The sequence below is a fragment of the Sciurus vulgaris genome (genome assembly GCF_902686455.1).
Source record: "Sciurus vulgaris genome assembly, chromosome: 11".
In the NCBI taxonomy this organism is placed as follows: Eukaryota; Metazoa; Chordata; class Mammalia; order Rodentia; family Sciuridae; genus Sciurus; species Sciurus vulgaris.
The window spans coordinates 14,567,220-14,639,308 of NC_136472.1; the positions used below are offsets into that span (position 1 = coordinate 14,567,220).

Here is a 72,089-nt window from a genome sequence, read left to right on the forward strand (position 1 = left end):
ACAATGGTAGATTCCATACTGTTTTAATATTTGGTTTCTTTTAGAAAAAATCTATGTGGAAAGGGTTTATTGAATTCCCCATCTTCCACTGCTGAACTCTTTCCTCTTTCTTACTTCCATACCTTCCACTTAGGACCCTTCCTCAAATCCTTTTTATCCTTACTCAAAGACCTTAGAGGAAAGAATATGCTCAAACACAAAATTCTAGGTATTACCCCAGAGTGAGGGATAGTTAGTTGCTGAATGGGAGTTTGGCAATTTCTAAAGGATGTGACCTTGAACGTTGTCACTTTTCATTTTTTTTTTCCTGCTATAAAATGGGGATACAAGGACCATCCAGAGTCAAACAAGATGATGCTGTCTATAAAATCTGCCATTTTTCTAGAAGAAATAATTGAGAGTTGAATCAAAACTGGAAATTTACTGAGTTTCAGGGGAATTTCGTGAGATCAAAACATGCTCATCTGTGTTTCCCATTTTTCTTCACTCCAAGGACCATGCGGATTCAACTTTTGCCCTTGAGGATTTTGTTTTGGAAATAATTATAATTTGATTTCCATTCAAAGGTACAGCTTTGAGTCTGAGGATACTATCCCAGGCGACACAGATTCAAAGGTGCCTACTCTAGGCACAGAGTATTGGTATAAATGTCCCCTTTAACCTTCATCATTTCACCTTTATCTTAACGTTGTTCCTCATTCAGAGACATTCCTGGATTTACCTGATTTTGTATCTGGCACACCTTCTCAAACAGAGCTCAGAACTGGAAAGGTCTTGATTAGTTGTATCTAACTAGTGAAATATCCAACCAATATCTGAAACAGTCAGTTTTTCCTTCCTCAATTGTCTTAGGAGACTATGAACACATGCAAATGTTAATTAAAGAGAGTGAGCATATTTAGAATTTTTCCCTTTTCTACTAGCTTACCAGTTTGTAGTAAAATAAGTTACCAAGATAAAATTTGTTGTGAATGATTAAAAAAAAAATCCACATCTCTTCACTCCTTTCTCAGGATGGTGAGTTGTTACATAGGATACACCTAACTGTGACTGTCTGTGTCACCAGAATGCAAGAAAGAGTGATGAATTTCAAGCAGTTGCTTGACCTACATGTTGACTTATTTTCACTGAAGTGACTAATTACTCTGGTGTTTGGGGGATGTTGTACAAGTTAACAATTTCAAAATATCTTCTTTAACCCATAGTATATAAAACACCTGAGAAACTGTAATAGCATTGCTCTAAGGGTAAATAGAAAGATTTCTACATTCACAAAACCATAATAGAAATTAAATAAAAATGATATTTTTTACTTTCAAATCCAATAGGTAAAGGAACCATTTATTAATGAATTTAACATGTTTGCTGAGCTGTGCAGATGTTAATGTACTTAATGCTTAACACTGAGTAGTAAGACATCTCCACCAGTCCACATGCTGTGTCCAGTCAGTGCTGTCTGCTCAGGGGTACTTAGTGGTGGTGGACATAAAGGAGGCATTAGGAATTTGCAATCTGTTTGGGTGGGAGTCAACACAATAACACAAAATAGAAATAAGCATGCTGACTTATTAACAATATTCTTAAATCTAGTCTAAGAGACCTCCTAATTTCTGGAATAATTGTTAAGATCTCTTTGACACTTCAATGTTAGTTCTGCAATTATTCACTTTTACAGAGGAGTGATCATGGAGATGACAATTAATAACATTTATTGAGTTTTTACTGCTTTAAACCCTTCACCTCACTCAGTCCCAGGGGGGCAAATATCATTGTCTCCATTTATACAAGAGGCCATTGAGACACAGAGAGGTTAATAACCTGCTAAACATTACACTGCCAGTAAGTAAATGTCAGATGAGTCTACATTCTTTCCTGCTTAATTTTTTTTCTTGTTTTCTGATTTTATATATATGTATGTATATATAGAATGTGCAGAAAATTGAGAAAATACACATAAGTTTAAAAAAATAAATATCATACCACCTATTACACTAAATGCTTGGCATTGTATATGGTTTTCCTGCAGCATGTGTGCAAATGAGTGTGTGTGTGTGTGTGTGTGTGTGTGAGAGAGAGAGAGAGAGAGAGAGAGAGAGATATTAAATAAATTTTTTTTCTTCTAAAAAGGAAGAACCATTTTGGGAGCTTATCTTTGGTTTATTTGTAAGACATCTTTTATATTCCAGTCATTACTATATTGTCCTTTTTTTGTAATTGTGACTGTTTTTCCAAGTTCATAATTGCTTTTCAAGTACGTTTTGTATAACTAGATTTTTCTGTCATAACCAAGATTTTAATTGCTTTTTAATATTTTTTTTCTTATACTTTCTGTTTGGTGTTATGGTTGAGAACTAATTTTTCCATCTCTAGATTATGTAAATATATATATATATATTTAATTCTCAATTTCTTTACCCATAGTCCCACAGTAAGCCTTATTCATTATTTATGGAAGTCTGTCCGCTTCCTATTAATTTAAGATTTGACTTTATCATATATAAAATAACTACCGATGCTTAAACAATTTGTTTTTGAACATCTATTTGTTCTTTTTTTTTTTCGTAGATTTTTTCTTTTGCGATTTTGAGACAGGATCTTGCTAAGTTGCCCAAATGGACCTCAAACTTGTGAGGCCCTGCCTTATCTTCAGAGTTTCTGGGATTATAGGTTTGTGCCACTACGTCCAGCATCTTTTTGTTCTTTTAGTATATGTCTGTTTTTATAAGAATATGAATTATCAATGTTTCTAATACTTTTTGAGACCTGAAAGCACAGGTCCTACTGATTATTGATCTTTTCTAAAATTTTCTTGTCTGTTATTACTGACTGATTTTTTTCAACTTAAGGAAAGACAGTTTGGCAAGGAGCATAAGCAATAGGTATTGGGGTAGTTCAGTGCAAGATGATTGAAACAGACTTACAGCTAAGGAAGGTGGGAAGAAGTGAGAGCTCATGGGAATTCTCAGGGCTCAGTTGAAGGTTAAGTGAAGTGACGAGCTTGCAAGATTCATTTAAGACAAGAGAAGTGCATTCCCAGAAGGCAAATAAGTCACAAAGTTCAGTGCACTGAAGGTTCAGAAGGTTCATTCCGAACCAAGTAATGTAAAAATGAAAAATTGAATATGAATTTTAATGTCATGTTCCAGAATTTCACTTTGAAATCGTGAAGAGTCAAAGAGCCAGAATTATCGAGACTCTAGGTAGGAGTTGATCATTTCCCCATTCTCCTTTCTGATCTCTTGGCTTAAGTAATCTTCCTAAAACAAACATTAAGTCCTTCTAAGTTACTGAGTACTTCCATCTTTTTCAGATACTTTCAGTGATGTCCTATTAAAGTGTTTTACAATAAAGATCAAGCTCATTATTCATTAGAATTGTTTTATAAGACTATTTGGACCAGGAGACTGATTGTGAGAATAAGCAGAAACTTTAATCTTAGGACGCTTTGGAGGAGGACAGAACTAGGTTGAGACATGCGTAATCTCCACCTACCGGATCCCAGTTCTCCAGGGTTTCAGATTCCTGAAACATGCCGCTGTCCATGCACACTGAGGAGAGAATTTGTTTTTTTGTCCTTGTGGGAAATGGGTGATTAAAATTGTGCTTTCTGCTGCACTATTGGCCTTTCCTAATCCTACCAACAGTGTCATTCAGATTTGTCTGAAAGCTGTGTCAATGACACACATCTTGTAGGATCAGAGTTCAAGTAACTGTTAAAAGAATACTGAAGATTGCCTGCTGCCTCCCGGGTGCTCCAGCTGCCTGCAGATGTCACAAGAGTTCCAATGTCTAGCTATTGCCATATGCTCTTCAGAAGTAAGTGGGTTGCAAACCTGCAAGCCACCAACCCTGCTGGGGGCTGCCCTGCATCTTTTCCACTAAGCCCCTGCACCTCTGCCAGGGACCACCGCCCTCCATGTAACCGGAAATCCACACGGGAGAGCTTGCACCCGCTCTGGGTGCGACGAAAAATGGGCGGAATGAGGTCTGTGGATGTGGATGGATGCAAAGATGTAAGTTCTGTGCCGATTTTGAAGGAGAAAGCAGAACTAGGTTGGGGGTGGGGAGTGCTAAATATGCAGCCTCCCTCCACTTCAGAAAACATCAACAAGGACAAGATGAAGGGGTGGGGCATTTACTGCCCCTCCCCACAGGACAGCATGCAAATCTGAAAGGCTTGGTGAGCAATGACTCCATCTCAAATAGCTTGGCAAGAAATGACTTAAGACTCTCTAATGTTCCAATAAAAAAATTTAAAAGCATATTTTAGTTTTGTTAAACTGAAAATGAGTTATATTTTGTAAAAAAGTAACTCTTTGAAATTTTTGACAAGGTTGGTACATCTTCCCATATATCTTGCTTATGCCGAATTACAGTCCCATGTAAACAACTACGAAAGTTACAAATAGAGAACAATATTGTTAACTGGGAATGAGAGGGAGTGAACAGCCATGATCCAGGAAATGTGAAACGTTGGTAGTCACAGTACTGATGGTATTCAATTAAATGGTCTTGTTTGGAAGCGAAGGGAAGCTTTGGAGATTCTACAGTGATTTCCTTTACCTAGAATGGCAAACATGCTAAGTGAATGCAGGTTGAAGAGCAAGCAGCAGAACTGGAACAATGTAGTAAGAAATAAAAGAAAATATAACCAATGCCATCCCACCAGAAAGAGCCATTTGAAAAGATGCAAGAACAAAAATGAAACATGCTAATTTTAAGTCTTTGGAATATAAACAGAGGAGTGGAATAACTGGGTTATAAGGTGGGTCCATTCCAAGTTTTCTGAGGATTCTCCACACTGCATCAATTTGCAACTCCACCAGCAATGTACAAGTGTGCCTTTTTCCCCACATCCACATCGACACCTATTATTGTTTACGTTCTTGATAATAGCCATTCTAATTAGAGTAAGATGAAATCTTACAGTTGTTTTAATTTGCATTCCTCTAATTACTAGGGACTGAACACTTTTTCATATATTTATTAATTGCCTGTATATCATCTTCCGTCAATGTTTATAGCAGCTCAATTCACAATAGCTAGATTGTGGAACCAACTTAGATGTCTTTCAACAGATGAATGGATAAAGAAACTGTGGTATATATACACAATGGAATATTATTCAGCCATAAAGAAGAATAATATTATGTTTTCCCTGATAAGTGGATGATGATATACAATCTGGGTGGGGGAGTGGGGGGGGTGAAAGAAGAATGGAGGAACTTTAGATTATGTAGAAGGAAATGAGAGGGAGGGGGTATAAAATATGGTGGAATGAGACAGACATCATTACCCTATGTACATGTATGATTGCAGGAATGGTATGAAACTACATCGTGTACAACCATAGAAACGAAAAGATGTACCCCATTTGTGTACAATGAATTAAAATGCAGTCTGTAAAAATTAAAAGAAAATAAAAAAAAAACATGATAGTTAAGACATTTAAGGTTACATATTGTGTATGTGTGTGTGTGTGTGTGTGTGTGTGTGTGTGTGTAACTCGCTCATTAGTATTTGTTACTAATGCAATAAAAGCAGCATTTAAGGGAAAGTGTGAACAGATCCAACTGTTGAAAAAAGGGTGCCTTTGGTAGAAAAAATGTGGCCACCCCATGTGGACAAAATGATGAAAATAAGGTGAAACCTTGAAAATGAACACTCTAACCTTACTCCCCTTCATCTTTTGTTCTATCAGAACCTCTTAACCCAAAGGCAAAGGATCAGGAAGACCAGTGAAGCTGTCCAGACTTCAGACCCAGGGTCGGTCTGATTATTTGCGATGCCACGTGTGGCATCGTGGATCACCAGCATCCCAATGCCTGTTGGCAGGCTCTCAGCCCACGGACACCATCAAAGCAATACAAGAGCCCTTTGAGGTCTGTTTCTTTGGATCCTATTCCTCATCCTAACATCTACCGGTCAGAGTCCAGCCAGGAAGTGGCAGCAGTGTAAGTTAGTTGAGCGAGGCTAACTTGCTTCCTCTAGTCCAACACTTAAACATACTTGCTGCAGTTTGGATATTAGGTGTGTCCATCAAAAGTTCATGTGGTAGAACCTTGACCCTCAGGGTAGAAATGCTGAGGGGCACTTGGAGGGATGGGCCCTAGTGCAACGTCCTTAGGTCACCGGGGGACGTTCCCAGGAAGGGAACGACAATTCACTGAGCTGAACGTAGTTGTCCTTACAGCAGAAGTCTGGCCCCCGAACCTCTCTCTGGCCTCCTGTTTGGTGATGTGATCTCCCCTGTCGTATGCAGCCCTGCCATCCACCATGAGGTGCTTGCCAGAGCCAAGCACGTGCTGATTTCGTGCCCTTGAGTCTCCAGAACTGTGAGCTTCGTAAACTTCTTTTCTTCAGGGTAATAAAAATGGACTGATACAATCACTCACCACTTTTTCCTTGTTCTCATGCTCTGTGGTATAAAAACACCACTGAAGCTGGGTGTGGTTGTACACGCCTATAATCCCAGCAGCTGGGGAGGCTGAGGCAGGAGGATGGCGAGTTCAAAGCCAGCCTCAGCAAAAAGGGAGGAACTAAGCAACTCAGTGAGACCCTGTCTCTAAATACAATACAAAATAGGGCTGGGGATGTGGCTCAGTGGTCGCATGATCCTGAGTTCGATCCTAGTACTTCCCTACCCAAATGTTGTTGAAAATGTATGAAAATTCCTATGGGTAACGTTAATATGAAAAAGAGAGACATTTATGTTTCTTGAAAGTGTAGAAAGTCAAGCCGTTGGAGGAACTGGATGGTGAAATATCTCAGGGAAGAGCACAGTGCTTGAATGACAACCCTTTATATCCCGAAGAAACATAAAGCAGACTATTGAAATGCTGTGCTTAAAGAGATGGAAAATCTAGTGAAAAACAGAAAAAAAAAAAAAAAAGAACTGCATAAAGCTAAAGGTAAAGGTCGGTCTCAGCAGCACATTGGAAGAGTAGAACCAACAGTGTCCCAGGGGACACAAGCCACTTCATGATAGGCAGATCGGGAATAAGCGAGATGATCACAATGGAGTGAAAGTTGATGGGCACAGGGAATGCTCAACAGGCAGCTGCAGAAATTTAAGAAGAGACATGGCATTAAAATTTTAAAGACTCGGGGTGACAAAGTATCTGCTGATTACAAAGCAGCAGAGAAATCCATGGGTGAGTTTGCCAAGGCCATTGCTAATGATGCAGAAAAAAAATTCTATAATGCTGATGAGACATCACTTCTTTTTGTGCTACTACTCTCCAAAGACTGACTCAAGCTGATGAGGCAGCCTCTCCAGGAATTAAGGCTGCCAAGGACAGAACTGTGCTGGGACACGCTGATGCCAGCCGGCCTGGGATGGCAGTGTGCTGCGGCAGGGCAAAGCTTGCATCCTGGCTAAGTTACAGGAGCAAATTTCCCATCCGCCTATTATTATGCTAACTACACGGAATGGATCATTGAGGACATCTTTTCCGATAAATGAAACCAAGAATCAATAAGTGGAATGCATTAAGTTAGAAGGCTTCCGCCCAACAAAGGCAACAATTAAGAGTGTGAAGAGAGAGCCTACAAAATGGGAGATCTTTGCCACCCACCCCTCAGGGGATTAATATCCAGGATATATAAAGAACTCTAAAAACATAGCACACACACACACACACACACACACACACACACACACACACACAAACCCCATCGAGTAACCCAATTAATAAATGGACGAAAGAACTAAAGAGACACTTTTCAAAAGAAGAAATACAAATAACCCACAGATATATGAAAAAATGTTTAACATCTGTAGCCATCAGGGAAATTACAAATCAAAACTACATTGAGATTTCATCTTACTCCAGTCAGAATGTAAATTAAGAATAAAAATAATAATAAATGTTGGCACTGATACTGGGGAAAAGGCACATGTTCCTCAGATCAGTAAGACATAAATTCCCAAACCCTTCTTTCTTGAATAGCTTGCTATCAGCACTGAACAGAGGCATGAGTGTGCAAGGTTTTATAAAAGCTTAGCTCCAAGGACGCCATATGTGGTGTGGTCTTACAGATGCTTGGAACGCAGTGACTACAGACATGGTACTTGGCTGGCACAACTTTTGGTCTGTGACTGTGTTCGATGATGATGATGAATAATGTGGTGACCTTGAGAAATTCTACATGTCAGGTGAGGAAAAAAATCATGTCTGACCCCCTTCATATGCAGGGTCCATGGGTAAGCTGAAAGAAGTGGACTTTCGGAAACCTCCAATGTCGACAAACAGGCTCCATTTGTTCACTCATTGACTCGATGATGAAATAGCTGAGTGGTTCTGGGAATCAGTAATAGTGATGATGAAGAAGAAGTTGATTGCCCTGCAGAGGAAGTGCTTGAAGAAAGCATAGGGAAAGGGCACCATGGGATCACTGAAGGACTAGAGCAGCTCGTATCCATAGCAACAGAGCAAATTATGTTCATTTATAATATCAAAGAATAATTTCTAAGACCGTAATGGTTGTTAATGAGGCATAGGCAGATGACCGCTGAGGTGGGACAAGGGGTTGAACCCAGGGGTGCTCTCTATCACGGAGCAACATCCCCAGCCCTTTCTATTTTATTTTGAGACAGGGTGTCTCTAAGTTGCTGGCCTTGAACTTGGGATCCTCTGGCCTTAGGCTCCAGATTTGCTGGAATTACAGTTGTGCACAACCACACCTCACTCTAGAGGAAACATTTTTTTTTAATTCACCAGAATGCTGCCCCCTCTTCCTTAGAGGAGGCACTTCCTGGTCCCTCAACTGCTTCTGATATTTCTTCTCTCTCCCTGCTCCTCCATGTGTGTGTGTGTGTGTGTGTGTGTGTGTGTGTATACACGTATATAAAAAAGAATATATATCCACGTATCCTCTTAATCAAAACACAACATTGTCAGTAGAGAATGAAAGTTACAAATGTCTGTTGTGTCTAATGTTTAACCGTGGATATAGGAATCTTGGTGATGCTACTGTGCAGCTTAGTTACTTTGGACACATGATATTTTTATTGTATTCATGGAATGTCACTTTTTTATTAAGTATTTATATGCGAACAAATATAACAAAATGACTGCTAATTAGTAGCCTAGAAACACGGAGTCAGGAACAGTGGTGATGTCAAACAACCACACATTGTCCCCATGGGTGGTTGAGAGAGTGACAACTTTGATTTCTGATGGTTAAATGTACACAGTTTGTTCCATTCAAAAATTTAAAATATTATATAAATTCGGCTTTAGGCTATGTGTACAGGGTGTATATGAAACATAAATGAAGTTCATGTGTGCTCTTGGGTCTCATTCCAAAGATATTTCATTCTACATATACAAATATTCCAAAGTCTGAAAAAATCTAAAATGCAAAACACTTCTGGTCCCCAGCATTTCAGATAAGGGGTATTCAACCTGTATTTATACAGCCTGGAAAAGTGGGAAATCCTGTCATTCTTTAAAATATGGGTGAACCTGAAGGACATGATGCTAAGTGATGATTTATTAATTAGCCTTATTTGTTGATTTGATGTTCGCCATCCTTTTCTGTAGCCGGAGGTGGTAATGTCGGGTCTGTGACTGCAGGTCGCGTTGAGGTTTGTTGATACTTGGATTCTTTGTTTATTATTATTTCTCAGCCTCATGGTACTGAGCACCTGTCATAGTCTTACTCTATATGGGCTGTTTCCTGCAGAACTTAAGTCCGTCTTCCACCTTGCTGTTTTAGTCAGCTTTTTCATCGCTGTGACTAAAAGACCTGACAAGAACAATTAGAAGAAGAAAAGTTTATTTGGGGGCTCAAGGTTTCAGCGATCTGAGTCCCCAGACAGCTCTCCCCACTCCTTGGGGCTTGTGCTGAGGCTGAACATCATGGCGGAAGAGTGTGGTGGAGTGTGGTGGGAACATTGTGTCCGGAAGCAGAGGGAGAGAGTTCCACTCACCAGATACAAAATGTATACCCCAAAGGCACGCCCCCAGTGACCCTCCTCCTCCAGCCACACTCTACCTGCCTGCAGTTACCACTCAGTTAATGCCACCAGGTGATTAATCCACTGATTGAATGGAGGCTCTCCAAACCCCATCATTTCTCCTCTGATCCTTCTTGCATTGTCTCACACATGAGCTTTTTGGGGACACCTCATATCCAATCCATAATACCCGCTCTATTATGTGGTTCCACTCCCAGCCCCCCTTTTTTATTTCTACAATTACTGCTTATTTAAATTGACAAGTAAAATTTACATATTTATCGTGTACAACATGATGTTTTGATATGTGTATACGCTGTAAATGACTATGTCAGGTTATTTAATGAGTTCAACATATTTATTATTTCTGTGGTAAGAACACTTAAAATTACTCTCAGTGATTTTCGAATATATGTTATTATTAACGACAGTCACCATGGCATACATATTGTGCATACCTCTAACAGAAACTGTGTCCTTTGACAAACATCTCCCCAATCCCTCACTCCCTAGCATCCAGCAGCCACCATTGCCTCTGTTTACCTGAGTTTGACTTTTTTACACTCTACACATTCAGTGAGATTGTGTGATATTTGTCCTGTATGCCTATTTCACTTAGCATGACGTCTTCCCCGTTCATCCACGCTGTTGCAAACAAAAGGATTTCCTTTTTTAAAAGCAATGTGTATGAACTGAAAAATAAGATTATATGTTCATGAGGCACAATGTGATGGTTGGATGCATGTATACATTGTGGAGAGATGTGTCAGGCTAATTAATATCCACCACCTCAAATACTTGGAATTTCTTTGTATTGTGTTCTTTGTGTTGATTTTAAATTAGATTTAAAATCCAACCTTAGTGCTATATTAAAGCATGCAATATATTATTAACTTTGCTCACTGTGCTGTGCATCAGATCATCAGACCCTATTCTTTCTAACTGAAACCGTGTACCTCTTGTTAATATCTCACCTCTTCTTATCTACCTGCCTCAGCCTCTGGACTGCAATAATCAGCTTGATTTAATCATTCCACACTGGAAACATCCACCAGAGCATCACGGTGTATCCCATAAATATACACGGCAGCTACTTGCCAGTTAAAAATAAATTTAAAAATCAAAATGAGATAAAGCAAGACTACCTTTCCTAGGCCTTGTCTTTTTCCACATTGATTTCCTAAGTGACCATTAGTCTCTGCAAACAAACGCATTGGCATTTTGATCGGTGTTTCACAGACCCCATGTTCTAATCGGGGAGAATGGAACTCATGACAATACTGATTCATCCCATGACATTAGGCAGTGACGGGAACAAATCAGCCTCAGTAAGTAAAAACCCGTGACACTGGGCTCATGAATAGGCTTCCTCTCTCCTGCCAGGGTCATTTCTATCATGTGCTCAATGATCAAGGCTGGCTCATGTCCAAAGGCCGACTTGGTCTGTGCACTGGCTGTTGAGATTTTCTTCTGTGGTTAATTACTTTACTGGACACAAAATTTTCCATGCTCATATCCGCTCCCATGTGTCAGTCTCCTGACTCGACTCCTCCCCAGCCTGCCTGGCCTTCAGTCTTCCAACTTTCCTCCTTCAGGTCCCTGGGCAGACATTCAGGTCTTTTACCACCACCCACATGGCCATGTGCATATTCTTCCCTGGGGCTCTTCTTCCACACAAAACGAATGACCTGGTTTTCTCCTCCAACCTCCACCCATGGAGCAGGATTTCTGACCTTAAAACTGACTACCAGGATTGATGCTGGATCCGTTTCCCTTCTTCCCCAACTTCTTGTTTGTTTATATTTTGTCCAAAGGAACACTCTACCTGGATAAGAGAAATGCAACTTAAAAACACATTGGTATATGATTACATGATGGTATGAATCTACATTGTGCACAACCATAGAAATGAAAAGATGTACCCCATTTGTGTACAATGAATCAAAATGCAGTCTGTAAAAATAAAAAATTACTTAAAAAATAAAATAATAGAATTAAAAAAAAAACACATTGGTAGCTGATTGTTGGTGCATACCTGTAATTCCAGCAGCTTGGGAGGCTGAGGCAGGAGGATTTAGTTTGAGGCCAACCTCAGCAACTTAGCGAGGCTGATGCAACTCAGCAAGACCCTCTCTCTAAATAAAATACAAAATAGGGCTGGGGATGTGGCTCAGTGGTTAAGTGCCCCTGAGTTCAATCCCTGGTACCAAACGTCCCCCCCCACATTGGTACTTTTAATCCTTTTAATTTCCTAGAAACTTCCCATAAATGAGTACCCATAAAACCAACAAAGCCTTTTAGCTCAAGAGCCTCTTTACAGAAAGTTATTTGATAGCTTCCATTTTTATCTTCCTGTTATAGGTACATTTTTAATTTCTAGTTTTTGAGTCAAAATTTTATGAGATGAAACAGACATTTTTACCTCATGCACATAGACGGCTGCATGACTGATGTGATCCTACTATATGAACAGAGGAAATTACACTCCATTTAAGTGTGATCTATCAAAATGTACACATGCATTCTATAGTCATGTGCAACTAAGTCAAACAAATAAAAAATCAAACAATATTTATGAGAATAATAATGGGAATAATTTTGGTTTTCTGGAAAATCAGGAAAATTAGCATCAATGATTTTTTTTTTTTCAGTGCTGGGGATTGAACCCAGGGCCTTGTGCTTGTGAGGTGAGCATTTTAACAACTGAGCTATCTCCCCAGAGCATCAATGATTTTTGAGAAAACTGTTATTAACTTATAGGAATTATAATATTCTAGAAAATTACTATCATTTTCTTCCATTTTTATCTTATCCTACCATCATGAACACTCTCTCTTCAAATTTGAAATCTCATTCATACTTAGTTCTTTCTCTAAATTTGGAAGTTGTCTATAGTCTTTGCACAATATTTCATAAGCCTATCTACTTCCTTGAAGATCTGCCTATCACATGTAATTATAAATTTTGTTCTTCTCTTTCTGCATACTATTTTTTTCCTTCAAGGTTTGAATTGATGTTCTTCTTTCAAATGCTTCAGTTGAGAGCTTTGTGATATTATTTTATTTCTTTTCAAGTATGATTATTTCTGATTTTAGTATTGACCACATCTCTAAGTATTGCTAAATTTTATTCATTTTCAGTATCTTGAGAGACTATTTGTACATTACACTGTCTTACACATGAATTTTGGGGGATACCTCATATCCAAACCATAACGAGAGTGTGCATGGTTTTTGTCTCCGTCTAAAAAAATGTCTATAACACACTCACCTCTTAGCCCTAAATGCCTTAAATACTAAATTTAATTTTGTTCTTGCTTCTTTTTCCACGACTCTTTCTGGTGGGCTGGTGTTCGTTAGTGACTTTGTTTTCTCTGATTGTGTTGCGATAGCTCTCCTGCTTGTTTTGCAGCTTGCATTCACTCGGTGTGCTTCCAATTCTGCGTGGAGATCTGAGGCTGCCCCTCATTTCTAAACACGACCATCGAATCCAACACCAGCAGTATGGTGACTATGAAGTTCTCACATTTCCTGGTATGTGGGCTCTTACTCTCTTACCTCTACTGATAATAGACATGGTTCTATCTTTGTAATTTTTGAAAGTCATATTTTTCATATCTTATTTATTTATTTATTTTTAAATTTTGAGCTAGGGTCTTGCTATGTCCCCTTCCTTCATTTTACAGGATGGCCTGGAACTTGGTGATCCACCTGCCTCAGCTTTCTGAGTTGCTGGGATTCCAGGCACGTTGCAAGTCATTTTGCTGGGAATAAGCAAGACACTTGGGTAAAACCTATCATCCTGCCCAGAAATTTCTAATCCTTACTTTTTTAAACAATGCATTTTCAGTTTAACAAGATTACAATATGCTTTTAATGTACTGTATTCTTTCTTAACTCAAATCTTGCCAATGATGTTGTTCACAAACCTTTGAAACAAATTCGAACGACGCTGTTGGTATGGTTAGAATTCACAAGGAACCACCGCACGACAGAAAGCACAATCTGAATCATCTGACTCCCACCCCTCGGGGACTGAAAATCAAATTCTCCTCTTGGTGTGCACAGACCAGCTGCATGTCGGGGATCTACAAGCTGAAAGCATTGGGAGCCAGGAAGTGGAGGCCACACACATCTTGCCCGAGGCCTGTCCTCCTCCAGGGCTCCGTTTCTCCTATTATTTAGATCATGACAGTGTAAGGGGACAGAGAGGCGAGGTTGGTGGGAAGATGAGGATAGGAGAGTAATTCTATGAAACAGAGCTGACCCTCACATGCTTTCTTTGCCTGCAGCCCTGCCTGTCCTGGTGAACGGGACGCGTCACATTCCTCAGCAAGCTGAGGCAGTGGGGGTGGTCAGGCAGTCAGAAGATGAGGGCTGGTTACCTCTGGTTATCACGGAGAGAGGGCAATGGGCTGTTAACCTCTGCGATCCCGCTCCTGGACACTCTGGGTTGCTAACAATTAACCCCGCGTCCTGTCCCTGCTTTTAGGCACGTACGTGGAGAAGAGAGAGAGGGCAATAATTAAAAGGGGGTCCTGGGATTGATAGAGGAACAAGACACAGCCTCTCCCATGGACTCCCAGCTCTGGGTCCCCTTCTCTTTGGAGAAGTCTATCTCTGTCTTTTTCCTAAATAAAATTTGTTTTCTATGCTTTGCCTAGGGGTTTCTTGGGCATTTAATCTTCAATGTTGGGGAACAAGGACCTGATCCTGATTTCCATTCATGATCTCCAAGGCCCATATCAACAGTGTCTGTGAAAAAGCAAGAATTAAATTGGATGATACCAAAGTTTCCTAAAGTTTAAATTTCTGCTTATTCTCATAACTAATTTCCTGGTCCAAATAGCCCTTTAAACTAATTCCTTAAGGGGCACATTGTAATTATATATAATAGTGGGGTTCATTGTGACATTTTCATGCACGCACATAATTTGATCAATTTAGTTCCCCAGTATGGCCCCTTTCCCTCACTCCTCCTTCCCCTGGTCCCCTTCTTCCACTTTACAGGTCTCCCTTCTATTTTTGCGAGATCCTCCCTGTCACACAAACTTATTTCTTCTTTTCTCTCTTTAGCTTCCACATATGAGAGAAAACATTGGACCTTTGACTTTCCTAGTCTGGCTTATTTCACTTAACATAATGGTCTCAAGTTCCATCCATTTTCCTGCAAATGACATAATTTCATTCTTCTTTATGGCTGAATAGAACTCCATGGTGCATATCTACCACATTTTCTTTATCTGTTCATCTGTCGGTGGACACCTAGGCTGATTCCATGGTCTCACTATTGTGAAGTGTGCTGCTGTTGACATTGTACCCATGGTATTGCCACAGTATGTGGCTGGTCCAAATAGTCTTAATTCTAATAAATAATGTGTTTGATCTTTATTTCACACTATTTGAAAGTATTTGAAAAGACAAAAGCCTTCAGCACCTCAGAAGGATTGTTAGGTTTATTCTAAGAAGATTATTTGGGCCAAGAGGTCCAAGAAGTATGAGAGTGATTGAAATGACCAACCCCTAGAGTCTCAATGTTCCTGGCTCTTTGATTCTTCGTTATTTCAAAGTGAATTTGAGTTATGGCTGAAAGTGTCCGTTCCTTTTGTTCCACAGTTTTGAATGACACCTCTCTGCATGCTCAACTCACTTGCTGCTGCTATGTACTTGTCTCCCGAGAATGTGACTTCTTTTATTTCAAACTTATCTTGTAAAAACAAGTTCAAATTCCTCTTCCCTGATGCGACCTTCTGCTGCACCCTGTCAATTCACATGAGCTCCTCTTCTCACGTGTCTTAGCCCGTAAGTCTAGTTCAATCATGTTTTGCATTGAACTGCCCCTAAAATGTAGAATTTATTATTTTGAATATGGGTCTGGCTGCTAAGAAGATATGAGAACAGGGACCCTCTCTTATTTTCCTTTTCATCCTTACCCTATCAAACCCTTAGTGATGGCTGGTAGGTTGACTCTTTCTCCGAATATATTATATAGCTATACTTCTGTGCAGTTACCGTGGGCGAGTTAAACCATTTTATTTGTCCCACAGGTGAATCTGCAGAATACATTTTCAAACTGTGTGGTGGTATACACCTGCAATCCCAGTGACTCAGGAGGCTGAGGCAGGAGGATTGCAAGTTCAAAGCCAGCCTCAGCAACTTAGTGAGATCTTGTCTCAGAAAAGAAAAAAAAAAAAAAAAGAAAAAAAAAACATTTTTACAATGTGTAGAATCTGGAACATACCATTGGTCTAAGTCTTTCATATCCAAGTTAGGAGAACCATTTTTCTTGTTTTGCTCCTTAACTGAACGGCAGCCCATGAAGTCAGTTCCTGGAAGGCAGCAGTCCCCGAGACCCTCGCCCACCCAGTGCAGCTCCCAGAAGCCCACTTCCATGAGCAGCTTCTGTTCCTCAGCTCCTGGGCTTGTGTGAGTTCCTCGAGAGGTGAACCTGGAGTGACTTCACAAGATGGCGCACTGGAGGTGGTCACATTCATTCCCTCTCAAAAGGACCAAAACAATGACCGACTAGAGCGTCTCAGGGAGATGGCGGAGGGTGGGGGGTGTGGAGGGGTGGGGGATGGTGGTGAAAATAATGGACCTCCAGGATTTAAACACGTGACTGTGCAGCACGGAGCCAGCTGCTGGTTCAGAGGAGCACGCTGCCCATTTCCCATTAAGCCTTCATCTAGCTTGATGTGAATTTTGCAGGTTCCAGTCCCATGCACTTTAGTGCCCTTTAGCCCAAATCTGTCAAAATCAGGATCTGGATCCTTAGCAGTAGCCTATCTTTTTCTGCAGTCTCTTCAAGGCATCTTTGATTTCTTTGTTTTTCAGACTATAAATCAAGGGATTCAACATGGGAATCACCACAGTGTACAAGACTGATGCAAATCTGTCAAAGCTGGAAGAACCACCAGAACTTGAACTCAAATAGACAAAGATACCTGAAGTGTAGAAGAGGGAAACAGCTGTGAGGTGAGACGCGCAGGTGTTGAACGCCTTGGACCTGCCTTTGGCAGACGTGATCTTCAGGATGGACTTGACAATGTAGCCATAGGAGATCACGATTAGGAGGACATTTGCGATCCCGTAGAACATCGTTAGTATAGCAGTCAGGACTTGCACAAAGAACGTGTCAGTGCAAGAGATTTTCAGCAGCTGGGGCATGTCACAGAAGAAGTGGCTGATGACGTTAGGCCCACAGAAGTGGAGTTGAAGCAGAGAGCATATTTGGGATAAGGAGGCAGTGAGTCCGGCCGTGTAGGATCCCAGCACCATGCCAGCACAGCGGGAGGGCGACATGATTGCAGAGTAGAGCAGAGGGTTGCAAATGGCAGCATACCGGTCATAAGCCATGGCCATCATGAGACAGGACTCACTCAGCCCCATGGTTGAGAAGAAGAAGTACTGAACGATGCAGCCTGCAAAGCTGATGGTTTGCCGCTCCTGGAAGAAGTTGGACAGCATCTTGGGGACTGTGGAGGTGACATAGCAGAGATCTATGAAGGACAGATTGCTGAGGAAGAAGTACATGGGCGTGTGGAGGTGGGAATCCATCCTGATTAGGACCACGAGGGCCAGGTTCCAGGTCAGCGTCGTCACGTAGGTCAGCAGGAAGGTCACAAAGAGCACTGCTATGATTCTGGGAAAGTCAGAGAATCCCAGGAGGATGAACTGCCTGATCTCTGTGAGGTTTCTGTGAGTCATCGCCTCACTGCTCCTGGTGTGAGAAAGGAGACAAAGAAGGCGGTGGTGACTCAGGAGGAAGGACGAGTGACCACTTTCATATGCATCACCTTTTCTTTAGAGAGGCTGGGAGAGGGGAGGTGCTTCTCTGTCCTGCACTGTCCCTTTTCTTCTTAAATCATCGAGCAACTGCTCATTGTTTAGGCTCGATTTGTGGTCTTGTGTGAATTAAAAGAGATGTGTCAGATTTCCATGACTGTGACAAAATGCCTGAGAAAAACTATTTAAAGAATGGAAGTTGTGTTTGGTTTACAGTTTCGGAGGTTCTAATCACAGTTCCTTGGCCCTGTGTCTTTGGGCCTGAGGCAGCACAGTACAGTACGGGGAGGGCTCCTCCTCCTCAGCCAGTGTGACTGGGAAGTGAAAGATGAGAGCAAAGGCAAAGGCAGAGGTCCCAGTAAACCCCTGAAGGTCCTGCCCTCAGGGACCCGGTCCTCCCATCCCCTCCCGGACTTCATATCTACCAGTAGCACCACCAGCTGGCGACCAGTTCTTTAACTTATGGACCTTTGGGGACATTTAAGAGCTGAACTATGACAAGAGATATTTAAAATTTGATAATTCTTAAAAAAAAGCCATAGAAATGCTATGATTTTTATACAGAAGACTGAGATCCTTGCTTAACTAAAATGCTTTTTAAAATCCTCTGATAATGCATTTTGTATTATACTGCTGAGGACTCATGAAAGCAGAAGTGGCATTTTTCCAAAATAAATTGGAAATAGTTTCCTTCCCAAACTCTTTTGATTGTCACTTAAACAGATTTTAAAAATTTATTCTTGACCTTTAAAAATCATTCACTGGATTTATGATCATTTCTCAAACATTTTAGAAATGAACTTAATACCTCTCTACCCTGGCCTGAAACATAATATCACAATAAATAGTTTTGATGTATTTTGGTGTGGCGGAAGCAGGTTTGCCCCCCTGAAAATTATGTAACAAGTATTCCTGGGCAATTCACATGAAGATTCTCAATATTAAGGCATTTTGCCTCTTGGGGAGCTGGCCGGCCCCAAAGGATTCTCAATTTTAAGGTACATAATTTGGACTTTGGATCCCCTCTTATTCTACGTTAAATTGTCACAGCGTATGTAATAAACAGGCCAAACTTTCTTTTAGAATGGTGCTGGGATCGAACCCAGGGCCTTGTGCATGGGAGGCAAGCCCTCTATGAACCAAGCTACATCCCCAGCCCATGTGTCCAGCTTAACGTGCTCATTATAAAGGAGAACAATGAGTGCTCTGAACTGTGAGTTGAGCACTCCATCAGGCACACGGTAATTCTTCTGCAATCAGTGGCTGTTGTTTTTATCATCGACTGCTTGCCAGCAATCATGGATGACCGCTGTACCTGTGGACAGGGGTGCCAGGGCTGCGAGATTTCTTTCTTTCTTTGGAATTCCTGAGCCCGATCAGCCTGTGGACGGGTAGGTGTAGATTAGACCCACTGCCCACACAGGTCAACCAGCTAGGGCGGTGAAGGTATAAACCACATACCCCATTTTCTATTTAGTTCCCTTGACTTTCGGTGCACGAGGAAAAGGGACAACCAGGGTCAAACTGCCACGGGTCTGGCTGTAAAGTTAAAATGGATATTTTATTTCTAAGTTGCAATATGTACACACACACACATGCACATACACACGACTCACACATAGTCACATGCACACACACCAGTAAAGACGATCAGCCAGTCAGAGCTCACTAGCGGGTTCTCGATGGATACTAGGTATTGTCTATCCTCCAAGCCCAAAGTGTCCTTCCTTGAGATGGAAAATCCAATCAGTGAGAGCAGCCACGAAAATTTTGCAAAAGATGGATAATTAGAAAGGTCCCGCACTTCTGACGTTAAGCAGTACTATTAACATTGATGATCAATTATTCCTGCAAAAGGAGATGGGCAACAAAAGAACAAGTAGCCATTTCAGAGCTAAATTCAAGTAGTGGTAAGAATTTAACATGTGATAAAGTTAGTATTTTAAATCAATAGTGAAAAGATAAACTCATAGTCTATGGGCTCTACGGTCATGTATAATTAATTAAAAAAATAAAGACAAAAACTTGTCTGTGAGACCTGACTCAGGGTAAAAAGGGTTAGAGGAATAAATAGAGATGCTTTTGGATAATCTTGGGATGGAAAAGGCGTGTCTGAATCATAGAACCAAAACAGATTAAGAGAAAACATGTGGTTAGTTTAATCTTGGTTATGACAGAAACCCCACTTATACCAGACAGACACAGCTGAAACACAGCTGCGGACTGGTAAAATAGCCATGGAATATAAAAGACAATATAGGAAAGCCGGAGACAGAGAAGATGACCAAGGAACAGCCCTCACACACTCAGGAGTGTGCAGAACGCTCTGCTTCTCTGGGGGAAGACCTGCTTACGTCGTCTCTCTCGTGTTGTCTGTCTGTGTCTCTGTCTCACACACACACACACCCACACACCCACACACACACTATGTTAACCACACACAATGCCACACGTTAAAAGCCAAACATTCAAAGTAGTAAGTGGTATAATTTTGATATTTTTCTTCAGACTTATTTGTATTTTCTCCAGCTCTTGTGGTTGTGATATTAAGTTATTAAGGTTCATAAGTCATTAAAAGCATAGAAAGAGAGAGAAAGCGAGAGTGAGAGCAAGGGAGAGAGAGAATACATACTTTTCTGACATTTACTTATTGGCTGTGTAATCTTTGGCAGGTTATTAACCTCTCTGTTCCTCAGTTGCCTCATATACAAATAGAGATAATGCTACTTACCACTTTACAGGATTGTTCCAGGAACCCAATGACATAAACACCTTTACACAATAAGGACTCAATAAATGTTATGAATTATCATTCCCCAGCATTACTTGTCTCTTTTTACAGCATTACTTGTCTCTGTAAAAAGAGGAAAAGGGAAGACTTAATAATAATATTAAAGTATTAAGGAGCTCTTGATGAAACAATTTCCTTAATTAGATGGTCTCTAAGCCTAGACTCAAGAATACTGTTAAAAAATTATTCTATTAGACAAAGGGGAATGAAGGGAAGGGACCAGGGATGGGAATAGGAAAGGAGAATGAATCAGACATCACTTTCCTATCTTGGTGTACGAGTACAAGACCAGTGTAACTCTACATCATGTACGACCACAAGAGCAGGATCCTGATTAGAATAAGTTACACTCCATGTTTGTATAATATGTCAAAATACGTTCTACTTTCATGTATGTCTAAAAAGAACAACAACAACAACAAAAGAAATCATTCCACCTATTTCTCTCTTGTATGACTGTGTGATCTCTACCAAGCTGAATTGCAAATTCCTGCTGTTACTTTTATGTCCAACTACCACCCAGTACCCCAGAGCAGGTAGTGCTGACCAGACACAGCACACAGACTAGTGATGTTCCGCTATTCAACACTAAGCATGTGAATGCTAGCACTTGCATAACTCAGTAAATATGTGTTGAAGTCATTAACAAGCAGTTCTTTGACCCAGCTTTGAATGTGAAACTAAGATTCTTGCCTTTGTTTAATTTTCTTTAGGAGCTTACAAACTTGGAAATCTTTCTCTTTACTCTTAGAAGAGAGTGCTGCCAATTAACTTCTTAGTTCACTCAGTATGAGTTAGATTTCCTAAGAATATTTTAAAATTATAAATTCTCACAGACATCATGCCCCAATATAATCAGTGAGTTCAATGAAAATCCATCACCTGGCACTGAATTTCTGCCCTTTTATATTGCATTCTGGTGACACAGGAAGCCACGCTTGAGTGACTTCTGTGTCATCCACCATTCCTAGAAGACAGTGAGAAAATGGGGGTTGTTTTTCTCATTCATGATAAAATTTATCACAACAATTTAACTTGTTAAAATTTTGTAAGCTGAAGGAAAAGGGGAAAAAACACCTCTGAATATACTCACTTTTTTGGATAAAAGTTTTGCAGGTGTTCACCATCTTCCAAGACAACTAGAGAAGAAAAGCTGACTGATGTAAATTCGGGTTACAGATTTCACTAGGTGGATATAGCTAATCAAGACCCTTTCCACTTCTGACCTAATTAGGGACATGCTCAGTTTAATGAGATGTGCTAGGCATAAAATTAGTTAAAATCAGATATTTTGCTGAATGAGAAAAAATATAAGTAAAAGAAGGCTAAGGAGGACATTTAGCTCAATATGGCCTGTGTCTGGAAGGGGCATGTCTGACATCTCTGTGGCCCCAGCTTGTGTCTCCAGCCCTCACGGTCAACAAAGGTGACAAGGGAGAACTAGCTGAAGCTTTCAAAAGGTCTAAAGGAATTGAGATGCATACTGTGTGCTGTCATTGAGACTCAGTGACAAGTCATGAGTCCAAGCTGTGCACGTCAATGAAGTTAAATTATTAATCATGATAATTAATTATTATTAATTCAAAATTAATAATAATTGAATTAATAATAATTATTATTAATTCAAGAAGATAATCCCCATGAGCTCAAATTACATTAAAGGAGTTCTGGGGGTGAAGAAAATCAGGAAATCTAGGCAGGTGTGTTTTCATCTCAGGAAGTTCCCCTGAAACTTATAAAGTATTCTTTTTGTTCCAAATCTCAATTTCTGATTTAAAATCTGTTGGGCTTTATAGATGTCATCTCGTTTGACTCCATGAGCCCCATTGTACCAGTGAGAAAGCAGAAAGGAACAGAGTTCAAGGTCACATTCTTAAGAATTCAACACCCACCCCTGACCCCAGAGGAACACCTGAAATTTTAGGTTTGGGATTATTCTTTTCATTGAAGGGCAGAGGATCGGGAAAAGGAGAAAGAACCTTAAGTGCAGGACGTGGGTGTGAGGGAGAAGGGGGAGGGGGGGTGGGGGAGACTGACTTCCATAAACCTGGCTCCATGGGGGTCCTACTGTAAAACCACGCGGATCTCGCTGGAGATAGCTCTGAGTCTTGCCCTCTGACCTTGACCCAGATCTTCTGACCTTGATCCAGATCCCCCAACAGAGGAGAGTTGTTGTCAGAAGTTGAAACTGCCTGTTTCTTTTCCAAAGATGTTTCTGAGTGGGCCTGCGGCACTCCTTGCTGGGTGCCGTGGACCGTGAAGCTGGCCGTGCACTCACAGCCATTGTGGCGGCCACACTGGGGATTCTCTTAAATGTGCCACCAAGAGCAGAGGTGAGAGGAGAGAAGCCAATTAGGGGGAAACTTCAGGGACTCCCTCTCGGGTCGGGGTTGCTCTGGAGTTTCTGTCCCTGCTGATTTCATGCCCTGCGTTGCCAAGTGGATGGACTCCCTACTTCCCTGTGGCCCTATTGCAGCCTCAGAATTGTGATTTTTTAAACTGACCTTGAGTCATTTGGGCTGGAAAGGACATAGGTGTTTTTTAGTCTCAATGAATGGGTGAAGGATACGAGGTCTGAGATGTTAAGGGACTTTCCCAAGATGGCACAACTGGTAAGATAGCTTGATAAGCGTAGATTCCACGTGCACACACTTCCTGCTTACGATGCACGTTTATTTTATACATTTTCGCAGGTATCTGATATGACTCAATTATCACAGCGGTCCCGAGGCAGACACTGCCTGTTTCCTAGGCGTAATCGAGGACATCAAGGCGCTAAGGTATAGACAAATTCATGACAGGGAAGTAAGGGATTCACAAATCCATGGCAGTGTCGTGACACGCTGATCATGACCCTGGTCCCGAGCACCACGTTTTGTGATGGACTCTGGCTCTGCCACTTGGTGGTTGTGCAAATGAAACTCTCTAAGCCTCAGTATTTTCACCTGTAAAATGGGGCTCATGGTCGTAGCCAATTAGTAGAGTAGTTCTCATAGAACAAAAGGAGATCCAGATTTTAAGGCACTCATGAGAGCAGGCGGGCACACCAGGTCTCCCACTTAGTAGTGGAAAGTGAAATTTATATGCTGCGATTTGGGGATCTTTCCAGCACATGATGCTGCGTTTCCAATCACTTACTAAAATCCTTTGTTAAAAATATCTACTTAAGAAGGCAGGGGCTTAATGTGGAGGAAGGGAACCAGGGGCGGGAGAAGGGAAGCTGGAGGGGAGTGAAACTGATCCCATCATGCCACGTGCATGCATGAAGACACCCAGGGAAGCCTCTAGTTTATATAATTGATTTGCACGATAAAAAAAAAAACCTGCTCAAGGGCATTCCTACAAACCTGGGGGCTTTTCTCGGATAAGGTTCTGAGCAGGATGGAGCAGGATGGAGGGGCTCATCTGTTGTTCCTGTTACTAGCAACACAGAGATGTTTGGACAGGTCCCAGTCTTTGATCTACTTCCACCAATCTTGCAGGGAGAAAGGGGTTGGTCGGGGCAACATGTTAGTGGTTTAGTTCTTGTGATTCTGTTAGTACTTGTACCTATGTTATCCGGATAAGGACAGCAGCAGTTTACTGCTTCAAGCTGAATATTTTCTTTTTTTAATATTTGTATTTCATGTATTCAATACACAACATGATAGTATGAGATGTCTATTATATTAAAATAGTTACTATATAGTAAAGCAAATTAACGCATCCTTCATCTCATAGTTACTGGTTTGTTTCTGTGACAAGAGTAGCTAAAATTTCATTTAACAGAAAAAAAGGACAGACACACTGAATAATTTATTGCATAGTTTTAAAGAATTGCACCAAGCATATAAAGTTTGGGCACAATGGTCAATAACAGGAAATATCCTGGCCAGTTCCACATACTTTGAAGGAGTCTGGATGTTGGTTGCTCACTTGGTGAAGAGCATGGCAGGCCTTTATATGACCAATGGTCTGTCTTTAAGATGGGGACAGCTTCTCCCCTGCCAGTCTAACACAGGAAAAGAAAAAGAATACCCCATGTGATGTAATTACTGCATGAAGTACAAAGTGGTGTGTAGTCACTAATGTAATGTGCATGAAATTCAGTCCATTAACTGTGGTTCAAAGAAGTATCTCTTCAAAAGTTTTTTTTTTTAATTCAATTTTTTTAATTTGTTTTTTTTAGATACACAAGACAGTAGAGTATATTTTGACATATGTATGTACAGGGAGGATAACCTATTCTAATTGGGATCCTATTCTTTGGTTTTACATGGTGTGGAGTTACCCTGGTCGTGTATTCACATGCAAGGATAGGAACGTTATAACCCGTCCATTCTATTGTCTTTCCTATTCCTTTCTCCCCTCCCTTTCATTCATTCCCCTTTGTCTAATCCAGTGGACTACTACTCTTTCCCTCCCCACCCTCTCTTATTGTGAATTAGCATTCACATATCACAGAGAACATTTGGCCTTTGGTATTTTGGGACTGGCTCATTTAATTTAGCATGATATTCTTCAGTTCCATTCAACTTCTGGCAAATGTCATAATTCATTCTTCTTTATGGCAGAGTAATATTTCATTATGTACATACACCACATTTCTTTATCCATTCATCTGTAGAAGGCCCCCAGGTTGGTTCCTTATTTTGGCTATTGCTATAAACACTGATGTAGCTGCATCACTATAGTATGCTGATTTTAAGTCCTTTGGGTATATGTGGAGTAGTGGAATAACTGGGTCAAATGGTGGTTCCATTGCAAGTTTTCCAAGGAATCTCCATACTGCTTTCCAAAAGTTTTTTAAAAAAATTATTTTAGTTGAAAAAAAAAATAAAAAGAAAAAAATCATTTTAGTTGGACTCAGTCCAACTAGTAGTCCAATTAGTAGTTTGGTTGGTCTACTCCTCCCTGCTTAGACTGGAAGACCTGGAATTCCTGGAGTCTCCGGCCCTCTCTCCTTTCCTCCTCTCCTCTCTCCTTCCCTCCTCTCCTTTCTGCATTTCCTCTCTGTCTCACTTGCTCATTCTCTTTCTGGGTCTCTGTTGAAGACCACAGTCATAAAATATTCCTTTTAGGTTTATTTCAACTTTAATAGGCTTAATTTTAAGTTTATACCATGTTTACTTTTCTTTTCTCTGGAATATAAATAAAAATAATAAAGAATTAAAAACAAGTGCATTGGGTTGGGGATGTAGCACAGTGGCAGGATACTTGTCAGCATGCACGGGAGCCTGGGTGTGATCCCCAGTGCCACACAATAAAGAAACGAATCACAGAAATGCAGCCCAGTTTTAAAGTGACATCAGCAGGATGTCTGATAAGAGGATTCCCATGCTCATACCCCCACCAGAAAGAGCCAGAACAATAAATGCGCACAGTTTGACCCTAGTGACTACAGGAGAGAGCCACCGTATAGCATGGGAGGGGCAGAAACCCCAGGGAGCGTGGAGTTCTGGATGGCCGCGCAGACAAGGAAGGACACACCGGCTTTGTCCCACTGCCCCTGTGGGGATCAACGTGCACCTGGAGGGACTTCTCCCTATTGGGGGAGAGTAAATAGGAGGCCCCCAGAGGTCCCCATCGCTGTCATTGACATCTGGACTCAGCTCCTGGTGCGTCCCCCAGTCTTCACAGTCCCTGAGCACCCCTTAGGGAGCGTTCAAAGCGTGGACCACCTCAGAGAAGTGGCCCTCGTTGTGTCCCACCCTCTGTGGCCCAAGCTGCTCCTGTACTGCCTCATTATGAAGCTGGAACCATTGTTCGGGGGGTTGGTCACTGCATCCTTTGATCCCTGCTGACCTGCCATGGTTATACCACAAACACCAGTGTGCCATCCACCAGCAAAGCAGCTGCCCTGGAAACAGGCTGCTTCAGATGTACCCCATCTGCCCCAACCCAGGTGCCCCCTGTAGCCCAGCAACTCAAAACCGAGGCCCAGCAAGTCACCATGTCCCCCACTGCTTCAGCCACCACAGAGCCCTGCCCCTGGGATTCTGAGTCCAACTCAGCAGAGCAGCCAGGTCCTGTTGACTCGGCCAATATGCTGCCCTGTCCACCAGGAACCTAAGTCCCAGCCTAGAGCAGCCCTAAATCCATAGCCTCAGCCAAGTGTTACTCCTTAGGAATCTGATCTGTAGTCCAGCGGAGCAACCGTATTCCTAGCAACTGAGTTCACTCGGTGCCCCATCTTTTAGGACTCCATATGCCATGCCAGAAATACAGCTGTACCTGAGCCAAGTCAATGACCCATCTTCTCCAGGGACTAGGGACCCTGCCCACTGATGCAGTCACATGCTTAGCTTGCAGGAACCCAGACCTATGGCCAAGGGGAGCAATGGTGAACTCAGAGCCAAGGACCAACCTTAACCTCAAGCACCAAACCTGCTAGGGTGCTGTCTCCACCAAACCAAGGAAATACAAGCTTGGCTGAACCGTTCCGTCTTCCCCTCTGGACATAACAGCAATGCCTCCCTGAGTCTGAACTGGCTTTCTGAAGTCTGAGATCCTCAGGCATCTCTCCACCCTGGGGAGTAGACCATTGTTCCACCACTCTACACCTGCTTCAGAACAAGCCATCAGTGAGCTCCATTATTCCTGGGTTCTTGCTGCTGACGCTCTTATCCTTTCACATCCTGGGCCACTAAGATGTCCATGATTTCAAAGTCTGGAGTCAGCACTATGCAATATGCAGTGCGCAAGTTAGCACTGTATCCTGCTGGCTCCAGGACTCAGATTGCAGTTGTGCCCATGTCCCAGGAACGGAGCCTCCAACATACATCTTCATCCCTAGAGTCATGCCATTGTCGACCCATAATCCCCAGGGTCAGTATCACAGCTCTGCCCTTGCTTTCTGGCCCCAAAGCTACTGGGGAGTGCCCCTAATCACAGTGCCTGCATTTGAGGGAATAAAGCTGAGCTCATGTCACAGGTATCTAAGTACTTTAGCAAAATCTGACCATGTGACACCAAATCTGCAGTACATGAATTCTCTGACAACTGACCTCAAAGAAAAGGAAATTCATGGATTGCCTGAAAAGGAATTAAAAATACTGATTATTTGGAAACGAGTAAGCTGCACATGAACACAGGGAGGCAATTCACTGAGAGTTTAAAAAAGAGAAATTCAACAAAATATAGCATAAAAGAGAAACTAAATTCATGGTGTTGAAAAATTTAATAAATGAAATAAAGTATAATAGCTTGAAAGCAGTGTATCTCAAGCAGTTGAACGTACTGTACTGGAAGACAACCCAGTCAGATAAAAATATGAGACAAACAATGAAAAAGAACAAAGACAAGTTGCAGGACTTATGGGACGCCACTGATTGAATACATTTTCATATTATGGTAGGTCCAAGTGAAAAAGGTACAGAAATATTATTTAATGAAATAGTTACGGAAAACACCCTGTATCTTGGAAGAGATAAGGGCATCCAAATCCCCATAGCTCAAAGGTCTTCAAACATGTTTAGCCCAACTAGTTCTTCACCAAGGCACACTGAGAGCCAACTGTGAAAGTCAAAGGCAAAGAGCGAATCCTAAAAATAGCAAGAGAAAAGTGTCAAGCGACCCAGAAGTGAATCCCCACAGCAGTAGCCATGGATTGCTCAGCAAATCCTGTTGGTCAAGAGAGAATGCAGTGATCCACCCCACGTGCTGCCAGCCCAGAATAGGATGCTCAGTGAAGCTGTCCTTCAGCAATGAAGGAAAATATCTTCAAAAGCTGAGGAAAATTATCACCAATTGACTTATTTCACAAGAAATGCAGAAGGGAGTTTTTCAGCTGGACACAAAAGAATAGGCAGTACTACTGTGAAAACATAGAACACCTGAATATCCCTAGTACAGGTAAATACAAAGTCTAATTCAAAATACCCCATTTCTCCAACTGTGGTGTGTATATCTTTAGATCTCTAGTAAGAAGGGTTGAAGTCAAAATGACCAAAAATAACTATAGCAACATTCAGTTGTGAAGGAATAGTATAGTATAGAAATATGTAAGTTGTGGCAAGACAAACAAACTTGAGTAGGAAGGTAAAATCTAGGGTATCTGTATGTAACAAGTTGCAATAAGCTTAAAATTGTCTACTATGACCATAAGATCTTTTTTTTTTTTTTTTAGATCATAAGATTCTTCATGTAAGCTCAATAGAAACCATCAAACAAAAACTATAGCAGATTCATCAACAAGAAAAAGAAACGAATCTAGTCTCAACAGTTCAGAAAATACAAAGGCAGACAAGAGTGTAATCGAGTAAGAAAGGAACAAAGAAATGACCAGAAAACAATTTGCAAATGACAGGAGTCTGCTCTATTATCAATGATAACATTGAATAGAAATGGATGAACACTCTAATCAACAACATAATCAACTACATGTGGCCTACAAAAGATCCATCGTAGCTCCAAGGACACACAGAGGCTGAAAACGAAGGAATAGAAGACGCTGTTCCATGTAAACAGTACCCAGAGGACAGCAAGGATGGCTTCCAGCCCAAAACTGCCCAGAGAGACAAAGAATATTAATATTAATTACAAAGTATTAATAGACACGAGGGGAGAAACAGGTGGCAGTACAATAAGAGGAGGAGGCTGTGACCACTCGCTTTCTGTAATAGAGCAGTGAGACCGAAAGTCAATGCGGAAAATCTGGACTTGAACGGTAGGGTGGACTGCGTGCAGCGGGCGGCCACACGCAGAGCACTCTGTCCAATGGCAGCAGAACCTGCGTTCTCCTCTAGCACGTGGGCAACGCTCTCCAGGATGGCCCACATGTCACGTTGCAAGATGGGTCTGAATGAATTCAGGAGGACTAAAATCATATCCCGTGTCATTTCCAGTCGCAGCAATGTGAAACTGGAATTCCACTCTGCAGAAGCAGTTTTGGAAAATTCACAAGCATGTGAAAATCAAACAACCTGCTCTTGAAAAAGCAATACATCCAAAAGCAATTAAAATGCGAAATTAAAGAAAAAAAAAAAAAAAACAAACCTTTGAGACAAATGACCGGGGAAACACAATGTAACAAAACGTGTGGGATGCAGGAAAACTTGTTCCTTAGAAGTTTGTAGCAATAAGTGTTGCCTGGAAAAGAAGAAAGGTCCCCCATAAGTTGCCTGACCATATGCCTCAAGGAACTGGAAATTAAAAAAAAAGATAATCTAAACTCCAAATTAACACAGGGGAGAAAATAATAAAGTTCAGAACAGAAAGGAATCAAATAGACGAGGCAGAAAAACCATAGGAGAAAATCAATAGAACCAAGAGTTGGTCTTTGAGAAAACAAAATTAGCATGGCCCTCACTAGACTAAGAAAAATACAGAGAAAAGTCAAACAAATACAAGCAGAAAAGAAGGCAGAGATACTACAAAGCACCTCAGAAGTAAAAGGGATCACAGCACTGGTGGGAAGAATTTCACTCTAGAGGAAGTGGAAAAAATGCTAGAAAAATGAAACCTACCAAGATAGAATCAGGAAGAAATGGGAAGTTTGAACAGTCCTATTTTAAAAAAGAAAGAAAAGGAAATCAAAGCAGTCATGAAAAATCTTTCAACAAAAAAAGTCTAGAAGCAGATGGCTTCACAGCCTAATTTTACCATTTGATGCAGAATTATTACAGATATTTCTCAAACTCTTCCAAAAAATATAAAAATAGTGCAAAAAAAAAATAATGAGGTCAGTATCACCTTGTTAACTAAGCTAGACAAAAACACCACAACAAAATTACAGGTTAATATCGCCCATGAAAACTGATGCAAGAATCCCCAATAAAATACTAGCGAACTTAATTCAATGGCACATCAGAAAGATCATGATCATGTGGGATCTATCTCTGGCATAAAAGGCTAGTTTAACATATGCAAATCAATCAATGTTATACCTCAGTGTCACATAATGAAAGATTAAAACCACATCATCATCTCAGTAGAACATTCAATGTCCTTTCTTGGTAAAATTGTGAGTAGTTTGGTATAAAAGGAAAGTTCTTCAACATAATATAAGACTTATAAAAACCTCACAGCCAACATCACAATCAGTGGGAGCAACTGATATTTTCCACTAAGATCCAGTATAGGGTAGAGATACCCAGTGTCACCACTTCTGTTCAACTTGGTCCTTGAAGTACTTGCAAAAGCAATCACACAAGAGAAATAGAAAAAAGGCATCCAAATTGGAACTGAAGAAGTGAAATCATCTGTATTTGTAGATGACATGATCACGTATGTTCCACAAAGGACTCTTAGAACTAATAAATGAATTCAGTTAGTAAAAGAAACAAAAGGTTATAAAGTAGACACAAAAGTCAGTAGCATTTTTATACACAAATAACAATCTAGTTCTGAGAAAACAATTTCATTTATAATAGAATAGAAACTTACGAATAAACAATAGAGGAGGTGAAATATTTGTACATGAAAAGTATCAAACATTGATGAAAGAAAGTGACAAGAATACAAATAAATGGAAAGATATCCTATGTTCATGGATCAGAAGAATGAATACTGTAAAAAATGTCCATATTACCCAAAGCAATATAAAGATTCAATTAAATATCTATTAAATTACCAATGCCACTATTCACAGAAATACAAAAAAAAAAAAAAATTAAAACGTGTTGAACCACACATAAAAAAATACTGAGAATGAAAAAGGAGTTGGAGTCATCACACTTATTGACTAAAACTATACTGTAAGCAGAGCACACAACGAACCAGCCATCTAAAGACTAGAAAATATATTTACAAACCATATGTCCAATAAGGAACAATATTCAAAATTTATAAAGAATGCTTAAAGCCTAATAACACAAAACAAATAACATTTAAATATGGGCAAAGGACCCATATCTGAAATCTAAAAATGACCGACTTGTATAGGAAAAGTTGTTCAAGATCACTAATCATCAGGGAAATGCAAGTTAAAAGCTCTATGAGACATTACCTCCCAGAGGTGTGGGTGCTGCCTGTCGTCGAAAGGAGAAGAGATAACAGAAGCTGTCAAGAACGGGGAGGAAATAGAAGCACTTGTACACCATGCACAGGAGTGTAGATTGGTGTGGCCATTTTGGAAAAGAGAAGAGAGTTCCCCAAAGAATTGAAATTAGAGCTACCACATGACCCAGCAGCCCTCTTCTGGAGACATACTCAGAGCAGATAAAATCGCCACCTTGTAAAGTTACCTGTGCTTCCATGTTCAATGAGGCATTATTCACCATGGTCAAGAGATGCAAAGAAGCTAGGTGTTTATCAATGGACAAGAGATGAAGAAATTGTGGTGTACGTCTATGGTGGACCACTACTCACCCTTGAAAAAGGTAATCCTGCCATTTACCACGTTGCAGACCAGGAGCACATTATGCTAAAGCAGACACAGAAAGAAAAATATATCATAATCTCACTTGAATGTAGAAACTTGAAAAAACAGGTAACATATAGAGAAATAAGAAAACAGTGGGAAGTAGGGGAGTCTTAGGAAGTAAGGGAAGGGAAGTGGGAAGTAAGGGAGGGAATGGGGAGATGCAAGTTAAAGGATATAGGTTAGCAGACACATAGAGCAAACAAGTCTAGAAATACAATGTAAAACACAAGGACTATAGTTAATAAAATCATACTCTATTAGGGATTTTTTATAAGTCCCTTGCCTCAAAAGACATGGGTAAAAATGTGAGATAAAAAGTATGCTGATTTGCTTCCCTATAATAACTATTTTAATCTACCTTATTCCATAACATCTGCCGTGAACCTTAAATAGGTACAGTAACTTATTTGGCTAATATAAAGAAATAAAATTGGTGAACAAAACGAGAGGATGTGTGTTTGTCATTCTGGACCTATAACTACCTATCAGCACCTCTGTTCTCAGAAACACAACCACCAGTTAGGGTTTTATCCACCAGGATTCTAGTCACGGAAATTGGCTATTAATCTGGGTTTCAACCGGATGTGGTGGCACATGCCTCTCATCGCACTGACTTGGGAGGCTAAGGCAGGAGGACTGTGAGTTCAAGCCAGCCTCAGCCACTTTGCGAGGCCCCAAGCAAGTTAATGAGACCCTGTCTCAAAATCAAACATAAAAAGGGCTGGGGATTTGGCTCAGTGGTAAAATGCCTCTGAAGCAAATCCTCAGCACCAAAAATGAAAACAACAGCAAAACCCTAAAGAGTGGTTAGTGCTGGCGACAATGTGTCGGACATGGTGGCATCTGAGCACCATGATTCCAGGAAACAAGGAAGCCCGGTTCACACATTCCTCTACGTAGCTACAAAAGATCAAAGGTCTAGCACATATTCTTATTGCCTTCCTCCTCTTGGGGACCATCGTCCCTGCCCACTGTTACTCTTACTGAGATCAAGACAATACTTTCTTTATCACCCTCCTGAGGGCCTCTTTGATCTCCTTGTTCCTCAGACTGTAGATCAGAGGGTTCAGCATGGGGATGAGGATGACACAGAAGACGGACAGCACCTTGTCCTGCTCTGTGGTGTGGCTGGAGCTGTGATGGGCGTACACAGAGAGGGCTGTGCCGTAGAAGAGCGTCACCGTTACCAGGTGGGAGGTGCAGGTGTTGAGGGCCTTGGCACAGCCTTGGAGTGAGGAGATTTTCAGGACGGAGGCGGCAATGAAGCCATAGAACAGGATAAGAAGGAAAGAGCCAAACCCAACAAAAGCTGCTGCCAGAAAGAGAATCAGTTGGCTAATAAAAGGATCAGAGCAAGACAAGGTCATAATCTGAGGAATGTCACAGAAGAAATGTCGAATAATATTTGGCCCACAGTAGTAGAGGTGAAAGCAAAGGGAAGGTTGAACTAAGCTGCTGAGGAAACCACTGCCACAGACCCCAGCCACCATCCTCTGACACAGGCCATGATGGCTGAGTACTGCAAAGGGCTACCAATGGCGACATATCTGTCGTAGGCCATGGCGGCCAAGAGACAGCACTCAGCCACAGCCATCCAGGCCACCACAAGGTACTGAGAGGCACAGGCCAGGAGGGAAATTGTTTCTTCATCTTTTAAGAAGTCTGCGAGCATCCTCGGGACAATGGAAGAAGAAAAGCAGACATCTATGAATGACAGGAAACTGAGAAAAAAGTACATGGGTGTTTGCAGGTGGAAGTCCAACCTGATGAGGATGATAAGACCCAGGTTCCAGGTCAGAGTCACAAGGTAGATCCCCAGGAAGACTGGGAAGAGGATGAGCTGCAGTTCCTTGTCATCTGAGAGCCCCAGGAGGACAAACATGGCCACGGAGGTGTGGTTTCCATCCCCTTCCGTGTATCTGCTGGGTGTCATCTGCTGAGAAAAAGGTGACAGAAGGAGATGGTTGGACCTCCAAAACAGAAAAAAGAAGACTCCGTTCTTTTCAAAGTAATGAAGCTGAATAAATATATGAACTTGAGTCATGAATGTTGAGCATTTCTGCTTTTATAAAGCCTGGAGAAATGTAAGGATAATGTAGGAGATGATGAGAAGTCACACACCGTGAGGCAGCTAAGTGATGGATGTGACAGAATTCGTGTCATTCTAGAAGTCTCCTGAGGAGGTAGGTGAGACAAGGTGGAAAGAACCATTGTGCTCTCCTCCCTGGAGAGGGAGTTATTTTGACATAAACTGTCTAAAACAATAAATCTTGAATTTCTTGACACTTAAAAAACATCCTTTGGATCTCTGGACTCTGTACCCAGCAAGGTACAACCACTTACACCTTTGCATGCAGGGGTTTTGGATTCTCGATACCCAGAAGCTCACTCTGGTTTCTAGGTTAATAACTCAACCTATGAGGGAGCAGCACTGAACTCATGTAAGGGTAGTGAGCTCAGGATTAGGAAACTGAGGCAGCATTTCAAGAAATTCTTTGCCCTTTTTAACATAGGAGCCAGTCTAGGAAAGGTAAGGCACCAGGTCTCCAAGTCAAGTGGTAACTAAATCAAAGAATACTTTTGCAGGGCACACTGTATGCTCTCTTCCAAACGCTATGGGTACCAGGCTGACTAGAGAGTAGAAACTCCCCAAGCCAAACACAATCAAGTTAGGCTCAAGTTAGGAAGAAAACTCGCAGGAGTCCTTGAAAGGCAGAAAATAGCTGTCAAACAGTCTGAGTGGGTGTCTGAAGGTACAAGAGGAAACTTTGGGCATTTACCTTAAGAAAGTCTGTGAGATGTCTGTAATGAATTATCTCTATGAACTGCAACTATTTTTCATAATCTGCCATTGAAAATGTCTTCCTTCTCTCCATTCATTTTCCAGTGTCCTAGTTCCAACAGTGTATAAAAATAGAAAAACTCCAAGGAAATATAAGGCTATGCCCAGAGAAGTAAGAACAATGCGTATTCCCAGAATTAGTTCAGTTATTGTTTCCTGAAATACCATTTTGAGGCGTGTTCAGGAAAACGAGGTGATTAACTGGAAAAGAAGTTCAAGGTGCTTGTCCTTGCTCTGGAAGGGGTAATGGTAGGAGATGGCCAAAGCGTTTACCACCCCAGACTTAGGGGTGATTTGGTCCCTAATGAGACTAAATGGAGAGAGAACCTTGTGGAAAAGTGCAGAAAATTCTCTTCATTGTCTTTTTCATCATCGTCGTCACCAGCAGCTGTGAAGATAAAGTGACCCATTGGATAGCTCGAACACATTCTCATCTTTCCCATCTGTTCGTGAAGACTTGCACGACTTTCTCTCTTTCCCACTGATTCAATATGCAAACTTAGGCCCTGTGTTCTGTTTGCTAAACACAGTACTCACATTCAAAAAATTGCCTCTGTGCTTCTACTACGTGTCTGTCTCTTGACCCCCAGTCAGACCTTTGCTGGGTCTTGCTGTGTTCTCCTTAGTATTGACATACCCATTATTTATATTTCTCTTCTGTGTTCTGTTAGTTCTCTACTCCATTATATCATAAGTTAATTGCCTATTTAACTCATCCATTGAGTTGTAAATTTCAATTATAATATTTTGTTTTCTCTGTGAAGGGTTCCATTCTGTTCTTTTCCCAAATATTCAATTCCAATCATCTCATGTTTTTTTTTTTTTTTTTTCAGGACTGGGGATCAAACTCAGGGTCTTGTGCTTGTGAGGCAAGCACTCTACCAGTTGAGCTATCTCCCCAGCCTCATCTCATGTTTTTTTATCATGCTGTTAAAGGTATCATTTATTGAAACATATTAAAACACTTTAAATTATTATTTAAGGCTTTAAAAATTATCCAACAACTTAAACGTGTTAAATAATTTAAAGTAGGATCTAATAATTTAATTGTATAGTTTTATTAGTCTGATTCTATCTTAATGTTATGGCTGATTCTAATTCAAGGTGCCCTATTTACTTGTGGGTTGAATGAATTTGGATCAGAAGTTCATGTTCTTACGAACTTTATCTTCAGGACTCATTGGGGCTTCAGTTTATTCAATATGTGTTCCTCCAGAAATGGCTGATATTAATTCTCTCAAGTATCTGGGGGGAAATATCAATCTAGACATTTTTTTAAAAAGAAACTATGCTTGTGGTCTTTCAGGGCCACAAGAGTGATAAGATGTGGTCTATATATCTAAATAAGTAGTTGGCTGAGGTTCAGGATTATCAGGGGGACTTTCTTTTTAAACTTTTTATCTATTTCCCAGTCTAAATCTGAGGGCATTGTAGTATCACAAATTTTGTGATGCAGGTTCTTCTCTGGAGATTATCATCTTTAGGGAGTCTCTGCTTTAGTGTCATGGGGTCATCTGGCATCCAACTGCACAGACTAGATTCTTTGGCTGCTCATACACATGTCTATGAAAACCCAGGCCTTAGGCCACTAGGGTTTAGTAGATTCTCCTGGTAGAACGCCCACCCCAGTCTACTGACCTCTGAGGTCTGTGCTTTCTTATCTAAGTCCAGGAATTTATTTGCTTTCTCACTGACTGAACCGTGAAAAAGGCATATTAAATTTATGGATTTTGTGAATGTATAATCCATCATAGTCCCAGAAACATGCATTAAGCAATATTTTTGCAAGTTTTTTTTTTTTAATTTCAGCATAAAATTGGCTAGTTTTTCTAAAAAACTACAAGGTCTTTGATTTGCTTGTTTATGTTTTCTGTCTGCCTTTGGGAACAGGGACAACCTTGCTCCCCGCCTTGAACGTTAGAACTCTAGGTTCTCTGGGCAGTGCACCCCAGGACTTGCAAGAGTGGCCCTTAGTTTTTCCAGCCTTTGGCCACAGAAAATTACATCATTGCCCTCCCTGATTCAGAGGCTTTTGGATTAGAAGCCGAGCTGCCAGTGTGGCTGATCCAGCAGCCTGTGGGTGGCGCACAGTGGGACTTCTCAGCCTGCAGTCACCAGAGCCAATTCTAGTGAATCCCATCTCACATATGTCGCTTTTACTTATACCCCATAGGTTCTGCCTCTCTGGAGAACCCTGACTAATACATCCATTCCTAGCAGCTAGAACTCTCAATCCTGAACTTGCCTTATCTTGACAGTGAGAACTTCATTAAAATTTTCACGATAGGTGCTTCCCTGAGCTCTCACCCTTATCCTTATCCTGACTCTTAGGATAGACATGAAGGACTCAGTCGATAGTATCAGACAGCTTCTTTTATGTGGGCCTTGGGCATTTGGAACCTACTCCCTTAGCAGGGCAGTCACATTCCAGGTGGCCACCTTGGAGTAAGTAAGCTGGCTCGTGCTACCTTCAGGGCCTTGGAGGCCAAGCGGAAATGGCTGGCAAGTGGACCCGTGTGGGTAGGTGTGGCTCATGGAAATGAGACCTTCCTGTTTGCACCTCCCTTCAACACAGTATTTCTGTGCTTCCTGTAAAAATTTAGGTAATTATATTAAAGACTTAATATCAACAATCCTTGTTGGAATTTAGGAATAAAATAAAGGGGTTAAAAAAAAAAAAGGCAGGCTGCAACCTGGAACATAATTTCTGGCTGTGATGGCAATGACAAACTGCAATGTCCTGGAGAACATGCGAGCATTTCTTGCAACCCCTCTGGGGCGTGTTCCTAGTCCTATCAAGGGGAACCTATGAAAATACTGGATTTACGCAATCATGCAGGAAGGGAGCTTGTGTTAGTAGATTGCAATAAAGAAATTGTAACCTCATTCATGTATATGTTGAAAGAACAAATAAAAAAATGGAAAAAAAAAGAAATCATAACCTCAGATCTCATAGTTACTTGAGTCGATTCTCCCAGTGAATTCTGTCTCATACACGTAGAGGTGAGAACCAAGATCTGAGTTACCATTAATGATACTCAATATTTGATTAGAACGATGGATGGTGCAGTAGAATGAATTGGACATAACTTTCCTGTGTTCGTGCATGAAGACGTGACCAGTGTCACTCCACATCATGTGCAACCACAGGTACTGGATCCTAATTAGATGAGTTACACTCCACGTATGTGTAATACGTCAAAACACACTCCTGTCATGTACATCTAAAAAGAACAAATAAAAAAGTAATGTGAATGATGAGTGATATTAAACTATGAATGACCATCAAATAATAGATTACACAGTCATTAGCATCATGGCGATGAAACCTTTTAAATGACTTGGAATGTGACCATAGAAAGAGAATAGTTCCAATTTGTAATGGTAATCCCTACCAAAAACTAGAAAAGTAATCATGGTACTTTTTACTGGACACTAGGAAAGTGATAGTATCACTTACTACGTTCCAAGTGGCTGTTAACTCAACCTTAATCATCAAACCCAAAAAGTTCTAGTTCTGGTTAGAAAGGAAATGTGGAACTTGATATGCATGAAGAACTTGAAGGCATGAGAACCAGGAAAGCATACTGGGTGGAGACCAGGCTCTGGAGCTAGATTGCTTAAGTTTGATGCCTGGCTCTGCCAGCAACTGGGGAGGTGGTCTTGGGCAGACCACTTAATATCCCTCTGTCTCAAGTTTTCACATCTATGAAGTCAACATAAAAATCAGCACCCAACCTTTTAGTACTGAGTTAATACATGTGGAGTGGTCATACTGTCTATGCATTTGAAGCTCTCGGTGGCTGATGATTCTTAATTGGATCTTGAGGGGCCCATATAACGATGCAAAAATGGAACCTGCTGAGAAATTTTCCCACTCCCTTCATCCAACACTCTTGAGAATAATTAGTGGAAAATGTTGTCTTCTACTAATTGCTTCTCTCTTCTCATTGGACCCTCAGGACACCTTTAAGAGACTTCCTGGTTAGAAACATGCCTTTGCTTTCTGCTCTCCCGAGGGCCAAGGGCAAGACTGAGATACGGGACAGAGACAAACCTGCAGTGTTGGCCGGGTGCCCACATTGCTTCCAGGCTGAGACTGTGAAGAACACCTTTGCAAGTGACATTGGCAGGGGCATCAGGATGCTCGTGACATGCACGGGTTTCTGTTGTATGCATTCAACAAGGCCCCACAAAAGGCAAGCTCACAAAAGAGTTCGTAAGCAAGAATGAATGAGATTGCAGACTACGTTAAGATATTTAGGGACTTGGGAAGTTAGAAAAGAAAATTGATCTTCTCTAATGAAAAAAGATAAAAATGAAAGGAACTGTGATCGAAAAAGCCCGTTTTGACTCAGTCTGGCAGCAATGGACAGAAACTTCTGTGAAACTTCTGTGATACTCAGTTATCTCTTCAAATGGACAAAATGGTTTATAGAAAACATATTGAAAGAGTGTAACTCTCTCTGATATTCTTCAGGTACTTGAAATCAAGGGGAACAAGCAAGATCAAAAGAAATAGAGATTTATCTCTGTATATAGATATATCTCTATGAGAGAGAGGAGAGAGAGGCAGAGGGAGAGATGAGAGAGAACAGAAATGAGAAGAGAGATGAGAGATGTCAGGAAAAGAATTCTATACATGGCTATTGACCTCTAGGACTGATTTGTATAAAGTAGCAAAGAAAACAACTATTAATCTGAACACACAAAAATTTTACTATGTTAGACTGAAAAAAATCCTTGGTTAAAACAAAACAAAACAAAACAAATCTCCAGTTCTCAATGATCAATGAGCAGACTCAGGTGCTCAGATGCCCAACAGGTAGAGATTCTTCAATTTCCTCTTCAAATGTGACCAAGGTGGGAAAATGTCAAAGTAAGAGCTTTACAGAAGGTGGAGCTAAGTGGCATGGAAAGTAGGAGGCTATGGAGAATGAAGAGTCTCGAATCACCCAATAATCTACACCCCTGATGTGGGCGGTTCCTAGTACAATCTGCCTGGTAGACATTTGGAACTGTCATAGACCCCTGAGGGTTATGTCTGCAGTCTTTCACTTTCTGCAGAGAAGACTTATGGTTATTATTCTATTCATATTCCACAATTGACTATCGAGTGTGCGGAAGACAAATAATCTTTCTTTTTGTTTACAGTTCTGCAAACCTAGAAGAACTACAGAGGCACCACCACAGCCTGCTAGGAATCCTCAATGATCCTGAACCCCTAGCACGAAGCAGTGTCTGAGAGGAGTTTGGGCCCTCTGTTTCATAGAGGACATGAACAGACTCTTTGCACCTGTGAGAGTTGGAAGAAACAAACAGTATGTGATTAGAGGGACAGATGGGAGGACGTCGGACTACTGTTCCTCCATATTAACTTTCTTCTCTTCTGTCAGAGTAACAATTTGTAAATGCTCAGAACAACTTGTGCCTCTGAGATATTTTTGGTCAGTGGAATATGAGCAGAGCTTTTAGGCAGGTTCTAGGTAAAAGCCCTAAGAGATAGTTCAGACTTTGCCGTGTTTATTTTTCCCCTTTGCCACTGGAATGGGTAATGTTGAAGGCAGTGGCTGTTCCATTAGGGGTGGTATTGGAGTTGAATGGAATAACTGACCCTTATGTAGTGTAGGAAATGAGCCTTTGTTGTTTTGAGCTACTGGCTTCTTGGTTTGCTGCAGCAGAATAAAGCCAAATAATAATAATAATAATAATAATAATAATAATAATAAATGATAAATGATAATGTATCAGACTATAGTAACTAAGTCTTGATGACTATATAATTGGAACTAAAGTAATCTGATTCTGTAGACTCATAAAAACTGAAGATCATGGATTCTGAGTCCTAAATATTTTTTTACCCTGTACCAAAGTCTAACCAAAAATTAATCAATTATTGTTTGACCATTTGTATGACTAATTACCTTGAATATCTCCCATAATTTTCTTTTGGTAGATAAGAATATACAAATAGAACTTCATGATGCCCTCAGTTGTCCTCAACTTGGATATGTCAAGGAATGTAAGATAAATGGATTCCCAACAAATCGAGAGGGGATATTTCCAAGTTTATCAGTCATCTGGGATGTGAAAGGGTCTTTAATGTATTCTCACCTAAAAACATAGCAGAAGACTTTTTTGATATCACCCAAATTCTTCTGGATCATATCAGAGTACATCTTTTAAATAAATTGAAAATAAATTATTGAATAAAATTTATTACAAAAAATATAGAAAAGACAGGAAAGCATTATTTCCCCTTCAACTTAAGGACACCTATATTTAATATCCTGACTTTTTTTGTGCACCCCAAAGTCACTAGACTATGTCTACCCACAGCTGATGACATACTTGGTGGTGAAAGTTGAAAGCTTTTCTTCTGATCAGGAATAAGACCAGGATGCCCACTGTTAGTGTTTGGATATGAGGTGTCCTCTGATGACTCAGGGATTGAAGGCTTGGTCCCCAATGCAGCAATATCCAGAAGTGGGGCTCTTGGGATATGATTGTGTCACAAGGGCTATGACCTTCTCAGTAGATTAATAATTACAAGGAACTTTTGGAAACTGTAGGAAATGGGACCTGGCTGAAGAAAATGTCACTGGGCATGTGCATTGGTGGACTATATCTTGTACCTAGTGACTTTTCTCTCTCTTCTTCCTGGATGCCATGATCCAGGAACGATGGTTCCCAGTCCACCATGTTGTTCTGCCTCACCTAAGACCCAAAGCTATGAAGGTAATTTCACGACAGAATATTATTCATAAAGAAGAATAAAGTCCCATCATTTGTAGCAAAATGGATGGAACTGAAAGTTAGACCCAGAAAGACAAATACTATGTGTCCTCTCTCATATATGGAAGCTAAAAAGAGATCACAATACAGTATAGTGATATGTCTATGCAATGGCTCACAGAAATTTTTCCCCAATGCTCTTATTTAGGAGACATAAAAATCACAAGACAATCCAAAGGTCCAACTGCAGATAAATGGGTGAGCGTATTGTGTCGTGTATATGCAATGGAATATTAGTCATTAAATGGAAGGAAAGGCTGAGGAGTTCAAGTACATGGATGAATCTCAGAAATATACTGAATGACACTAGAGATAATGAGGACATGCTGTTTGAGTCCATTTAATTCGAGAGTCTAAAGGAAGCAAACCTAACACAGAGTAACAAAAGCCAGATAGGTAACTCCTAAAACTAGGGATAAAGAGAGAAATTGACTGAATAAAAGGCAAAAGGGAATAGCTTTTATGGGGGTTGGGGTCAGGGGTAGTTACTGGAGTCTTAACTCAGGGCCACTTAACCACGAAGCTACATCCCCAGCCCCTTATATATGTATTTTTATTTTGAAACAGAGTCTCCAATTTTTGATTGTCCCGTTTCAGTCTCTCAAGTTGCTGGGATTACAGGTGTGTGACACTGCATCTGGCAAAAGAGAGTAGTTTGATGAGAATCAAATGTGTATCTTTACTGCTGTGGTGTGCAAATGAGGGAACAAATTACTCACCTGCACACTCACAGTTGATTTATTATGCATAAAGGTATGTAATATAATGATGTATAAATTTATATTATTTTTAGTTTTTAAGATGGATTTCAAAATTTGACTCTTTTTCTCCCATTGTAGCATCAGTTAAGATATTTAATAAAATGGGTTGGTGAGATTTATTTCACATTTAACTTCTTTAGAATCTAATTCATACAAAACCACTAATGACCCCAAATAGCCAAAACGAGAGTATGTCAAAAAGCAGTCTTAAGCAGAGGTGTCATGATACCTGACCTTAAATACACCACTAGAGTGGGAAAAATAGCATGATTCTGGTGTAGAAACTGACATATTGGCCAAGTGAACAGGAAAAAGAGCCCAGAAGTAAATCCACACGTTGATAACCAACAGATTTCCAATGAAAGCGTCACACACACCCTGTGAGGAATGGTAAGTCTTCAATAAACAGCACTGGGGAAGCCGGGCGTGCATGTGCAGAAGAAATAAGCCAAGTGATGCTTGTCTCTCACCATTCAAAAATGAACTAAAATGAAGTAAAGAAGTCAACATAAGACTTGGAATTATGAAACTACCAGAAGAAAACATAGGGAAAGCTATGTTACGTTCATTTAGGAAAGGATTTAATGGAGAAAAGCTCAAAAGCATGTGCAACAAAAGCAAAATTAGACCAAGAGAACCTCAAACTAAAGGACTTCTTCACAGCAAAGAAAACCACCAACAGAGTGAAGAGACAACCCACAGAATGGGAGAAAATACTTGACAACTATGTATCTGATAAAGGGTTAATGTCTAAATCATATAAGGAACACAACAGAGAAGAACAGGTAAGTAGAGCAACTTAAAATGGGCCCACAATTGAACAGACATTCCTCAAAAGAGAACATGGCTGAGAGGCATACGAAAAAAAATGCCCAACATCACTAATTCTCAAGGAGGTGCAGATCAAAACCATGATGAGATCACATCATTGCAGTTGGAAATGCCATTAAAACAAGGAAAAAACGTGTTGACGTGTTGGCGACGATGTGGAGAAAAGAGATCCTCTTACTTTGTTGGCGGGCATGTAACTTATCATGGCCATTATGAAAAATAGTAAAAAGTTCCTCAGTAAATGAAATAGGACTCCTACATGATCCAGAAAGATCACTGCTGGACATATGTCTAAAGGAAATAAGACTGGCATGTCCAAGAGTCATTTACGTTCCAAAGGTATTTTCTCACTATTCAAAACAGCCCAAATATCAAGAATACAAATAATACTAAATGTTGGCAAGGATGCAGGGAAAGGTACACTCATACATTGCTGGTGGGACTGCAAATTAGTGCAACCCCTCTGCAAAGAAGTATGGGGAAAAACTAGGAAGGGAACCACCATTTGACCCAGTTATATAATCCCTTGGTATATACCCAAAGGACTTAAAATCAGCACACAACAGTGACACAGTCACATCGATGTTTACAGGAGCTCAATTCACATTAGCTAAGCCATGGAAACAACCTAGGTGCCCTTCAACAGGTGAATGGATACAAAAAATATGGTATATACACACAATGGAACATTACTCAGCCATAAAAAAGAATGATGGAACGAGATGACTATCAATGCTAAATGAAGTAAGACAGTCCTAAAAAGTAACAGGTTGAATGTTTTCTCTAACACATGGACGCTAGACTACAATAAGGGAGCAGAGAGAAAAAAGAAATGGGGGTGGTTGGGAATTCCAAGAGAATGAAAGAGAGATCAGTGAAGTAGTGGAAGGGGATTGAGGGGGAGGGAGAAGGAACAGGATAAGGAAAGAACAACGGAATAAATCTGACTCAACTTTCCTGTGTCAATGTATGAGTATACCACAGTGAATCTCACCATCATGTATTTACACAAGGCACTGATTTAAAAAAAAAAAATTGGGTAGCAGAAAGATCAATAGAGTAAGGAAAGGAAAAGGTAAGAAAAGGGGAAGGAAAGGGGAAGTACTAGGGACTGAATTAGAGCAAAGTATAGTCCCTGCTTGTATAATTATGTCATAATGAACCTTAATATTATATATAACTAAAATGAACTAGTAAAAATAGCCAAAATATGGAATCAACAGAAGTGTCCATCAAGAGACGAATGGATAAAAGGAATGTGGTACATGTGACAGACTTCTGTGCAGTACAAAGTGGAATACTACTCAACTGTAAAAAAGGATGAGCTTCTATCATTTGTGACAAGATGGGTGAAGGTGGAGGACATCATATGAAGTGAGATAAGCCAGTTACAGAGAGATTAGTATCCATCTCACACACAGGTGGAATCCAAAAGGGTTGATCTTGTTGAAGCCAAGCATGGGGAGGAGAGGCTGGGGAGGACAAAGGAAATGGAGTGGAATGAGGTCGGTCAACAGAAATGGTGCTACAGATAGAGAGGAGAAAGAAGTTCTGGCCTTTGATTGCACAGGAGGATGGTTAGCTATACTGAGAACAACATATGTACTTAAGATTTCAAAATAGCTAGGAGAGAGGACTTCAGGTGTTCTTTCCAAACAGTACTATTGTGGCATTCTACTGTCCTGAACAACTAACTAGAACAAATAAAATTTAAAAATTTAAAAAAGAACTATCACATTCCAACCCACTAATACATACAATTAATGTTTTAGTAAAAATTTAAAAGAATGTTTAAAAAAAGAAGTGATAAATGTTTAAGGTGATGGACATCCCAATTACCCTGCTTTGAGCATGATGCAATGTGTGCATATTTTAAAATATCATGTTAAAAAAATGTTGTACACTATACATATGTACAGATATTATGTGAAAATCCCAAATTACAGATTAAAGTTTGTTCGATATTCTGTAAGAATTCTCAGATGAATCCTAACATGTGTACATCACCCACTGAAGTCCTTATGATCCTTTAGGAACAGACCCATACATTTTTATACATCTCAAAAGAGCAGTGCTTCTAAGCACATCTTATGCCTGAAGGGCTGGCAAACGTCCTTTGGTCATATTGGACTGCGGCGTTGGCGTGTGTGAACTTGACATTCTCTCAGAGCTACAATTCCCCCTTCCCTCAACCCCTCCGAATGTAAACTCATGGAAGATTTGGGAAAACCTTCGAATATCTTTCCACTTAATTCTTTACCTAAACAGAATAACCTACGTGATTGTCGTTGGAATTGAGACTTGTAGGCAGTATTGAGAACCTAACAAAATCTCCAGAGATGATATGTAAAGGTAGTGGCCTGTTTATATGAATATGTCCAAGCATGCACAATCTGACATAAACAATAGCTGGTATTCTTAGATACCTTGGTTCTCTATTGAACCAGAAAACGACTGATCAGAAATGGGTACCCAGTCTAGAGCCCAATCTATTTACTCTCCGGGGCTCTTGGAGCTCCCTGAAAATATATCAGCATTAGAATAATGGTCATTATCCTCCATGGACCATAACACACTCACACAACCATAAAGCTCTAGAACAAAAAACGTCAAATGTGCATCGGCAGCATAAAGAATGTACACCAATTTACCACATTTGTTGCTGGTCTCTAACATTTCATATTCAATGACTCTGTTATTATAATGAACTCATGTATTCTACTTAACACCAGACTTGAACAGGTGCATGAAATAGCAGATGCAATTTGAGATCTCACTGGTCATGTCAGTCAAGGGTAAACTGAATGTAATGGAGAGGATGGGGGAGGGTAGAGTGCCACCATATCAGGTGGTGCTGTTGGCCATCACTTGGGCTTTGACTATGAATCCCATCACAAGTCCTCGTTGGACCCTGGATGAAAGAAGCAAAGTCATCAGATTCCTAAGCACATGGAACTGAAGAAACCATATCCCTCTTTCCTCAGGCTGTGGATAGTGCAGACAAATACAAGGCCCAAAACATATAGAGGATTAGCACTGATTTGCCTAAGATAAGACTTTGGTATCTCAGCTTGGTCTCTCTGGGAGGCAGAACCAGGACAATGTATTGCTGCATTTCTCACAAGGAGCTCCCCATTGTATGTTCAGAAAGACACAGTCATCAATGGCCATCACCATGTCCTTAGGAGGCTGCAGCCGATCAACTGGAAGACAAAGAGTCTGGCTCCCGAGGACCCCAGCCAGCATCTCTTCTGGAAAGCGAGAGTCCTGATTTGAGGAATCTTCAACTGCAGCAGCAAAGAGAAGCAACAAGTTTCCAAATCTTGCTGTTTCACAAGTATCTGTGGATAGAATAATGAATGATGAGGTCACCCCTGGTGTATCATAAAAATAATGGACCTCCAGGATTTAAACACGTGACTGTGCAGCACGGAGCCAGCTGCTGGTTCAGAGGAGCACGCTGCCCATTTCCCATTAAGCCTTCATCTAGCCTGATGTGCATTTTGCAGGTTCCAGTCCCATGCACTTTAGTGCCCTTTAGCCCAAATCTGTCAAAAGCTCAGGATGTGGGTCCTTAGCAGTAGCCTATCTTTTTCTGCAGTCTCTTCAAGGCATCTTTGATCTCTTTGTTCCTCAGACTGTAAATCAAGGGATTCAACATGGGAATCACTACAGTGTAGAAGACTGATGCAAATCTGTCAAAGCTGGAAGAACCACCAGAACTTGAACTCAAATAGACAAAGATACTGGATGTATAGAAGAGGGAAACAGCTGTGAGGTGAGACGCGCAGGTGTTGAACGCCTTGGACCTGCCTTTGGCAGACGTGATCTTCAGGATGGACTTGACAATGTAGCCATAGGAGATCACGATTAGGAGGACATTTGCGATCCCGTAGAACATCGTTAGTATAGCAGTCAGGACTTGCACAAAGAACGTGTCAGTGCAAGAGATTTTCAGCAGCTGGGGCATGTCACAGAAGAAGTGGCTGATGACGTTAGGCCCACAGAAGTGGAGTTGAAGCAGAGAGCATATTTGGGAAAAAGAACCTGTGAGTCCAGCTGTATAGGTTCCCAGCACCATGCCAGCACAGCGGGAAGGTGACATGATTGCAGAGTAGAGCAGAGGGTTGCAAATGGCAGCATACCGGTCATAAGCCATGGCCGTCATGAGACAGGACTCACTCAGCCCCATGGTTGAGAAGAAGAAGTACTGAACGATGCAGCCTGCAAAGCTGATGGTTTGCCGCTCCTGGAAGAAGTTGGACAGCATCTTGGGGACTGTGGAGGTGACATAGCAGAGATCTATGAAGGACAGATTGCTGAGGAAGAAGTACATGGGCGTGTGGAGGTGGGAATCCATCCTGATTAGGACCACGAGGGCCAGGTTCCAGGTCAGCGTCGTCACGTAGGTCAGCAGGAAGGTCACAAAGAGCACTGCTGTGATTCTGGGAAAGTCTGAGAATCCCAGGAGGATGAACTGCCTGATCTCTGTGAGGTTTCTGTGAGTCATCGCCTCACTGCTCCTGGTGTGAGAAAGGAGACAAAGAAGGCGGTGGTGACTCAGGAGGAAGGACAGAGTGACCACTTTCATATGCATCACCTTTTCTTTAGAGAGGCTGGGAGAGGGGAGGTGCTTCCCTATCCTTCTGGAAAACGCTTTAGCTTTTCTTCTCACATTGTCAAGAAGAACCTGTTCAGTACTTCAGGTTTCCAGTCAATTCATGGAGTTCATGAGAATTAAAAAAGATATTTAGAAATTTCACAGGCAACTTCCATGACTGCCCTACAAATGCTGTGATCATAAGGATGAGGTGGAGATCACTGGAATGAAGGGTTTTCAAAATCCTTCTGATCACCCATTGTATAACCAGAGCTTCGTAATCCTGAACGCATAGATGGCATCTTTCCTAAACAATTTGAGAAGGTTTTCCCTCTTAGATTGTCACTTTGGTAGATTTTAAAAGTCTCTTCTTTTGCCCCAAAGAAAAATTCCTTACCTTGTTATAGTAAGTTATGAAAGTTTTTGTATAAGTACATTTAATACAGTATCCTAAACTGGCCTGGACAGAAAAATGATAATTTATAGTTCTGATATGTTTCGTTGGGGAAGAAGCCTGTGTGCCCCAGGTGTCATGGAAGAAGCCCTCCCAGGGAGCCTTCACAGGAGGTTAGCACAGCACAGTCTTGACCCCAAAGACTGTCTCAATTTTAAGGAATTTCTTGGGAAGCAGAATAATAATGTGCCCAAGGAATGGCCATTCACAGCATTGGGTCTTCCAAATATTTCTACATTTCTGGAGCAAAATTTGTTGTTTTACACTCTCTCATGCCTCAGGTGTCTCATGCATACATTAGAAGTAATGATATTGACCACCTCATCATTTTGCTGCAGGGACTATATGATATAAAGGGCTTAACACAATAAAGGCTCAATAAAAGTTATACATTATCACCCCCAGCATCACTTGTCTCTCTAAAAGAGGAAACAGCAAGATCTAATGATACTAAAGTGTCAAGGAGCTCTTGATAAAAATATTTCCTTAATCAGATGATCTCTAATACTCAAGAATACTGTGAAGAAATCATGGTATGTATTTCTATTCTGTTCTACTGTGTGATCTCTACCCAGCTGGGATTGCGAATTCCCACTGCCACATTCAAGTCCCACCACCACCAAGTACCCTGGAGCAGACAGCACTGACTAGACACAGTACACAGACTAGTGATGTTTCACTACCTCAGCAGTCAGCATCAGGTCCACGAAGCATTTGTATCACTGAATTTTAATTACATTGGTAAATAATTCTTTTATCCAGAGTTGGGTATGAGACTGAGTATATTCTTTTAATTTGCATTATGATTGGATAAAATGGGAAATATTTCTGTTTTAGAATAGAGTGCTTCCAATTTAAGTCTTCACATATTTTACCCAAGATGAATTCAATTTAATGCAAATATTTTGAAATTATAAACTTTTGCAGACAACATTCCCCAAACACCCACAAAATTGTTCACTTTGATGAAAATAAGTCAAACTCTAGATCCATCAACTGCACTGAATTTCACTATTTCTTTACTGCACTGTTGATATGATTAGCTAAGCTGAAGTGTATTCTATTTACCCCCCATTCCCAGAAAAGAGTGAAGAGCTGAGCAATGTTTTTCTTACTCATGATAAAATTTGTCCTGAAAATAGATCTTGTTAACAATTTGGTGAACTGGAGGAAAAAATTTAAAGAATTTTAAATGTACTCACGTTTTTGGATAAATGTTTTGCAAGTATTCACCATCTCTCAGGATGATTGGAGAAGAAAAGCTGCCTGATATAAATATTGATTGGGACTTTAGCCAGGTGGACAAATCTAATCCAGACCCTTTACAATTCTGATCTAATAAAGACAAGCTCAGTCTGAGAAGATGTGCCAGGTAGAAAATCAGGTAAAGCCAGGAATGTTTCTGAATGAAGAACAATCTAAATAATACAAGGGGGATGTTTAGATCAGCACTGTTTGTGGTTGTTGAGTAGATATTTTCAATATCTGTGCTACCCATGCTAGTGTCTCCAGACCCCAAAAGAGCTGGCAATGGAGAGCTACTGGAAGATTTCAGAGGGTCTGATGAAATTCCTCGCAAGTACCCTCTGATATCATTAAGGCTGTGTCTCTTATTGCTCAGCAGCTTTGAATCAACTGTGTACCTTTAAGTGGAAATGACTTTAATCCTTATTATTTCAAAAAGAATCCTGAAGGGCAAAACTCAATGAAAAGGGTTTTGTGATGGAGCAAATAGGAAAACATAGATAGGCATGTTTTGATCTCAGGAAATTCTCTGGAAACTCTAAAAAATACTACCTTTGAGTTAACTCTCAATTGCCAACTTTAGAAAACCTGTCAGGCTACATGGGAATGGCCTTACTTGTACTTAGATGATCCTATGATCCTCATTTTACAAGTGAGAAAACAGAAAGTGAGAGCCTTCAAGGTTACAACCATAAGAATTCAATACTCGCCCCTCGCCCCAGAGGAATATCTGAAATTTTAGGTTTGAGATTATTCTGTCCACTGAAGGGCAGAGAATCTACTAAGGAGAAAGATACAGAGAACAAACCCTAGGTGCAGGGGGTGGAAGTGAGGGAGAGGGGGCAGGTGGAGGGTGGGAGATACTGGTTTCCATTCACCTTGTGCTCTGTGGTTCCTACTGTAAAACCACAGGGATCTTCAAGGTAGTTCTTGCCCCCAGATCCCCCAAGAAGACAGTTCTTGCCTTAGATTGAAACTGCTTCTTTCTTTTCCACAGATGTTGCTGAGTGGGCTTGCCGTGCTCCTTGCTGGGTGCTGTGGACCATGAACCTGGCTGTCCACTCACAGCGAGGGAGGTGGCCACACTGGGGATCCGCTTAAATGTGCCACCAAAAGCAGAGGTGAGTGGAGAGAAGCCAATTAGAGGGAGAAAACTCTCTGGAGTCCTGGTGATCATGGGAGTTTTCTCCTCTGTTGATTTCCTGTTCCTCTTTGCCATGTAGGTCATTTCCTTACTTCCCTGTGGGACTCCATCATGATCTGAGAATTGTAACTCTTTATCTGGACATTGGAGAGATTGAAGTTGCACAGGACCTAGGGATTGTCATTACTCTCCACTTCTAGATGAAGAACCTGAGGTCAAGGATGTTAAGAGGTTTTCTCACAATGGCACAGTTAGGTGGTAGTGGCATGATAACAATAAATGAGATATGCATGTACTTCTGTGCTAACAAACATTCTTATTGTCCATGGACACATAGAGACATTTCCTCAAACACCTGACCTCAAGCAATCCCTGCAGTAGTCCTGCTATGTCAGTAATGCTATTATTTCCTATGCCTATGTGAGGAAATAAAGAAATACACAAATACTAATTTATGATAGAGCCATGACTTACCCTGGTCATCACTGGAATTATAGAATTTGGGTTGAAGTCTGGCTCTGCCACTTGCTGGTTGTGTGACCTTAGACAAATGAACCTTTCCATGCCTCAGTATTTTCATCTATGAAACAGGGCTGACAGTGGTAGGTAATTCACACAGTAGTTCTTATAGAGGGAGCTAAAGATTTGGAAGCACTTGGAGTGTGTAGGACACACTACACCTTCCATTGAGTAGTGATACATACTTCTGTGTTCTGATTTGGAGACCTTTCCAACATATTATATTACAGTTCTAACTCTTTGTTAAAATCTTTCATTAAATATGTATACCTACGATCATTCCTAAAAACATTATGGCTGCTCTTTGAAGAGATTTTGAGGAAGAAGGCAGAATGTTATCCGTCCTGAAAGTTACTGGCAATAAAGAGATGTTTTGGAGAAGGTCCATATTGATGTGCTCCATTTCAGCCAATTATTACTGATAAGGAGAAAGGAATTGGTAGGGACAACTAGTTAATGATTTAAGTCTTGTTATTAGGTTAATATATATATATATATTTTCCCCTGATAATTCTTCAAAGTGTTTAATCTTTTAAACTGAATAGCTTCTTTTTTTTTTTATCAATTTTTATTGTATATATTGAAGCTATATAACACAGTATTGTGAGATACATGTATTGTTTCATACCCATTGAAGACCTTTTAAGGCTTGAACATGCCCAGATGTTCTTATGGTAGAATTTGGATAATTTTTCACCTTCCAACCTCAGCTGGGAAAAGAAAAAATGAATCCTATGTGATGTAGCTACATGAAGCATAAATTGTTGTATTAATGCTAATGTTTCAGGTCTGAACTTCAGTTCATAAATTCTGGTGTGAAGAGCTATCTCATTAGAATTTAGATTTTTTTCCACGTATTTACTTTTTTTGAAGTTATTGTGAATATACCATGGTTTTACTGATATCTTTCTCAGCAGATTCAAAGCTACTGATTTTCATATGTTGATCTTATAACATGCTACTTTGCTGAATTTGTTTACCAGTTCTAGAAATCTTCTAGTGGACTTTTTAGGGTTTTCTAGATAAGGAATCATGTAATCAGCAACCAGATAAGTGGGCCTATTTTTTTTCCCCTATTTGTATCCCTTTAATTTCCCTCTCTTGTCTAATTGCTCTGGCTAGAGTTTTAAGAAGTATATTGAATTGGAGTAGTGAGAGTTGACATCCTTATCTTGTTCCTGATTTTAGAGGACATGCTTTCAGTTTTTCTCTGTTCCGTATGATGTTGAATTTGGGTTTGTTGATTATAGCCTTTATAAAATTAAAGCAAGTTTCTTTCTCTCTTTAGTTTTTCCAATATTTTTAACTCAATGGGGGCTAGATTTTGTCAAAGATTTTGTTCTTAATTCTATTTATGTGGTAAATTACATGTATTGATTTGTGTATGTTGAACCAACCTTGAATTCCTGGAAGAGGTGAAAGGACTTTACAGTGAAAACAATAGAACACTGAAGAAAGAAACCGAAGAAGACCTTAGAAGATGGAAAGACCTCTTATGTTCTTGAATAGGCAAAATTAATATTGTGAAAATGGGTATACTACCAAAAGTTTATATGATTCGATGCAATTCCTACCAAAATTCAAATGACATCCTCCACGGAACTAGAAGAAAACAGTTCTAAAATTCATTTGAAATAATAAGAGACCCAGAATAGCCAAAACAGTACTGAACAAGAAGAGCGATGCAGGAGGCATCACAATACCTGACTGCAAATTTTACTACAGAGCTATAGCAACAAAACCAATGTGATATTGGTACCAAAACAGACATGAAGATCAATGGAATACAACAGAAGACACAGAGTCAAACCCACAGGAATACAGTCATCTGATACTCACGAAAAGTCCCAAAAACATATTGGAGAAATTACAGCCTTCATAGCAAATGGCACTGGGAAAACTGGATATCCATATGTAGAATAATGAAACTAGATTCCTGTCTTTCTTCTTGCACAAAGTCAACTTAAAGAGAATCAGAAACCTAGGAATTAGATTGGAAACTTTGTAATTGCATACAACACACCAACATACTGGCTCAGGCAACAACTTTCTTAACAAGACCCATAAAGTTAAAGAAAAAACCAAGAATCAATAACTGAAACAGCACCAAAATTTAAGAGCTTCTGCACAGCAAAGGAAACAAGAGAATGAAGAGAGAGCCTACAGAATAGAAGAAAATCTTTACCAGCTATTCCTCTGGTGGATTAATGTGCAGAATACATAAAGACTTCAAAAATCTTAACACACACACACACACACACAAACACACACAATTCCACAAATAATCCAATCAATAAATAGGCAAAGAATTAAGCATATTTTCCAATAGAAATACAAATGACCAAAAATATATGAAAAAATATTCAACATCCCTAGTAATCAGAGAAATGCAAATCAAAGCTACATTCAGATTTTATCTCACTGCAGTTACAATGGCAGCAATAATAAATGTTGGCAAGAATGTGGGGAACAAGGTACACTCATGCATTTTTGGGATTACAAATAAGCACATCTTCTCTGGAAAGGAATATGGAGTTTCCTCAAAAGATTAGGAATGGAATCCCCATATGATCCAGCTATCCCACTCCTCAGTATTTATCCAAAAGATATAAATTCAGCATACTATAGCAATACAGTCACATCAATGTTTATAGTAGTGTAATTTGCAATAGTCATGTTATAGATTCTGCCCAGGTGGCAGTCATCAGATAAAGAAAATGTGGTAAGTATGCACAATGGAGTTGTACTTAGCTATAAAGAAGAACGAAGCTTTGACATATTTATACAAACATGGAGCACATCTTATTCCAATCAGGATTCAGTTTTGTGCTTGTAGGTGATGTGGATAGTCATTGTGTGTATTCATGTATGAACACAGGAAAGTTCAAGGAGCTTCATTCCACTGTCTTTCCCCTTTACTGTCCCCTATTCCTTCCCTTTATTCCCTTTAATCTTCCGAATTTCTTTTCTTCCCATTCCTGAGACGTCTGAAACCATGAGCCCCTAAATAAACTTTTCCTCCTCTAAAATAGTCCTTGTAGGGTCTTTTAGTCACAGGAGTGAAAAAACTGACTGAAACAAAGCTGGACTCAGAAAGTCAGGGCTTGAATATTTCCCTCCTATGTGGAAGTTAGAGCAAAATAAGGAAAAATGCAGTGGGGAGAGTCCATGAATATTTGGGAGATCAGTGGAGTAGAGGAAGAGGATTGAGGGTGAGGCAGGAGGGATGGGAGAAGAGGAACTGTAAATGAAATTGACCAAATTGTACTATGTACACATATGAGTATGTCACAGTTAATTTCACCTTTATATATGTCAGTAAAGCACCAATTAAAAACAAACAGAAAACCAGTAGAGTGTGGGAAAGGGAACTGGGGGAAGGAGTTGGAAGAAAATGGAAAGCAGTGGGAACAGAAATGGAGCAAATGATATCCATTCATGCATGACTATGTCAAAATGAACCCACTATTATCTATAACTCTACTGTGCTAATAAAAACATAAAAAGTATCATAAAATAAAATCATTTTAAAATTCCCTTGACGAGCACTGGTACCCCTGGATCTAATTGATCTGCTGCTCCCTTGTCATATGGAGGACTTTGGAATCCCCTGGAGGCTCAGTCTCTGGGACTCAGATTCTGTCTCCCTGGAAAACCTCGACAGCCATCTTTCTGAGGTCTAGCGTGGTCTCTGGGAACCTACCAGGGAGCATGCACCAGACCCACTTATGCCTAGAAATTGCTGATTTGGTTTCTTTGTAGTCTCTAGGAATCTTCCCCACTCTTGACCTTAAAAGTGCTCCCTGCCTCCTAGCTCTACCCGCTCTTTTTCTTTTTTGGTTCTAGGGATGGAACCCACAGGCACTTTACCACGGAACCACATCCCCAGCCCTTTTTATTTTTTTATTTTGAGACTGGGTCTTACTAGGTTGCTGAGGATAGTTTTGAACTTGTGATCATCCTGCCCCAGCTCCCAAGCCACTGGGATTAGAGGCCTGTGCCAGCAGGCCAGGAACCCTTCCCTTTTCACAGTTCACTTCATTCCATAGTCTGAAGGGCTGAGATGGAGGAACAAGGCTACTTGGGAGGAAACCCAGGCAAACACTGCTCGCCTCCACCACATCGTCCCCTCTCCTCTTCATCTCTCATCCATTCACTCTTCCTGTGTCTCTGTTTTAGACTAAAGGTATAGAATATTCCTTTTCAACTTGTTTTTAATTTTCATATATTTATTTTACATGTTATACTATTTTACTTCTACTACAATATAAGTAAATGATTCACAATTACAAATCAAAGTCATAAAAGTGGTGAAGAAAAGAGTAGTCTATGTAACGCGTCCTGGCGTCTTGTCGTCTCTCCACAAGTGACATCACTCAAACATCATCTGTTTTCTAAAATGTAATCACATTGAGGGTTTTATTTGCCCTGGTTCTAATCAAAGAATTCAATGCACAGGCAATGAGGGAAATCTTTTTTTTTTTTTTTTTTTTAATCTTTTAAGAAGTCTGAAAGCATCCTTGGGCTAGTGGAGGATACTGTCTTTTTTAAAACCATGTTCAACGTCAAGGACACTGCCTTCCAAGGGTCACTTGGAGTCAAGCAACCACAATGACATCAGGCACTAAAGAAGGCAGGTTGTCACTTCTTGCCTCCGCCTAACACGCCCTATGACCTGCAAAGGGTTTCATGCATCTTCTTACCCCTGTCTTCCTCTTAGGGACCATCATCCCTGCCCACTGTTACTGTTACTGAGATCAAGACAATACTTTCTTTATCACCCTCCTGAGGGCCTCTTTGATCTCCTTGTTCCTCAGACTGTAGATCAGAGGGTTCAGCATGGGGATGAGGATAACACAGAAGACGGACAGCACCTTGTCCTGCTCTGTGGTGTGGCTGGAGCTGTGATGGGCGTACACAGAGAGGGCTGTGCCGTAGAAGAGCGTCACCGTTACCAGGTGGGAGGTGCAGGTGTTGAGGGCCTTGGCACAGCCTTGGAGTGAGGAGATTTTCAGGACGGAGGCAGCAATGAAGCCATAGAACAGGATAAGAAGGAAAGAGCCAAACCCAACAAAAGCAGCTGCCAGAAAGAGAATCAGTTGGCTAATAAAAGGATCAGAGCAAGACAAGGTCATAATCTGAGGAATGTCACAGAAGAAATGTCGAATAATATTTGGCCCACAGTAGTAGAGGTGAAAGCAAAGGGGGGTTTGAACTAAGCTGCTGAGGAAACCACTGCCACAGACCCCAGCCACCATCCTCTGACACAGGCCATGTGGCTGAGTACTGCAAAGGGCTACCAATGGCGACATATCTGTCATAGGCCATGGCGGCCAAGAGCCAGCACTCAGCCACAGCCATCCAGGCCACCACAAGGTACTGAGAGGCACAGGCCAGGAGGGAAATTGTTTTTTCATCTTTCAAGAAGTCTGAGAGCATCCTTGGATAGTAGAGTATCAGATGTCTATAAATGTCAGGATCCTGAGATGAAGTCCATAGTCTGTTCAGGTGGGAGTGCCTCCTGACAAGGATGATATGACCCGGGTGACTGGTCTGCAACACAAGACAAATATCCTAAAACTTGGAGAGAGGATGAACTGCAGTTCTTCACCATCTGAGAGTGCCCAGAGGAGCTACCAGTCCATAGAGGTGTGCTCTCCATCACTTTCTGTAGATCTACTTGATGATATCTGCTGAGCAAAAGGTGAAAAAGATATGATTATATTCCCTAAACAGGAAAAGACAAAGTTTCAGATATATATATATATATATATATATATATATATATATTTACATTTTTTTAATTGTAAACAAATGGGATACATGTTGTTTCTCTGTACATGGAGTCAAGGCATACCATTTGTGTAATCACAAATTTACATAGGGTAATGTTGTTTGATTCATTCTGTTTTTTTTCCTTCCCCCAACCCCTCCCACCCCTCTTTTCCCTCTATACAGTCCTTCCTTCCTCCATTCTTGCCACCCTCCTTAACCCCAAACCTAAACCTAACCTTAACACTAACGCTAACCCCTCCCTCCCCCCATTATATGTCATCATCCGCTAATCAGTGAGATCATTCCTCCTTTAGTTATTTGAGATTGGCTTATCTCACTTAGCATGATATTCTCCAGTTTCATCCATTTGTCTATGATAATTTTATCATTATTTATGGCGGAGTAATATTCCATTATGTATATGTATGCCACAGTTTCTTTATCCATTCATCAACTGAAGGGCATCTAGGTTGGTTCCACAATCTGACTATGGTGAATTGAGCAGCTATGAACATTGATGAGGCTGTATCTCTGTAGTATGCTGATTTTAAGTCCTTTGGGTATAGGCCAAGGAGTGGGATAGCTGGGTCAATGGTGGTTCCATTCCAAACTTTCTGAGGAATCTCCATACTGCTTTCCAGAGTGGCTGCACCAATTTGCAACTCCACCAGCAATGTATGAGTGTACCTTTCTCCCCACATCCTCGCCAACACCTATTGTTGCTTGTGTTCTTGATAATCACCATTCTAACTGGGGTGAGATGAAATCTTAGGGTAGTTTTGATTTGCATTTCTCTTATTACTAGAGATGTTGAACATTTCTTCATATATCTGTTGATTGCCTGTACATCTTATTTTTTTATTTATTTATTTTAATTAAAAATCATAAATTTACATAGGGTAATGTTGTTTGATTCATTCTGTTATTTTTTCCCTTCCCCCCACTCCTCCCAACCCTCTTTTCCCTCTATATAGTCCTTCCTTCCTCCATTCTTACCACCCTCCTTATCCCTAACCCTAAACCTAACCCTAACCCTAACACTAAACCCTCCTACCCCCGCCCCTTATATGTCCTTATCAGCGAGATCATTCGTCCTTTAGTTTTTTGAGATTGGCTTATCTCACTTAGCATGATATCCTGTACATCTTCTTCTGTGAAGTGTCTATTCATTTCCTTAGCCCATTTGTTGATTGGATTATTTGTATTCTTGGTGTAGAGGTTTTTGAGTTCTTTATAGATTCTGGAAATTAGCGCTCTATCTGAAGTATGAGTGGTAAAGATATTCTCCCACTCTGTAGGCTCTCTCTTCACATTACTGATAGTTTCATTTGCTGACAGAAAGCTTTTTAGTTTGAATCTATCCCAGGTATTTATTCTGCTTTTATTTCTTGTGCTATGGGAGTCCTGTTAAAGAAGTCTGATCCTAAGCCAACAAGTTGAAGGTTTGGACCTACTTTTTCTTCTATAAGATGCAGGGTCCCTGGTCTGATTCCGAGGTCCTTGATCCATTTTGAGTTGAGTTTTGTGCAGGGTGAGAGATAGGGGGTTAATTTCATTCTGTTGCATATGGTTTTCCAGTTTTCCCAGCACCATTTGTTGAAGAGGCTACCTTTTCTCCATTGCATATTTTTGGCACCTTTGTCTAGTATGAGAAAATTGTGTTTATTTGGGTTTGTGTCCATGTCCTCTATTCTGTACCATTGATCTACTTGTCTATTTTGGTACCAATACCATGCCGTTTTTGTTACTATTGCTTTGTAATAGAGTTGAAGATCTGGTATTGCGATACCCCCTGCTTCGCTCTTTCTACTGAGGATTGCTTTAGCTATTCTGGGTTTCTTATTCTTCCAGATGAATTTCATAATTGCTTGCTCTATTTCTGTAAGGTACATCATTGGGATTTTAATTGGAATTGCATTGAATCTGTATAGCACTTTTGGTAGTATGGCCATTTTGACAATATTAATTGTTCCTATCCATGAACATGGGAGATCTTTCCATCTTCTAAGGTTTTCTTTAATTTCTTTCTTTAGTGTTGTGTAGTTCTCATTGTAGAGGTCTTTCACCTCTTTTTGAGATTGATTCCCAAGTATTTTATTTTTTTGATGCTATTGTGAATGGGGTAGTTTTCCTAATTTCTCTTCTGAAGATTCATCACTTATGTATAAAAATGCATTGGATTTATGAGCATTGATCTTGTAACCTGCTACTTTACTGAATTCACATATGAGTTCTAAGAGTTTTCTGGTGGAATTTCCAGGTTCATCTAAATATATAATCATGTCATCAGTGAACAGGGATAGTTTGAGTTCTTCTTTTCCAATTCGTTTCCCTTTAATTTCTTTGGTTTGTCTAATTGCTCTGGCCAGAGTCTCAAGAACGATGTTGAATAGAAGTGGTGAAAGAGGGCATCCCTGCCTTGTTCCAGTTTTTAGGGGGAATGCTTTCAGTTTTTCACCATTTAGAATGATATTGGCCATGGGCTTAGCATAGATGGCCTTCACAATGTTAAGGAATGTTCCCACTACCCCGATTTTTTCTATTGTTTTGAGCATGAAGGGATGCTGTATTTTATCAAATGCTTTTTCTGCATCTATTGAAATAATCATGTGATTCTTAACTTTTAGTCTGTTGATATGGTGAATGACATTTATTGATTTCCAGATGTTGAACCACCCTTGCATCCCTGGGATAAAACCCACTTGATCATGGTGCACTATCTTTGAAATATATTTTTGTATGCGATTTGCTAAAATCTTGTTGAGAATTTTTGCGTCAATGTTCATTAAGGATATTGGTCTGAAATTTTCTTTCCTCAATGTGTCTCTGTCTGGTTTAGGTATCAGGGTGATATTGGCTTCATAGAATGATTTTAGGAAGGTTCCCTCCTCTTCTATTTCATGGAATACTTTGAGAAGTATTGTAATGAGCTCTTCTTTAAAGGTTTTGTAGAACTCGGCTGAGAACCCATCTGGTCCCGGACTTTTCTTGTTGGTAGGCTTTTGATGACCTCTTCTATTTCATTGCTTGAAATTGATTTATTTAAGTTGTGCATGTCCTCCTCTTTCAGTTTAGGTAATTCATATGTCTCTAGAAACTTGTTGATGTCTTCGAGGTTTTCTGTTTTGTTGGAGTATAGATTTTCAAAATAGCTTCTAATTATGTTTTGCATTTCACTCATGTCTGTTGTGATATTTCCTTGTTCATTCCAAATTTTAGTAATTTGAGTTTTCTCTCTCTCTTTGTTAGTGTGGCTAAGGGTTTATCAATTTTGTTTATTTTTTCAAAGAACCAACTATTTATTTTATTTTTCTGATTGTTTCTTTTGTTTCAGTTGCGTTGATTTCGGCTCTGATTTTAACTATTTCCTGTCTTCTACTACTTTTGGTGTTAGTCTGCTCTTCTTTTTCTAGGGCTTTGAGCTGTAGTGTTATGTCGTTTATTTGTTGATTTCTACTTCTTTTGTTGAATGCGCCCCATGAAATAAATCTTCCGCTAGGTACTGCTTTCATAGTGTCCCAGAGGTTTTGATATGATGTGTCTTTGTTCTCATTTACTTGTAAGGATGTTTTAATTTCCCTCCTGATGTCTTCTGTTATCCATTCATCATATAATAGTGTATTATTTAATCTCAAGTATTGGAGAAGTTTCTGTTTTTTATTCTGTCATTTATTTCTAATTTCAATCCATTATGATCTGATAGAGTACAAGGCAGTATCTCTATCTTCTTGTATTTGCTAACAGTAGCTTTGTGGCATAAAACATGGTCTATTTTAGAGAAGAATCCATGTGCTGCTGAGAAGAAAGTGTATTCATTCTTTGTTGGATGGTATATTCTATATATGTCGGTTAAGTCTAAATTGTTGATTGTGTTATTGAGATCTATGGTTTCTTTATTCAATTTTTGTTTGGAAGATCTGTCCAGTGGTGAGAGAGGTGTGTTAAAATCACCTAGTATTATTGTGTTGTGGCCTATTTGATTTCTGGAATTGAGAAGGATTTGTTTGACGTACATGGATGAGCCAATGTTTGGGGCATAGATATTTATGATTGTTATGTCTTGCTGATTTATGCTTCCCTTAAGCAGTATGTAATGTCCTTCTTTATCCCTTCTGTTAGTTTTGGCTTGAAGTCCACATTATCTGAAATGAGGATGGATACTCCACCTTTTTTGCTGTGTCTGTGTGCATGGTATGTTTTTTCCCATCCTTTCACCTTTAGTCTGTGGGTATCTCTTTCTATGAGATGAGTCTCTTGCAGGCAGCATATTGTTGGATTTTTCTTTTTAATCCAATCTGCCAGTCTATGTCTTTTGATTGATGAGTTCAGGCCATTAACATTAGGGGTTATTATTGTGATATGATTTGTATTCCCAATCATTTGACTCACTTTTGTTTTTTGACATGATTTGGTTTCTCCTTTATTTGGCTATTCCCTTAGGCTTGTTCCTCCCATTGCTGATTTGCATCGTTGTTTTTCATCTCTTCCTCATGGAATATTTTGCTGAGAATGTTTTGTAATGCTGGCTTTCTTTTTGTAAATTCCTTTAGCTTTTTTTTTTTTTTATCATGGAAGGATCTTATTTCATCGTCAAATCTGAAAGTAAGTTTTGCTGGGTATAAAATTCTTGGTTGGCATCCATTTTCTTTCAGGGCTTGGTAGATGTTGTTCCAGGCCCTTCTAGCTTTTAGGGTCTGGATTGAAAAATCTGCTGATATTCTTATTGGTTTCCCCCTGAATGTAATTTGATTCTTTTCTTTCACGGCCTTTAAAATTCTGTCTTTATTTTGTATGTTAGGTATTTTCATAATAATGTGCCTTGGTGTGGGTCTATTGTAATTTTGTATATTTGGAGTCCTATAAGCCTCTTGTACTTGGTTTTCCATTTCATTCTTCAGATTTGGGAAATTTTCTGATATTATTTCATTGAATATATTGTTCATTCCTTTGGTTTGTTTCTCTGTGCCTTCCTCAATCCCGATAATTCTTAAATTTAGCCTTTTCATGATATCCCATAATTCTTGTAGATTTTGTTCATGATTTCTTACCATCTTCTCTGTTTGTTCAACTTTGTTTTCAAGGTTAAATATTGTGTCTTCAATGTCTGAGGTTCTGTCTTCCAGGTGTTCTATCCTATTGGTTATGCTTTCTATGGAGTTTTTAACTTGGTTTGGTTTATTGTTTCCTTCATTTGAAGGATTTCTGTTTGCTTTTTTTAAGGATCTCTAACTCTTTATTGTAATGATCTCTTGCTTCCCGTATTTGCTCTTTTAACTGTTGATTGGTGCGATCATTTAATACCTGCATTTGGTCTTTCATCTCCTCCTTCAATGCCTGCATTTGTTCTTTCATCTCCTCGTTTGCTTCCCTGATTGTTTTAATTATGTACATTCTGAACTCCCTTTCTGACATTTCTTCTGTTGTGCTGCCATTGGGTTTTATTGATATAGTATCTAGGTTTGTTTGGGACATTTTCTTCCCATGTTTTCTCATATTGGTCAAATATCAGTGGGACTCTGAGATATTGCAGATTTCCTCTTTTGGCTTATAGTGTCCCTTAGATTTCCAGTGTATCACCTCCCAGCCTTCAGTAGCCTGAAATCTTGGAAGAACTTGAAAATGCAGTGTTTCCGAAGAAACACTGCCCCAGGCTGCCCCAACCTGCTACTGGTTCCAGGGCTTGGAGCTGGCTGTGTGTGGAAAAGCTCTCACTGGGCTGTCTGCTCTGAGAAGCTGGCCTTGGAAGGAGCCTGCCGCCATAGGGAGCAGGGCTGCTTGGACAATTCTCTGGCTGCCCTGCCCTAGTCCATGAAGCTGCGGGCCAGAGCTCACCACTGGCTCCAGGACTTGGAGCTGGTTCTGTGCAGAAAGGCTTTCACTGGGGGGCCTGCTCCAAGAAGCTGGCCATGGAAGGAGCCCACCACCAGAGGGAGCAGGGCTGCCTGGGGAAGACTCTAGCTGCCCTGCCCTGCTCTGAGAAGCCGCCCCTGTCCCGGCCTGCCACCCTGGCCGAGCTTCACCTGGTGGGGGAGACTCACCCCGTGGCTCTGTGTTAGTCCGAGTCTCTCAATGCCTCCCCTTCTTGAATCCTGGGTGCTGGAGTGACAGGAGATGCGGTCACCCTCTAGTCCGCCATCTTGGATTGCACAGAGGTATTTTTGATGGGCTTTATATATAACCTGGAATCATCAATGTTGACTTGGTTTGAGCCTTTCAATCACCAACCTGAAAAATCTCATTCTGTCTTTGGGACAAGAAACATTAAATGGGCATCATTAGTGTGAAATCTGTTAAATTGTATGAACATTATACCATCTCTTGACAGGTTCTGCAAGTATATGAGACTCTGGAGATATGTTAAATTAATGAAATACTGTTATCTCTCCGCATGGCAATGCAAGGTGATTCTGCTCAGGATGGCTGGAGAAGCTTGAGCAATCATGCTGGGCCTCACATGCACATTTAGGATGGTAGAATAGGTTCTCTTTAGACTCTCTTGAAAGCTAACATTCTGTGAATCTATACTCAGGGAATATTGATGATTCTGAACCAGTCTTTCTGCTTTCAAAGATCTGGAGCTCTATCCCAATGACAGGACTAAATGATGGGTTGGAACTCACCACGAAGCAGCTTGGATATGGATGTGATGGGACAAACACAGTGACTCTAGGGATGCCTCTGTCATGTTAGATAAGAGATAAAGGAAGGAGTCACTGTGTGCCCTTCCTGCAGGTATATATCTGTTTTTCCTCAAACCAGCGATATTTGTGAGATAGATTGCTTAGATTAATGCTTATTGATTGTGTTTGGGTCAGTTACACTTTAAAAATCTTTTGGGAACTCTTGACCCCCTACCCAACCAACTGCAACCACTTACCAATGTTGTCCAACATTTTACCAAATTCTCTATTGAGTGCAAGACTATCCTGGAGTTCATGTTAAAGACTTCTCCTACAAGGGTCATGATTTGAAGTCATGTAAAGGTTAGGATGTTTAGGCAATTACATGGGGATTTGGAAACTGAGGCAGGATTTGGGGGAGTTCTTTTCTCTTTTCCCCATTGAGACCAGTTCAGGAAAGCAAATCACTAGGTGTTCAGACCAAGTGGAAAATAACCAAACAAGCATTCACGCCTCAAGCATTGTGTACTGACACCAAGATGTGACAGCTGTCATAGTCTCTAGGTAGGTCTCATGTAATGTTCTGTCTACTAACCACAGCATTAGTATTCTGAAAATTGCTTCTGCATTTCTGTTATGTGTCTCTGGAACCCCCACATAGGTATTTGTTGGATCTTCTTTATCTTCCACATCACTGAAAAATCTATCGTTTTTATTTTTCTGCTGTGTTCTGCCTACTTTTTATAGACATCTCTTTCAGTAAATTAATTCGATCGTAAAAAGTAATGTTAATTGTCTGACTCTTTAACTCTTCCTTTGAGTTTCAAATTTCACTCATAAGGTTGTGTTTCTCTTCTAGAGGTTTCATTTTGTTCTTTTTCTATATAGTCAATTTTGACAGTCTTCTGTTCTTTCACCTCACTTTCAATAGCACCCTTTCTTTAAACATATAAATATATTTACTGAAGTTATTAATATCTAATAATTTAAATAGCTAGTTTTGCAAGTCTAATTCTGTCATTAATGTTATTGCTGCTTCTTGATCAGGTGCCCTGTTTACATGTGTGTTGAGTGATTTTGATCATAAGATTCCCAGAAACTTTATCTTTAGGACTTATGGAGATTTGGCTTTAAAACGTGTTCCAAGAATTCTCTGCATTATTTCTGTTAGGTACCTTGGGGCAATACAAACGCACATTCCCTTTAAGTAGAAATTATGACTTGGGTTTTTTTTCAGAGCTACAATAGTGAGAACATATAGATTATATATGTAAATCAGTAAATGTTAGGGGTTAAGAATAATTAGGGATACAATGTGTGTGGTTGTGTATGCCTATAATCCCACTAACTCAGGAGACTGAGGCAGGAGGACCACAAATTTGAGGCCAGGCTCAGCAATTCAGCAAGGTCCTAAGCAAGGACCTAGAAGGAAGCAAACGCCATTATCCTCTGTACGTGTATGACTACACAAACAGTGTGACTCTACTTTATGAACAACCAGAGAAAAGAAAGTTGTACCCCATTTATGTACAATGAATCAGAATTTTAAAAAAATAAAAGAAAAAAGAAAAAAAATTATCAGTTAGATTCTGTCTCAAAAAATATAAAAGGTTGGGAATGGGCTCAGTGGTACAGCAGCCTTGGGTTCAATCCCCAGTACCTAATAATAATAATGATAACGATGATAATGGATTTTTTTAAACTTCTCTGTCTCCCAACGAGGCTGAGAATCATGCATATCGCTGTGTCCTCTTTCCCATGTTGTCCCCTAAGGTTGTCAGGAATAGCTGTTTCAATGTCATGGTGTTGTCCTTCTTCCAGCGTCACATACTTTTTCTTCTATTCCTCAACTTTATCCCATCAGAATTCAGGCCTTAGGCCTCAGGATTTACTAAATCCCTCCTGGGAAACTGAAATTCAGTCCCCTACCCTCTTAAGTCTGTGCTTTCTTGTCATCTCTCTGCACTTAGGGATTTATAAGCTTTTTCACTAAGTCATAAAAAATATGTTTTATATTTCTTCTAGCATTTTAGTGGTTTCTGGAATGTACAGCCCACCATATTAAAGAAACTTGTCTATACATAATGGGGGGAGGCAAGAATGGAGGAAGGACGGATTGTATAGAGGAAAATGAGGAGTGGGGAGAGGGTGAGAGGAAGGAAAGATAATAGGAGACAAACATCATTATCCTCTGTACGTGTATGACTACACAAACGGTGTGACTCTACTTCATGAACAACCAGAGAAACTAAAGTCATACCCCATTTATGGACAATGAATCAGAATTAAAAGAAAAAAGAAAGAAATATTTTATGAAAGCTTTAGTTATTCCAGCTTTTATAGAACCAAGCTTTACAAAAACTCTGCACTCTTTTGTTTTATATTTGCATCCCCCCTGCTTCTCTCCCTCTCTCTCTCTCTCTCTCCCTCTCTCTCCTCTCTCTCTCTCTCTCTCTCTCTCTCTCTCTCTCTCTCTCTCTCTCTCTCCCTATCTCTCTCTCTCTCTCTCACTGTTCTGGAGCTGAGGCATCCTTCTTCCACTCCCTTTGGACCTCAGAACTCTAGGTTCTTTGACCTTTGAATGCCAGGACTTGCACCAGCAGCTCTTCAGTTTATAGGGCTTCAGACCTCAGACTGAGAGTTACACCATTGGCTTCCCTGATTCTGTGCCTTTGCACTTGAGCACCCATGCTACCAGCTTCCTGGTTCTGCAGCTTTCAGATGGCATATCAAGCAACTTCTCAGCCTCCATAATCAGTTGAGGCAACTGGTGAATCCCCTCCCATATACAGATGGATCTCTCTATATGTATATCTTGTTGTTCAGTCTCTGAAGAATCCTAATACATCAAGCACGGAAAGACACCATACATTCTGGAAAGACACCATTCCTAGCACTTGGGATCTTATATTTGCCCAGTCTTTTTATTCTCAATTTTTTAATGGATGTTTTGTAGAACTGGGGATTGAATTCTTCATTATAGAATTTTGGATTTATCAAGAAATGTGGTACAAAAAGATTCCTGACAACTTGAAGATGGGGCGGTTTCCATTCAAGTTATCATTTTCTGATATGCAGGAAGAGTCTTCAAATTATTCTCACCTGAAAGTGTGTCTAGATATTTTTGTACATTAGTAGTGAACAATCAAAAAAGAAATTATGAAAAAAATTCCATTCACAATAGCATCAAAAGCATATCTATGGGTACATTTAACAAAGGAAATAAAAGATCTGTATATTGAAAACTACAAAACATTTATGAAAGAAATTGATGGTAGCACAAATTTATGGAAAGGTTTTCCCTATTCATGAATTAGGAGGATTAATATTGTGAAAATGTTCATCCTTTCCAGACTCAATTAAATTCTTATCAAAATTCCATGTCATTCTTCCTACAAATAGAAAAATAACCCTCAAATTCAGAATACTCCAAGTAGTAAAAAATAATGAATACTGAAGAAAGAAATTGAAGAAAATACTAGGTGGTGGAAAGATCTCCCAGGTTCATGGATTGGAAGAATTAATATTGTCAAAATAGCCATATATTACCCAAAGTGATCAATGGATTTAATGAAATCCCTATCAAAATACTAATCACATTCTTCACAGAATTAGAAAAAGGAGTCCTAGAATTGATAGGAGTCCTAGAATCACAAATGACTCGAAATAGCCAGACAGTCTTGACTGAAAAGAGCAAAACTGGAGGCATCACAACATCTAGTTTTAAGACATACTGCAGAGCCTTAGTAACAAACAGAACACTATTGTCATAAAACAGGCACAAAGGAACAGAATAGAGTACTCAGAAATAAACTCATGCCTCTATAGCCAGATGATTCTCAATAAAGGTGTCAAAATACATGCATTGGAGAAAGAAGAGCCTGTTCAACAAACAGTGCTGGAGAAACTGAATATCCACATGCAGATTCCAACTTGATTCCATTTTTCAATCTGTAGAAAAATAAAATGGATCAAAGACTGTAATATAAGACCCCAAACTCTGAAACTACTAGAGGAAAACCTACAGGGCACAATTCAAGATAACCGTACAGGCAGTGATTTTGTGGCAGGGACTCCAAAAGAACAGGAAGCAAAGCAAAAATTGACACATGGGGTTACACCAACCAAAAAGTTTGTGCACAGGAGAGGAAACAGCAGGGTGAAGAAATAACCTACAGATTGGGAGAAAAAATATTTGCAAATCCTGTGTCTTAGTCGGCTTTTTGTTGCTGTAATAACTGAGAAGAACAACCGAGAGGAGGAAAGATTTATTTTGGCTCACAGTTTTAGAGCTTTCAGTGTATGGTCAGCAGGCTCCAAGGCCTGCATGGTGCATGGTGCAGGAAAGCTGCTCAGGTCAGGGCAGCTGTGAAGCAGAGAAAGAGACAGCAGCTAAGGAGAACAAATACCCTTCTACAGCATGTTCCCAGCGACCCTCTTCTTTCAACCAGTTCTCACCTTCTGTAACTTCCACTGCCTCCCAGAAGTCCATGCAGCTATCAATGGATTAACCCACTGAATCCTCATGATCCAATCACTTCCCCAGAACTCCACTACTGATCATTGCTGCATTGTGGAACAAACCTTAAGCACATGAGTCCTTGGGGAACTCTTCCTATCTAAACCAGAACATCATACATCAAATATGAGCACTACTCACAAGAGCTAAGGTGTGGAAGAAGCTTACGTGCTCCTCAACAGGTAAATGGATAAAGAATGTGCTCTGTACACACAATGGAATACATTTTCAGCCATAAAAAAGTAAAATTTTGCCATTGGAAGCAAAATGGATGGAACTTCAAATTTGATGATGAAATAAAATCCTTCCATGATAAACAAAAGCTAAAAGAATTTACAAAAAGAAAGCCAGCATTACAGAACATTCTCAGCAAAATATTCCACGAGGAAGAGATGAAAATCAAAGAAACAAATCAGCAATGGGAGGAACTATCCTAAAGGAATTGTCAAATAAAGGAAGAACCAAGTCGTCTCAAAATAAATAAATAAATAAATAAATAAATAAATAAATAAAATGAACCAAATGACCAGGAATACTAATCATATCTCAATAATAACCCTGAATATTAATGGCCTGAACTCATCAATCAAAAGACATAGACTGGCAGATTGGATCAAAAAGAAAGATCCAACAATAAGTTGCCTGCAAGAGACTCACCTCGTAGAAAGAGATACCCATAGACTAAAGGTGAAAGGATGGGGGAAAACATACCATGCACATGGACTCAGCAAAAAAGCTGGGGTATCCATCCTCATTTCAGATAATGTGGACTTCAAGTCAAAACTAGTCAGAGGGATAAAGAAGGACATTACATACTGCTTAAGGGAACCATAAATCAGCAAGACATAACAATCATAAACATCTATGCCCCAAACAGTGGCTCATCCATGTATGTCAAACAAATCCTTCTCAATTTCAGAAACCAAATAAACCATAACACAATAATACTAGGTGATTTTAACACGCCTCTCTCACCACTGGACAGATCTTCCAGACAAAAATTGAACAAAGAAACCATAGATCTCAATAACACAATCAATAATTTAGACTTAACGGACATTTATAGAATATACCATCCAACCAAGAGCGAATACACTTTCTTCTTAGCAGCACATGGATTCTTCTCTAAAATAGACCATATATTATGCCACAAAGCTAATGTAAGCAAATACAAGAAGATAGAGACACTACCTTGTATTCTATCAGATCATAATGGATTGAAGTTAGAAATAAATGAAAGAGTAAAAAACAGAAGCTACTCCAACACCTGGAGATTAAACAATATGCTATTATATGATGAATGGATAACAGAAGATATTAGGAAGGAAATTAAAAAATTCTTAGAGGTAAATGAGAACAAAGAAACATCATATCAAAATCTCTGGGACACTATGAAAGCAGTACTTAGAGGAAAATTTATTTCATGGAGCGCATTCAATAAAAGAAGTAAAAATCAACAAATAAACAACCTAACACTACAGCTCAAAGCCCTAGAAAAAGAAGAACAGACCAACACCAAAAGTAGTAGAAGACAGGAAATAGTTAAACTCAGAGCTGAAATCAACGAAATTGAAACAAAAGAAACTATACAAAAAATTGACAAAATAAATAGTTGGTTCTTTGAAAAAATAAACAAAATTGATAAACCCTTAGCCACTCTAACAAAGAGAAGACGAGAGAAAACCCAAATCACTAAAATTTGGAATGAACAAGGAAATATCACAACAGACACGATTGAAATACAAAACATAATTAGAAGCTATTTTGAAAATATATATTCTAACCAAATAGAAAATTTCGAAGACATCAACAGGTTTCTAGAGACATATGAATTGCCTAAATTGAACGAGGAGGACATACACAATTTAAATAGAACAATTTCAAGTAATGAAGTAGAAGAGGTCATCAAAAGCCTACCAACAAAGAAAAGTCCAGGACCAGATGGGTTCTCAGCCGAGTTCTACAAAATCTTTAAAGAAGAGCTCATTCCAATACTTCTCAAAGTATTCCATGAAATAGAAGAGGAGGGTACCCTCCCAAACTCATTCTATGAAACCAATATTACCCTGATACCCAAGCCAGACAGAGACAAATCGAGGAAAGAAAATTTCAGACCAATATCCTTAATGAACATTGATGAAAAATTCTTAACAAAATTCTAGTAAATCGCATACAAAAATATATTAAAAAGATAGTGCACCGAGATCAAGTGGGTTTTATCCCAGGGATGCAAGGTTGGTTCAACATCAGGAAATCAATAAATGTAATTCACCATATCAATAGACTTAAAGTCAAGAATCACATGATTATTTCAATAGATGCAGAAAAAGCATTTGATAAAATACAACACCCCTTCATGCTCAAAACAATAGAAAAAATAGGGATAGTGGGAACATTCCTTAACATTGTAAAGGCCATCTATGCTAAGCCCATGGCTAATATCATTCTAAACGGTGAAAAACTGAAAGCATTCCCCCTAAAAACTGGAACAAGACAGGGATGCCCTCTTTCACCACTCCTATTCAATATCGTTCTTGAGACTCTAGCCAGAGCAATTAGACAGACCAAGGAAATTAAAGGAATACGAATAGGAAAAGAAGAACTCAAACTATCCCTATTTGCGGATGATATGATTATATACTTAGAGGAACCAGGAAATTCCACCAGAAAACTGTTAGAACTCATAAGTGAATTCAGTAAAGTGGCAGGTTACAAGATCAATGCTCATAAATCCAACGCATTTTTATACATAAGTGATGAATCCTCAGAAAGAGAAATTATGAAAACTACCCCATTCACCATAACATCGAAAAAAATAAAATACTTGGGAATCACTCTCACAAAAGAGGTGAAAGACCTCTACAATGAGAACTACAGAACACTAAAGAAAGATATTAAAGAAAACCTTAGAAGATGGAAAGATCTCCCATGTTCTTGGATAGGCCGAATTAATATTGTCAAAATGGCCATACTACCAAAAGTGCTATACAGATTCAATGCAATCCCAATTAAAATCCCAGTGACGTACCTTACAGAAATGGACCAAGCAATCATGAAATTCATCTGGAAGAATAAGAAACCCAGAATAGCTAAAGCAATCCTTCGCAGGAAAAATGAAGCAGGGGGTATCGCAATACCCGAACTTCAACTTTATTACAAAGCAATAGTAACAAAGACGGCATGGTACTGGTACCAAAATAGACAGGTAGATCAATGGTACAGAATAGAGGACACGGACACAAACCCAAATAAATACAACTTTCTAATATTAGACAAAGGTGCCAAAAATATGCAATGGAGAAAAGATAGCCTCTTCAACAAATGGTGCTGGGAGAATTGGAAATCCATATGCAACAGAATGAAACTAAACCAATATCTCTCACCATGCACGAAACTAAACTCAAAATGGATTAAGGACCTCGGAATCAGACCAGAGACCCTGCAGATTATAGAAGAAAAAGTAGGTCCAAATCTTCACCTTGTTGGTCTAGGACCAGACTTCCTTAACAGGACTCCCATAGCACAAGAAATAAAAGCTAGAATCAACCACTGGGATAGATTCAAACTAAAAAGCTTTCTCTCAGCAAAGGAAACTATCAGCAATGCGAAGAAAGAGCCTACAGAGTGGGAGAATATCTTTGCCAATCATACTTCAGATAGAGCACTAATCTCCAGAATCTATAAAGAACTCAAAAAACTCTACTCCAAGAATTCAAATAATCCAGTCGACAAATGGGCTAAGGAAATGAATAGACACTTCACAGAAGAAGATGTACAAGCAATCAACAAACATATGGATAAATGTTCAACATCTCTAGTAATAAGAGAAATGCAAATCAAAAGCACCCTAAGATTCCATCTCACCCCAATTAGAATGGCGATTATCAAGAATATAAGCAACAACAGGTGTTGGCGAGGATGTGGGGAGAAAGGTACACTCATACATTGCTGGTGAGACTGCAAGTTAGTGCAGCCACTCTGGAAAGCAGTGTGGAGATTCCTTAGAAAACTTGGAATGGACCTACCATTTGACCCAGCTATCCCACTCCTTGGCCATACCCAAAGGACTTAAAATCAGCACACTACAGAGATACAGCCACA

General features: G+C 40.0%; 3 protein-coding genes and 1 pseudogene across 4 annotated transcripts; all 4 read right to left on the reverse strand.

Moving 5' to 3' along the window:
- Positions 1–16,734: 16,734 nt before the first annotated feature.
- On the reverse strand, positions 16,735–17,670 carry LOC306639024 (olfactory receptor 5AN1-like; the record flags this gene model as incomplete). Its single annotated transcript, XM_079102467.1, has 1 exon — positions 16,735–17,670. One exon carries the CDS (start codon positions 17,668–17,670, stop codon positions 16,735–16,737), a length of 936 nt encoding a protein of 311 aa, XP_078958593.1.
- A 309-nt stretch (positions 17,671–17,979) lies between these two features.
- On the reverse strand, positions 17,980–33,816 carry LOC306638386 (olfactory receptor 5A1-like; the record flags this gene model as incomplete). Its single annotated transcript, XM_079101691.1, is given in 6 exon segments — positions 17,980–18,062; positions 22,680–22,847; positions 29,154–29,393; positions 31,829–31,883; positions 32,885–33,390; positions 33,393–33,816. Coding segments are annotated over 6 exon segments (1,476 nt in total).
- Positions 33,817–46,686: 12,870 nt separating this feature from the next.
- On the reverse strand, positions 46,687–47,622 carry LOC306639021 (olfactory receptor 5AN1-like; the record flags this gene model as incomplete). Its single annotated transcript, XM_079102464.1, has 1 exon — positions 46,687–47,622. The coding sequence occupies one exon, from the start codon at positions 47,620–47,622 to the stop codon at positions 46,687–46,689; it is 936 nt and encodes a 311-aa protein (XP_078958590.1).
- An 8,209-nt stretch (positions 47,623–55,831) lies between these two features.
- On the reverse strand, positions 55,832–56,736 carry LOC306638387 (olfactory receptor 5A1-like; annotated as a pseudogene). Its single transcript has 2 exons — positions 56,686–56,736; positions 55,832–56,627 (listed from the first exon to the last, which is right to left on the reverse strand). The product of its transcript is annotated as an olfactory receptor 5A1-like (transcript).
- Positions 56,737–72,089: the final 15,353 nt, after the last annotated feature.